The 72089-nt window shown below is 40.8% G+C and overlaps 1 protein-coding gene across 6 annotated transcripts; it reads left to right on the top strand.

Moving 5' to 3' along the window:
* Nucleotides 1-6894: 6894 nt before the first annotated feature.
* On the top strand, nt 6895-46036 carry LOC103915778 (core histone macro-H2A.1). Of its 6 annotated transcripts, none has more exons than XM_009322703.1 (8): nt 6895-7089; nt 20531-20637; nt 22156-22353; nt 24962-25072; nt 31657-31756; nt 37226-37315; nt 40515-40689; nt 45297-46036. In XM_009322703.1, exons 1-8 carry the CDS (start codon nt 6918-6920, stop codon nt 45460-45462), a joined length of 1119 nt encoding a protein of 372 aa, XP_009320978.1. In that variant the 5' UTR covers nt 6895-6917; the 3' UTR covers nt 45463-46036. The 6 variants fall into 6 exon arrangements, with proteins under 6 accessions (XP_009320978.1, XP_009320980.1, XP_009320979.1 ...); XM_009322705.1 differs by lacking the exon at nt 31657-31756 and adding an exon at nt 33249-33339; XM_009322704.1 differs by having other exon boundaries at nt 24965-25072.
* The last annotated feature ends 26053 nt before the right edge of the window (nt 46037-72089 follow it).

Raw genomic sequence — 72089 nt, forward strand, 5'->3', positions numbered from 1 at the left:
AGCAAGACAATTACAGTTGCTTTGAAAAAATATATTTAATGCAGTTGGGTATGAGAGATTTTGTGTCAAGTGGTCCCTAGAAAACTCCCCAATGTGTTGTTTTGGGTTTTTTCAAGTGTTCTGAAACAAAGGAATTACACTGTTGTTTACTTAGTAATGGTTGCAGGTTGTTTTGCTGTGTTATGTATCGTAACCTTTCACACTGAAATCTTCTAGGCCTTCTGGGTTCCTAAAGAGTAACTTTGTTTTGTGGTGTTTAAGGCATACCCTTCTGATTGCCAGTAAAGCCAAATGTTGACAGTGTAGACTGAGCCATAACTGATCTAAAAACTAGTAGTAAGACTAGAATTTGGCCTAATGACAGTAATATAGGAAAAGTGCTTGAGCACTGCTTATTTTATAGATCAGCATTAGCAAAAAGAAAAATCCACCGCTGCAAACTTAGTCTTAAAATAAATCAGCATGCTTAAATTTGTCCTTAGGAGTTGCCTGGTTCTGCAGGTAAAATTCCAATACACAGCAGTGAGCTTTGATAAAATATATTCTCTTGATAAGATAGGTGATATAATCGTATTCCTGAAGAATGGTCAAAACCTTGTGCTTTCAAAGAAATTCAGAAGTGGTTTTGTACAACTTTGTCAGCCAGGATCAAGGCCTGTCGTCCGTTCTGCATAAAAGGTAGTCCTGCCCCAGAGGGTTTAGAAAATAGGAATAAAGGAGCAGAAATCTAGAACTGATGCCACAAGAGGAAAAAAGAGTCTGCAGAGAGAACCTCCCTTGGGAGAGGGAATATTGACCCAGTGGGCAGTGGAGTGAGCATTAGGTTTTGTCAGCTCAGTGCTTCCTAGAGGTAAAATTGGAAAAGAAACATGCAGTGTTTGTGGAAAGATCAGCGCTTGCTCACTTGTCAGAGAAAGAGGCTATAGATGCATAAAGAGGTTTTAGTTCCTCACCCAGCCCCATCCTAAAGAGAGGATGGGCAAGATTCAGCTCGTGGTCCTTGCTCCAAAAGGAGTGATGCTAGAATCGTGCCATTCATGGCCTCCCAGTGGGTCAAGTTCTTGCACTCCCTTCCCCCAGCAGTATAGTGTCTATCTTAAATTTTGTTCTACATCTGGATTTTGCCTTGGAGGCATCCATGTGAGCTCTTTATTGCATTTTTGCTTTCTTCCAAAAATGTCAAGGGGCAAAGAAGTTTTCAAAATGTCCTTTAAGACAGTTTTTCTGAACATTGAATTCATAAATGGTCCAGTGACATAAGGTCCTGTATCAAATTTTATGCTTCCTACCTAGTATACAAAAAGCTATAATGCACAAATGGGCTTGATTTCACGCTAGCACTCCCAGCAGTGGTCAGTGAAGACAATTGTATTTACATTTTCCTGACTATTGGTGGCAGGATGCCCAGCTAAAACTGTTGTCGCGCTCCCAGTACTGTTCATAGTGGAGGTTTGCGCATTAAGGCGATATTTGTTTCGGGGTTTCAGACCCATTGTGAGAGGGAGGGACTTTGCCAGTTGAATTCAATTGTGCAACAGTGTTTTGTTTTGCACGCAGATTTTGTGAAAATAGTCTTCCTCTTTTCCCTATCCTTTATGGTATCACTATGAGAATTTTAGATTAATCTTCAGTAGGAAGTACATCTATTTGGCATTCCGAGATGAGGAATGTTCTCTTAGTTTTCCAAGGGAAGATAAATGTATGTATGGTGCTACCTTTTCAGATGAGAAATTAATGTAGTGCTGGAACTGTTGTTTCACGACTGGTTTCACTCCTCTGTCTGTTTCAAACCACAAAGAGTTACTGCTTTGATAAAGCATTTAAGCTAAAACTTGAAATCACATCAGATAAAATGATAGCTGAGTGATTAGCTTTTCTTTTATTACTGTCGTACCTAGAAGCCAGTCACAGACTGAGACACTGTTGTGCTAGGCAAGCATTATTAGAGACCATTTTATACCGACTCTATAGGCAGTGCGTCTTACAAATATGCCAGACTACCTTCTGATTAGCCAAGAACAGAGCAAGTTAGTTGTCAAAGCAAATTCAAATACACCTTTTCAAAAAGAGTTTAGTGAGCAGCTGTTGTTATAGTACATAAATAGATTTAAGAGAGAATGGCAGCACTTGCATTGTTAATCTTTTGAAACAACGGAAAGAAAATAGCATTGCAATTAATCTCTTGAGATACAAAAATGAACTTTCCAGCTTAGTCTTTGTACTGGAAAGAAGAGAAAAATAATTACTAAATCTTAGTATTTATCCTATTGTAGCAATGGTTTCCTGGATTCTACTACACTTCCTGATGTGATCATGTAGATCTAAATTTAATCATCTGTTTGCTGAGTGCAGTTAATACACCAATGTAAGCCCATGATCAGAACAGTCCCTGCCTGACAGCGGTAGCATTCACAGTAATTCGTTAAGTCATTAAGAACCATTACCTGAAAACTATTAATAGCAGGGGTTTTTTTATTACTACTGTTTGATGAAAGTGTCAAATTGACTGAGGTAATGAAGTACTGGTATTTGGAAATTAGGTATCACTTTACCAGGATGTGCAGGCTGTACTTTCAGAATTATGCGATGTTAAACCTTTCAGAAAAACAGATGCCTATGTGCGTTTGAGGAAGATGGTATTTGAAAGTGTGGTTTAGTGGAGTATCTATCTTCACACAGAAAAATATGGCCAAGCAGAGTTAATACAGCCAGTTTCAAACGGAAAAATGTTAATTATGCTGATTTCATTGCTACACCTTAACATTATTTTGTTTCTTAGAAACCATATTTCTGGCTCGCAAAGACCTGACAGTAGAGGAGCCTTGTAGCTTGAATCTTTGCTGTGAGCCAAATTAATATAGCATCAAATTCTCATTTCTGTGAATTTTGAGATGTTAGAAAGCAGTATGAATCTTGCTACAGTCTTTTAGGGGTTTTCAAAACGCTATTAATCAGGTGCTAGATTCTGCAACTAGGGCAACAATCTGTGTCCAAGCATAGCAGAGCTACTGAAGAATATAGCATTAAATTTGATTTGAAGTCAAAGCTGGACTTAGATAAGGTGACTCCTCAGTGATATCCCCTGATTATCACAGTGATAATTTTGTGAACTGTCACATTGAAATGAAATAATTTTATTGTCAAAACTTTGAAGACTTTGCAATGTATTTGGTAAAGTTTCTCAGTAATTCCCTTGCAAAGGCAGGAGAGAGGAAAGAAAGGAAAGGACTGGTCCATTGACTGTCATTGACTGTGATTTTTGTTTGGTTGTTTTTTTGTTTTTTTTTTTATAATGTTCAAATCTTGTCTGAACTATGGCACATGTGATAAGGTTCCCTTTGATTTCCTCCCTCATCTGCTGGCTAGCAGTGACTCAGCAAACAGCTCTGGTTCATTAATGTTGGCAGCATTCCAGAGTTTCTGGTGTTGCAAAGATAAACCATTTGAGAACATGTAAGGCACGCAGTTTTCTTTGGTTTTTGATCTGTTGCCATGCTCTTTACATTTAACTTCAATAGATTTTTTTGTGGCTGGTGGAAGTGAAATCCTTTCTTTTCGCCGTGGAGAACTAGAAGTAGAGAGGAGACTTTGAGAGCTCGTTGGGCCATCCCTCAGCTCAAAGGCAGGACAAACAAGTTCTGCAAAGTGATGATCCTGAACCCATAATTAAGCCCGAAAAAGGTCTTCCATGCCAGGCTCTCTTTTTCCCCTTCCAAATTATATGGTTGGCAAAATTAAAAGTGGTACTTGAAACTTAATTGGAATTTCCCTCCCTCCACCTGCAATGTCTAAAGATCCAGTGATTCACTACATGTTGTAGGAATGGGATCCTTGAGAAAGGAAGCTCTGAAACTCATCTCTATCGCATTTCACCTTTAACACTAAAAGTTCCAGAAGTTCTTGCTTTTTTCAGTATACAAGCCCCCTGCCTTTCTGGTTCAGGCAAAATTTTTTCCTCACAAATAAACTTACAGCTAGAAAGCTCTTTAATGTACAGTGTGAGAGGATTAGGTTAATTGTCAAGATAGGTCTAGGGTTATCCTAAATATTAATGAGGGAAATGTGACCAGGAGTAGAAAATAAAGGGGGAAATTAACCTCCAGAATTTGCAGAAGTGATAAAATATGAAAGAAAAAAATACGCCATTTTATATGTGGGTAGGTATTAGATAGCCACAGATGACAGGACACTTGAAGGTATTAAGTAGAAATAGTATGTTAAAGGGAAGAACATCTTCTGAACACCAGATGAAAGACGTTGGAAACTAGCAGCGAAGTGTTTTGCTCAAGGGTGATATAAGGGAGGCTGATTTAGCTTGACCGATGACAATTGACAGTATGTTAACAACAAACTTAGCATCGCTTTGGATAGATGGTATGTATCCAGAGACAGTGATATACAGTACACATTTGTTTCGACATATGAAGGAACCACTTCCCTTCTCTATGAATAGTCATTTTCTTGGAACTAAAAATGAAAGCGCAGTGTTCTTTCATCTCTTTCTGTTACCAGCTACAGCATGGCCATCCATGTGTGTCTTCCATTTGGATTTTTAGATTGGATGAGCTGTACTTACTCCAGCTCCTTCAAAGCCTCTTTGGCAGTAATTCGGTATTTCTCCATGCTTTACTCATACTTTGATCCAAATGTTACAGCAGCTGATGGCTAGATGACACTCTCCTGAAGAAAAAACCCCAATATCAGGAAGTAAGGATTCCCATATTCTCTTCCAGCTATTCTGACTATCCCATAAACTCATAAGCCAAATGGTTAATAGAAGTTTACTGCTTAAGGGTCACAGGTTTTCCCTAAAAAATTATGTTTTTCATCATTCACCTATCAGTTACAAACAAAAAGAATTATGGGGGAAGCTAGAAGCACAGGTATTTCTCATGCCTGCTTTCCCTGGTGTTTGATTCAATGAACTTCATAACATTTGTGAGGTTAAACATCTGTAGTATTGATGAAAATGGATTATGAACTATGAAAATTTCTGGCAGAAAGTCCATAGCCAACTCAAAGCCACACCCAGCCTTCCTGCTAACAAAGACAGAGCTAACTAGATGAGAAAATGCAATTAAATGGAAGGCTTTTGAAATCATTTGTAAGCTCCAGTTAGGCAGTTTCTCAAGGCAAGAAAATTGGCTTTTTGTCCTCCTCTTTGCAGAATAATAGTTGTTACAGAGCTGAGCTGACAGCAGAGGAAAGGAGAAGGAGCCCTGTTGATGGCTTCCCCCTTCCAAAGTTTCCTGTCTGTTTTTTGACTTAAGTTTCATAAATGTAGTGTGACTTTCATCTGAGCTACTAAGATGGGATTATTTTGTTTATCTTTAACAAGGAGTAAGCTCATTACATTTATTTTACTTAATGTGCCGTGCAAGCGCAGACTCTTTGATGAATGGAGTGTGGAAGTGGAAAGGAAAAGAAATGTTTGATACTCATGTTTCTTTAGTTGTCCTGAGTGGTCTTCATTTGATAGTTACGTAGTCTGAATCTTAGTGACTCATTGAGATCTAAAAGACCACAGGACGTGTCAGCACAGAACAGAAGTTGCAAAACTTAGAAGTGGGGTTGGTGAACCTGTTTTGCCTAATTCTGAGCTCACGCAGTTGTTGTGGATTCAGACGTATGGCAAATACAGTTAGGTTCATAAGGACAAAGAGAGAATTCAGAAGAAACGAGAGAAAAACAAAGGGAAGCAGAGAAGTGGTGTGACGGGAAAGCAGGCTTAAAGAGGTTTCATGGTGGAGTATATAAACACACCAGCGACTTGGCATTTGTATTAGGTAGGATTTGTGCAGCAAGGAAAGAACTAGGATGCACAGAGGCATGTGTATCACTGATGCATACTGCTGGTTTCCCTAAGAGTTCAGACGTGCAGGAAGGGGAGATGGAGACTGTCTCCTTTCCTCTGAGTTAATTTCAAAACCCAGTGCATTGCCTAAACCTTCAAAGATACCTGGAGAGCCTGTAAACCCTCCACCTCTTTGGATTTGTCAGCTTCTATTTACAGCCTGAGCAGAAATCAAAGAGTGAAAAAAAATATGTTTGACAGCTGTATCAGCAGTAGGTTTCTTCACTGAGATAAACGGAGATACAGTTGTCAGATATCTGCTGGGTATTTAGACTGCTGTTATGCTAAGGAAAGGTGGCAGATTGAAGTTCATCAGATTCCTAGAGGGCATGTTGAAGCAGTACAGTCTTCGATGTGGAGATAGCTGGTTTCCGGTAGGTTCAAATCTCAAGGGGTCCATTTTGGATCTTTCTAAAACTAGAACCCGTAGTGTACAGGAGATGTATTTTGCCATGCATAGGCCTTTGTTCTGTAAATTCACACATGCTTGAAAATCTAGTTTTTGTATGGAAGGTGAATGCACTTTACGAAAGCTTTAGTGGATACATTTTTTCCTAGTTAGGAACGTAATTATTCAGGAGCATGACAGTCCTACCACAGCTATTCAAATGCCCAATCAAGAGTTTTTCCAGAGAGCAGAGGGTTGTGTCGGTCTCCTTGCAGAAAGCACCCTCTGCTTTAATGCAGAAGCTCTATTTTACATTAGGTAATTGTTACTCTTTGCTCCGTTAACGGTACTGTTTTCAGAAGAGTAATTCCCAAGCAGATTTATAGGAAGTAATTTCTCTGGCTTATATATTTACTGTATAAAATTATGCCAAGATTACAACGGCAAGTAAGCATTCTGTGCAAAATTATTTCAGGTTCTTGTTGTATATACTCTAAAAATGCAACTTGTCTGTATGTTGAAGGCACCCTAATGCATTGCCTACCCCAAAATACTGATTTGTCTTGAAATTTGGTGTATGGTATTATAGCATCAGTCCTTACTGATAACCTTTTCTCTTTTTTATTTTTTTCTTCCTAATATATAGAGTGCTGTTCCAGACCCAGTACAGACAAAATGTCCAGCAGGGGTGGAAAGAAGAAGTCGACCAAGACTTCCCGCTCCGCGAAGGCTGGGGTCATATTCCCTGTTGGAAGAATGCTACGTTACATTAAGAAAGGCCACCCGAAGTACAGAATTGGTGTTGGTGCTCCAGTGTACATGGCTGCTGTACTGGAATATCTGACCGGTAGGTTTTGCTGAACAATGTGAAATAGCAGCAGTGAAAGCAGTAATACAAACAGAATTTGCACAGAAAAAAAAAAAGAAAAAGATCCTCTGATGTATGGATGACTAAAAAAGTTATAGCTGAAGTAAGTGCTATGCTGATCATACATCTAAGCCAAAATCAAGGTACCCCCACCCCTGCCTCACAGCTTTGATGGCTTTTGTGCATTGCAGCACTGGATTTGCTTTGACCTGTTGTAGACACTCTTCTACCACATAGGTAGTCAGAAGGATTCCTGCTAACATCAATGCGTATGGACTGGGCTGTCAGTGTTGCAGTCCTGCCTTCTCCGATTTTGTGCTTGATGGCTTTGTTTGGGTTCTAATTGTCTGTTAAGCATACACATTCCTTTTAAATAGAGAGCTTCTCAGTGTTTACACAGGGCTGAGATTGCTTACAGCATTGTAAACATTTTTGTTCAATTTACAGATTATTTTTGAGACTACATATGCTGTTTGCAATTTGTTTGGTTGAGTCTGTGTATAAATGCAGACTATGTTGATGTGCCCTGGATCAACGTAGCTTATTTGCTTATGTTTGTAGTCCTTTCTCTGTTCCTCTCACACATCAGAATGAGAGCACCTTAAATAATTATCTCATCCTTACAGTACCTTCTTGGAGGACGAAAGTATTATTTTTCCTCCGTTTAGAAAGAAGTTTCAAAGGAAGAAAATGCTTTGTCCAAAGACATACACATTACAAACAACAATTACAAAATTTTGCAATATTGGTTTGACTAAAATAAAATAAATTTGAAAAAATGGATAAGAATAAACCACCAGTTCAATCACATTCACGTGGCCAGATTGATTTACAAGCATATACCTGTAGGCTAGGGATCTAGCAAAAAAGCACAAGTGCTAGATGGGTTGGTGTTTGGAGACAGATTCTATTAGCATGCCTAAGGAAAAGCTTGAATTGGATCTCATTTCTCGTAGCAGTGCTGCTTTTTACAGTGCATCTGCTTATGCCAGTGTTCTGGTTGCAGCAGATATAAGTGTTTCAAGGGACAGTAGTCTTTATGCTGTAAGGGTGCACTGAGTCTCTGAGGAAGAGATGCACTTCATTCTTTCTTTGAGTTAAGCACAAAGTAGCAAAGTGTGTGGTTTAACTTTGCTGGGAGTATTTAAAACTGAAGTGACCTGACTCTTAAGACAATTTTAGATACACCTTATAATGGATATTGACGTTGAAGAACAGAAATAGGCTGGGTTTTTTTTTTCCCTTAAAGATGAAGATTGATAACATTAAGAATAATTAATAGAGTGCTTGTTTTCTGTAAGGTATTCATATTACACTATTGAATTTTCTCAGCCATCAAATACCTTTTTTTTTTTCTTGTCCATGTTCATAGTTTTCTTTATTTGGGCCTTTTCTTTAAAAGAATGCTTTTAAACTTCATAGATGGCCTTAAAAAAATTAACATTTTATTTCAGCTAGGTTCCTGCTTACAGCAATAACAACTCAAATAAAATGCTTCTTAGGGTGAAGGGTGCTTTGAATGCTGCCCTTTTAAAGAAACAGAACAGTACAGGTGAGCTTAAGGCACTGCTAATGAGCAGCACATGTTATTGGTTAAGTGTTTGATTTAAAGTGTTTACTGAGGCAGTGATGGTTTAGGCAGCTAAGAGTAGGTGGGGGAAATAAAGGTGTTTCTTTAACTGCTGTGCATCCTGGGAAACTGTCTGAGAGACTAACAACTAAAAAAAGCCAAAAAAAAGTTGCACACATAGCTTCTATAGGAAAAAGAAAAAAGGGAGGGGAGAAGGAGAGCTAAGGGGAAAAGTACCTTGTTTTTTTTCTCCCTTTAAAAATATTTAAGCTGTTTTTTTTTTTTTTTTTCTCCTCTGAAGGCTAGGTAGCTAGTCCTAGTATCCCGTATCTCAGGGTTTTCTTTCACTCTTCTACATAGATGCATCTCAAAAGCACAGATACTCTTTTCTTTCCTTACTGAGTTAGTAATTGTTCTATGTTTTATGACTGTTTCAGTCTGGTGGGGGTTTTTTTCTCCTTCTCTTTTTGTAAGTTTTTCACACTCTAGTGTAATTTTTTAGCCTTTAATGCTGAGTATGTTTTCTGAACTTCAGCTCATTCATCTTTTTCAGTATAATTCAGAAACATTCCCTTGAAACGGGATGCTTGGAGATTTTTGGTTTGTGTTCTTTTCACCTCTTGGCAGTTATTACTTCACAAAACCAGAGAAATCCTGACTTCTCTCCAGGAGAGTTTTTAAAGATGCTCATGCCAGCACATGATCTGAGACTAAATCAAAGTGTTTCAACCATTTCAAAATAAAAGCAGGAACGTGACATAATAGGAAGGAGACCATGTGAAGTGGCATGCTAATAAATCGGCTAAATCAAAAAAGCAATCCTGTGCATCCGGGAAGGAAAGGAAAAATGTAAAATATCAAAAGCAGTTGTAGGAAAGAAGAACTTCAGAAAAGACTAGGAGGGGAGATGACAGAGACGTGACCTAATAGAAAGGAACCTGTTAAGTTTTGAAAACTGGTTCATCTGTGTGCAGAATATGGCACTGACTTTAATCCTTTAGAAGATGAGGTGCTAAATTTTGCTGGCCTTTGCTAAAGTTTAACTCCGATGCAAATCTGAAATTAGACAATAATGTGCTCAAATCTGGGATTTTGGTTTGGTTCAATCTGAGATCTGAAATTCTGTAATCCTTCCAGCTGTTCAGACTTGGAGTTCTCTTCTGGATCCATCTGTAGTTATGACTTTATCCACTTTGTACTTTGAAGGTAACTTAGTGTTACCATGTATGCATGGCTACTCATCAGAAAGTAAAAATACACATTCTATAATTTCTTGTAGCGTATGGGCCCTTCTTCAGTCCGTGCCCAATGAAGTGCTTTTTCAAACTACATGTATGTTGTTCTCTACTTTTGTGTTAGCACGTTTATACACGGTACAGCTCTGCTAGCAGGAACACGCACTGGTTTAGCACACAGGAATTAGTCTGGCTGCTTCAGTCACTGTGAACTAAAAACTGCGTCTTTGCTGTGCTGCTTTTCAGTCTCTTGGCTTCTGACAATTTCTTCTACAGGGGCTGGCTGGAGTACATCTTCCCTGTGTTGTCTGTTATAGTAACTTTAAAAAAAGTAATAATAAACTACTATATTATTAGATGTACAATTTGTGTTCTGGTCTTCAGCTAATAAATGTAAGATAAGGAAATATACTTTCAATATACTTGACATATAAATAGGCTGCACAGCGAGTATTCTCCTTCTCTTAGTTATTCGCTAAAGATTCTTGTCACCTACAAGTAATATTACAAAATAATTCTCTCATCAGCACACCCGGTATATGCAGTTTTATTTCTTAAGCATACCACCTGATTATTCTTTCCTGCTTTTCATCTAAGGAAATAATGTGTAATGTCCACTGTAAATAGGATGCAAGTGTGTGTTCGTGGGTGAACGTGCGGAAAGTACCTTTGAGTTTTACTGATATTGAAGCAAGTGGATATACTTCCCTTCTTTACTCTGGAGGAATAGTGTGGATGCAGAAGAACTTTGCAGTAGGAGTTCATGCAGTGCTGCCTATCATGCAGGGAATAGTCAGAATATTTGATTAATTTTTGCTTATGCTGCAGAACTAATTTTAAGCATTATCAACCGCTTTAAGCTGGTGAGAAGTTCAATGTTAGTAATTCCTTTTGTCTTCTTTTCTTACTGAGGCACTTATTTTTACAATGGTTCATTGCTTATTTATCTTCCCTGACGTGTACTTCAGAAAACTGCAATCCACTTCCTTATTTTCTCTGCAAGGTAGTGCATCGGTATCAATTTATGTCAAAAAAAAAAAAAAAAAACCTCCAAAAAACTAGGTCAGTCAAGAGGATGGCCACAGGCTTCATTTGGGGCATTGCAGCCACTCAGATGAAGTTGTATGGTTTGTATTTGTCAGATCTGGTCCAGCCATACACGTAATCAGATGTGTTCCCTTCAGCTGTATAGCTTGCACAAGTTTCAATATAGTCCAAACTTTCTCACTAACTGAAAAAGATACTCCTTTGCCCTTAAAAAATAGAAATCTCTTGAGCATATTTAAAAGCAGCAAGAACCAGGCCTGCAAGTGATTTCTGCTGCCCCTGCCCCCCATCTTCTTGTCTACACTGTAAATAATTTTCAGTTGCCAAAATGTCATAGCAAATGAGGAGAAGGAGAAGTTTATAAAACAGCGGGAGAACAGGAATACAGAAGAAATGAAACTTTGATTTATATTGGTTCTGTACGTACTGAAGTAAGGTAGGAGAAAATGTTAAATGTCTGTTTGCTCCATTAGATTTTTTTTCTCAACTGGATTTTTATTGCCCGTTGTGTACTGTTGATCATGTGTTTTGTTAAAATGTAAAATAAGCACCTTTTGAATCCCATGGTTAGAATTGCATCTGAGGCATTCTGGTGCTTACCTGAGTTTTTGTTTTCAGGCTTTCTGATGTCACCAGAATCCCTTAATGGAGGTTCATGTGCTGGAGCTCAGTTCGTTGCATTTTCATCTTGATTAATTTTCGATGTGGATAACTTTCTTAAGCCAGCTGCTGATTGGCTGCAAAATGAAAGTCCTTCCTGAATGCAGTAAGTTTAACTGCTCACTTCAGATGCTCACTTTCCGATGTGCAAGCTGATCAACTTGAACTGCTGTTCACCTCTTGTGTTCTGCTTGCTGCTGAAAATTTTTACAGGGTCACAGAGGAAAACAATGATTTGCCCTGTTTGTCAAAGCAGATGTACTACTGAACTTCTGCTTGGAAGCAGAGGGGAGCTCAGAGGTCCATGGTAAAAAAAGCATTAGGTTAAAAGCAGATTCAAGTTCCAGGCATTCTGAGACTACCATAAATAACAGTCCTTAGGGAGTAATGAAATTTAAGAAGAAAATTAATTGACAGTATCTTTTTGATACCGTTGAAACGTGTATTCACTATCAAGACACATTTCTTCTATTTAAACAGGCAGCTTTAGAAACACTAATCCCTATTACGGTGTTGTGCCACAAACTGTGTCCCAAAAGAGGTTTAAAATAAATTAGGGGCTTGTGGGACCTGTGCCTTACTTGAGCAAGCATGAAACTACATCTTCAGATCCAGTGTGTTTTTAATATGGATTAATACTGGACCTAAAATACAGCAGGGTTGTTTATGGCAGTAGCCTCAAAAGCAGAGACCTTTCGAACATACCAGCATAGCAAAGCTCCTTTGTAATTCTCCTCTTTTACGTAAGACTTGTGTCATGCTCTTAAGAGAAGTGAGATTGGCACAATTTAAAATTGCTATATTTGTAAGAAGTGCCTCTTTAGAAATAAAACTTTGCATTGTTACCAACTGAATGACCAACTTTCTTTCTGAACTTAGAAATGCATGAATCAGTCTGCTTCAAATGTATATAAATGAAAAGGTTTCTTTCACTGATAAGCCCTTCCTGGTTCCAGCCCTGTAAACACTTGCATATGTGCCTATCTTATCTTGTAGACCCATAAACTTCAGTGGATCTCCAAGTTACAAAAATCAAGTCGATCCAAAATTAGTTATCCAGTTAGGGTCCTAATGTGTTCTCCAAGCTACGCAGATCAGGTTTGATGAAAAACAATAAAAGCCAAAGCATTTTCTCATAATAAAAGCCCAAACAGTGCATACTGATATGTCAATATAGACACTTATTTCAGAGGGATAAACATGCATCAGAATTTGCATTGTGATGTGTGTCATATTGTGATAATGTACAAAATGCTGGGCTGGGTTGGGTTGTTTTTTACATCCTGATCACCGAATTATTTTCTCCCTTGAAAATGTTAAATTTTAGTTATACTTAGATCTAGAATTAAATACTTTTTATTCTAGTAACAGTCATTACATCTATCTATTTGGCCAAGTTGCAACAAAGCAATGACTTCTACTATAAATTGCTGTTCAATTTAATATTGGTATTACCCTTTGTTTTGAAGGACGGAGTTTAAGTGAAGTGTAACACAAAAATACAGCTGATTTTGCTACACATTTTTTTCCTACCCTTATCTTAACTTGTATCTCTTGTTGAGAAGAACAAAAGAATCTATAAAGCTTAAGTTTTTCTTCTTTGGCCCTTTATTCTTGGGACTGACAGTTGTAGCACAAATAGCTAGAAAGCAGGAAGACATCCCACCTTTCTGGAGTAGCGTGCAGTATTTAGCAAGCAGTTTTTTTCCTCAGATTTTCTCAAACATTAGAAGTTCTTACATCAGGTATTGTAAGCATGATTTTTTCCCCTTTTCTTTTTTCCATAAGGTTGATTTAAGAATGCCTGAGTTCAGATCATGCCATGTGTTTGGTCTTCAGCCTTTTCTCCACAGTACATTTATCCCTGAATTTATTTTAGGGATGAAACTCCATGTGGATTCTTAGGTGCAGTCAGATGAAATGCTCCATCCTCAATATAAATGTCATTGGGGAAATATAAATTTGGGGGTATACAGTGAAATACAATATTTTTAAAACAAACAGGAGGTACTTTTCCTCCAAATTGCACAAATGTCTGTGGTGTAGTGAGGCTTGTTATCCCAAGATGTTACAGATACCAAAAATGGGTACCAAACCGTTCTGAATGGTTTCAGAAAACAATTAGACACATCCATAGAAATAAAATCCACTGGGGGACTAAACACAAAGATGGCATTTCTAAGTTGGGAAACCACTAAGCTGGACATGGCTGGAATCAGAGGGAATGTTCTGCAAAACCAGCATTTTAAGTTTGCCTGTTCCTTTAATCCTCCTGAGCATCTGCTCTTGGGCACTGGCTGGGGGCAGGATATCAGGCTAGATGTATTTTTTGCTCCAATCAAGTTACAGCTAGTCTATACGTTCGCCTACCACAGAACACCCAAAGTAATAGATTTTTTTTTTACATGCTTTGTTCTCCAGACATAGCATGTTCAACACTTTTTTTGAAAAATCTATATAGTCACTCCTATACTGCTTCTGTAAAGTAATGGGGAAAAATATTTGTAAATATTTTTCTTCTAAATAATAACAGTTGTATTTGTAGATACTTGTATTTATTATGGCTTCCTTTGCTAACTTGATACAAAAAGACTTGATGTGGGAGAAAGACTTTGAGACAACAGCAATTTAATGAGTCATAATATTTTCAGTAATAAATATTAAATCCCACTTCCCTCACTGTCAGAGGCAGTATCTAATAAAACCATTATCACCATCTGCCAGATCACGTTGAAATGAGTGCACTACAAAAATGAGAGCACAGCATATACGGATTGCACCGGCTTTGGTCATTGTTTAGTATGACTTGTATGTCTTGTTCCTCTTTGTAGGGGCATGGGTACACACACCCTTGATACACATAGCCGTTTCCTCTTTCAAGCCCGTGGTTTGAAGTCACTTCAGTAAAATCCAAAATTTCAACATGAAGTCCTCTCCTCTTTTTGTTAAAAATGTTATAAATTTGCACTGAGTTTCAGTAGATGATTGGCATCTGCCACTTCTTTAATGTTTGGAAATGCAAGTTCCTAACATGTGCCTGCAAAGGTCACAGACTAAACTAGGACCAAGTCTTAAGACATGAGTAGTCTCCTGTACTCTCTAACAGCCAGACCAAAGCGTACATGCTGCACTTGATCAAGTAACGTCTGGCAGTAGTTACATTAATCATGTTTGAGTGCATTTCTAAAACAGATGTAAACTGTTAGGAGCAACAGCAAAGTGTAAACTGCTAGGTAGAGAAAGCTCCACTGAAAAAGAAGAAAGAGTAATTTGAGTTAGATCAGGATTCTTTAAGTCAGTGGAGAAGAAATAGGCTATTGCTTTTTAAATTAGTACTCAGGGTGTGACTGTTGTAATAAATAACATTTGAGTTGAATACATACCTTTCACAGATCAATAGTTAACCAAAAAATTTAAAAAATTAGGAAGTTACATAACATGGGATCTCTTACAAAAAAAAAAAAAAAAAGGATGGTATTGAAGTGTAGAAAAGAGCTGAAAAAGAGTGCGAGTCAGATCAGAAGGCTCTAAGTGGAAGTGGCTTTTGTGGCCTGAACTTGAGTTTTATGTAAACAGCAGTCTGTCATCTGCCTCACAGAAATGCAAAACTTACAGTAACTTGGCAAAGTTAACAGTTTCTCCTTTAAGGGGCCTAGTTTTGGTACAGCTCAGACACTGAAGACTGAAGGGTTTGGGTTTTTTATCGCATCCTAAGAGAATGATTGCCCTGATGAGAGTTGAGGTTTCATCAAGGCTTGTTCAAAGCAGTAAAATTTCTTGAATTGATTTTCACTGCATCAAATTTCCATTGCTTTGAACCAAGGCTGAGAACTGTTTTACTGGAATGTATGAGAGAGAAAGTGTTGTTAAGTGATTCTACCTTCACTCTCACAACTGCAGATTCCAGGGGGATTGGGTGGAATACACAGAGAGAAGAATGCAGGAAACTCTTAACAGTCTTGGTTGATTGGGGTTGATTGGGTTAAAACCTTCCGGAATCATGTAAAATGATTCTGAAGTCAATAAAACGCTGATGGAAGGATGATTAATTTAAAGTACAATAAACAGACTCCTTGTCATGTAGTTGGCTTTGTAGCAAATACATGTTCTCTCAGTGGAATTGTATCAACATTCGTTTTTCTTTGATTTCTGGATATTGTTCTCAATTTTCTTTTGAGGAGAGGCTTCAAAATTTTTTAGAAACCTCTGGCTTGTTCCTCTTGGAACTTGCGTGTTCAGAAATTGGCCTTGTGTCAACACATCACCTGTTAGTTGTTAAGAGTTTAATTTTCAAAGCTATGATTTCATCTCCCTGAAGAGAAGGTGGACAAAGGGATTCAATGCAACAGCAGTGTTTGAGCTTGAGATGTAAACGAAAAAAAAGAAAAAAAAAACATTTTGGGGATGGACTTAGACTAGATTGAATTGAGTATTTACATTTAGAAAGTATTATAGCCTGGACTGCATGATAAGCTAAAGGCCTTCTCATTTAGGCTTTAAAGGAGTTTTATTCAGTAATGACCAGTAATATTTTGTTTGAAAATTAGGATAAATGAACTAGAGCATTTTCCAGGAGCGGGAGAAGAATGCATTTGCTTTTGTTTCCATCCAGGTCTGCAGTTGCTACTGTGCTTGCTTTGTTTTAGTCTAATAGTCATTTGTTTTGTTTTAACCTTGTGTTGAGTTCTTGTTCCAAAATTTGGAAGTGTTGTGAAATACCAACGGTATTGAAGGCAGAGCAGTACCACTGTGAAACAGGGAAATGCAAATAATGAAATTGGGAACTTGGTAGGATGTCCAAGAGATGACCAGAGATCAGAGTCTCCTCAAGTAAAGGATGAGGAACTTGCCCTGAAAACTTGCTTCAGGATGAGGTTTCTGTGGAGACTTCTAACATTTTTTGGTTGTATTTGAGTAGGAAATGCCTTGAGAACAGCTTTTCCTGTGGTCTTATCTCAGGCTTAAGTACAAAGATATACAACCTGTTTTCTTTTCTCCTTTAAAAATATTTAACTGAACTTTTAAAAACCTCAGCAGAAGAAAAGCAGTTTTGGTTCACGTGCTGAGAACAGGCTTAGACCAGTTTTCACTACCCATATCCATTTGCCTAGTTCTAAATATTACAAAGGATTTTTTCAGTTGATATAAATGAGAACTACCTTTAAGTTAAATTTTAAGAGAAGATTTCTTAACTTTTAGGACTTTCTCTTCCCACTTTAACCTTCTCCGTTAGTGATGACTGAAAAGAAGAAAAATATTAATCATGACTGTGTCTTTTAAATCAAATTGATGTGTTCATGTTATAGTCAGATTTCGAAGGCATCCATCCCTTTTCTTGCTACATAACAGCTGTCCGTACATGAATATATCCCATGCTGACATGGCATTCCTACTTAATTTTTTTCATTCCTAATTATATACTTCTCACAGCTTTTTCACTGGATTCTTTTATATCTGCAGTTAAAGCAATACATGTTGTTTTGCTTTTTTTGTTTGAAATTATTCAAAAGCACAGAGAAAGTCATTTGTGCAAATACAAAGAGTATCTCTTCATATTAACCTGAGATTTCAATATGTAGTAATTGAAGAATTATACCTTCAAAAGCTTACAATATTGAAAAACTTGTATATTTTCCTCATTTTTAAAAAAGGAGCTTTTGGTGTTTAGTACTTCTGTGAAGTGTGCCTCATAGTTGCCTTTGGCCTGAGTGGTGGTGGTGTAATTATTCTCAAGGGGGGAAATGCCTTGACTAAATATATGAAAGGAATGGAATAGACATTATGCAACTTATATCCTTTTTGTGAGGCCTCATTTTTGCAAAATGTTCTTGTTTCGGTCTTCTGGCTGGATAAGTATCAAGCTGAGTGAATCCTGATGTCATGGAAGCTCTTAACGCTTTCTTTTGCCTTAACAGTTACAAGCAAAGCTTTCTCTCTTGACCCTGTTCAGTTGCAGGAGATGACTTTTGAATGTCTATTTTTTCCCACTGTTGGAAGATTACCTTTAACGAAACAGAACCCTTCAATGACTCAAACCCTTGAACCCTGGTAGAATGGCACTTCCAAACATGGGTCTGACCTAAGAATTCAGATCCAATCTCAATTTTAAATACCTTTTCCCACCTACTACTCTTTCCAGCTCCACACGTAAATGCAGAGTGATTATTCTTGAAATTTGAGTCAGCTCCCTTACAGAAAGTGCTAGATTTTCATTAATTTAAAATTGGTTTAAAACATGGCTGAAACACCATTTAAATTGTTAGAATTAAAGTAGCATAAAACAGTTGTGAAAGTAAAGCTGGCTGCAAGCAAAATCACGGCAAGCAGTCCAGATCCCATCCAGATCCAGAAAGTCTTCATTTTTAGCGTTTGTAAGTGCTCTGATCTGTTGGGTTTGGATTAGGTTTGTCTCTGTCAGTGCTAAATCAAAAACTTGTTGCCTATATTGGCTTCAGCTCGAATACCTCCTAATCTTCTGTTTTTATTTAAAGAGGGGAGAGTCCGCCTTTGACCAGACTTGTGTGCATAGCTGAGTTTTGCCGTTCTCTGTGCTGTGGGTCTCTCTGCGTGCACAAGCAATGCTTGATTATTATTGGAAAGCTGAGGAGAAGGCCAAAAGAAAAATTCCACCCTCCGTGCCCTCCTCCTCTCTCCCTCTCCCCAAGCTCCTCTTTTGTGGTCCTCAGCGCCAGTGCAAAGCGTTCTGTTCTTGAAAAGGAAGTGGGGTACCTCAACTTCCCTAAAGGACCATTAGAAAACTGTAATTTCAAAATGAGTTTCCTGTCCAAGGAAGAGGGCTTAGCACTTACAAGAACAGTTCTCCACTGTACAAGGCAGACATTTTAGTTTTATGAGGAACAAATAAAACATTCCTCTGTGCTTTACAGGCATAACACTTTCTGAGACTCTTTAGTTACAAAATGACCTGTCTGCATAGTTACGCTGATCAGTTGCAGAGAATAACACGGCCCAACTGTTTAGCAGTGCCTGATGCAGTAAAGAAGCAGAGGTGGGGGAAGCAGAGGCAAACCGACAAGGAGTCTGCCGTTCGCGGCAAATCCTTCCCATGCTTTTCAGCCGGTAATAAAGTCTGAGATACAACAAAACAGTTCCTGGGCTAGAGAGGTGGAGATGCTGGCGTTGTTACAGTGACAGAGAATCTTACTGGGGTCGGTGGGGATGCACGGGGTGTAACTGCGAGCGCAGCTTGTCCGTTGGAAGGTGATACAGGCCGCCTGTCACAACAGGCGGCTGTATGCAGTGCTGAGCGCAAGCGAAACCTCACGTGTCTGAGCTGTGGCTTTTGAGAAGTATGTGAAAAGGATTATGCCAGCTTAATTGAGTTCTTTGGAGGTGTGGAAAGCATAGTCAGGTTGACCTTACCCTGCTAATCCTTCTTTAAAAATAAATTAAAGCAATTGTTGTCAGCATGAAATGTTGAGTTACTTCTGGGGGCTTAGACTTAATATTCTATCTCGCCCTGTAATAAAGTTAATTGTGCGCTTTGAAGAAGACAAAAATAGTGAAAGGCTACCAAAATCCTCCATGAAGTTTAACTGTAGAACATCCAGAAGCAGCTGTAAGTTTTCCGGTAGGTATCGTAACTAGCTTATTATGGGACTTATGATGAAAAATAATTGGAGAATCATGTTAAATTCAGCCTAATGAAAAGCCATAGTCTGTGCTATATAGTATTACCTAAGATTTACTATGTGTTATGGTAAAGGCGTGGTCATGTGAGCTTTGATTTTAGCCTTTTTCATTTCCAGATTAATGTCTTAATTCAGTTCTGTTTGCATCTAAAGCGAGCTTATGGGAAAGCTTTCATGGTATAGTCAGTTGTTAAATGTGAAATCAATCTCATACTCTATTCTAATGTTAAATTTTAATATATTGGTGTGTAATAGATGTAAAAAAGGCATTTTCATTTTCTTTTTTTCTCTTTTTCTCCAAATGTTACCAGGTTTGCAAAAGGAAATATACCAAAAGCAATAGTGAAACACAGTCTGTACAGAGGGAGATGAAAGGTTATGTATAACGGAGACGGCAATAGCACATAATTGCAAAGTCAGATAAACATGTCATTTTTTTAATTGTTCCCCAGACTTGCTTGTAATTAATTGCATTCTTTGCCTAAGGCTTGTTGAGTTGAAGACAGGTAAGTTAGCAGGTAACGCTCTAGCCTTTCACTTCATCCTTGCAAGGGAGCAAGTTAATCTTTCCTAATTCCAATAAAAGCCATCGTATGCACAGCTGTTAAGTGTATTTTGTCAGGACTGGAAATTTCTTCTGAGGAGATAATTTACTAGGAGCAAACAAACATGATTCATCGATTACTTTTTCTGGACAGAAACTTCTCAAAGAAAGAAAAAATCATTAAGTCAGCGTAGCAGCAGAGTTTGTATTTTTAATGTCCTAACTTGGATGTGTGCTTACATGCTTCCATAATGTTAAAAATGAGAAACTGAGAATAGCATCTTTTCCAGTAATAAAAAAGTAGAAGCGATGCAAGCCAGAACTCACATTAATGACAGGTTTGAGGAAAAAAACCTATAGCATTTGTACATCTAGTACTCCATCACCTGATAGGAGAGGGGTCCTAGGAAGTGAACACAGGGTAGCCTTGAGAAGAACACTGACAAGTCAAGAATCTAGGGGAACTGCTTTAAAAGGGCAAAAAAGTAAATATAGTTTAGACCACAGGACTTCAAGTGTGCGTTCGCCCTTCAGTGATTAGACATATAAAAAGAAAACGGTAATTTTAGGGTTAGATGTCTACTGAGGGTATTCTACAGCAGTTAGGAATAACATGATATAATTCAGGTATCTTTTTGCATGGATGCTAAATAACACATTGATTTTTCTTAATGATCACGATGTAATTAAAAGGGGCTTACTTTTTCCCCAGCGGAAATTCTTGAATTGGCTGGAAATGCAGCAAGGGACAACAAGAAGGGTCGAGTCACTCCTAGACACATCCTGTTGGCTGTAGCAAATGATGAAGAATTAAATCAGGTAAGAGAAAACTCCACTGTGTGAGGGCCAGGATTTCCTTTAGGGCTTTTAAAATTGTCTTTCCGTAGAGCTGAATTGTAACTCAAGACCTCTGCTTATTGAGTAGCCCACCAGGAAACAGCTCATTCACTCACTAGCACACTGCCTGTGTAACTAACTACAGCACTCAGCTTAATTATGTATTTCAGGACTCTTAAAATGTGTAGACATGCGATGGAGATGTAATACGACATTTGCTCGCACTATTACAACCACTTTTGTTAGAGTGGGACATTGTCGTAGACTCCACAAAGCCATGGAGAAAATCTTGCAGATGCTTTTTTTGTTGTTTTTGTTTTCCCCTTTAAGCAGCTTAGGACTCGGTGGGACCTATCCTGTTCCCATTGAAGTCTGTCATTGTGACCACAGAATTAAGAGCTCTGGAACTCTTGCAAGTCTGTGTCCTTTGCAGATTTCAAGATGCCTTTAACTTAGCCGAAAAATATTTAGGCATTATTATTACTACAGTGTTGTGGTGTCAGCCAGAGGCACTGGCTAGGATTAATGTCCCTTTGTGTGAGGTGCTGTAAAAACACATCTGAAAAGATACTTTTTCCGAACCTGTGTATCATGATGGAGCAGGGGAAAAAAAAAAAAATCCCCAAACCAACCTCCTTCTGGCTTTGTCTGAAATTTGATAATACTTTCCATTCATCATCCCTTTGTAAGCTTCCAGCCTCACTGAGTTGTGGTTGGGGAGCAGTAAACACGAATCAGAAGGTGGGAGTACCAGAGGGACTTTGATGTCACCATTTGTATCCTCCCAAATAGTGAATTAGTCCCAGCTAGATGTATAAAAAATAGGTTAAAGTGGTTTTAAATACAGAACATGATATATTTCACCTCTGCTTTTAAAGGCTTGAATGAACTGCACACTTTTGAATATTGATCTGCTTTTCTTCAACTACATAAAGATTTTTTTGAAGAAAGACTTCCAGGTATAGAGATTTGTATAAATGTTACCCTCCATTTGAAGTTTCTTTTTCTAAGAAAAAAAAATTCTGTTTTAAAAAACGCCCTTTCGAGAAAATTCAGCAATTGGGACATACATTGTGTTCTCCATGGCGTGGTACCCATTGCAGTCCTGTACCATGGACGCTGGGGTCCCATCCCTCACGCAGGCTGCCCTGCAAAGCTCTCATGTCTGTGGCTGGGGCTGTCCTCTTTTCTAGCAGCTGGGTAACAGTCTTCATTGCATGGCTTCACAGAAACAGATCTTGTGTGAGCCCAAGAGATATTGACAGTAACAAGCATATATGCAAGAAGAATACATATCCCCTTTATAGTTAAAATTTAGTACATGATCAGCTTCATTTCATGCATTTCATGTCTCTCTTCTTCAAGGATAATGTGTTGAGAAACATACAAGAAGCAGTTAAAACTCAAGGCAATGTACAAAGGTTGCAGTAAATGCCATTTTCTATTTATTGGTGAGTAAATGCTGAAATCTGTCATTTACAACTTTTATTTTTTTATTAGCTATTGAAAGGGGTCACCATAGCCAGTGGTGGAGTGTTACCCAATATTCACCCAGAGCTGTTGGCAAAGAAGCGGGGATCAAAAGGAAAACTGGAAGCCATCATCACTCCACCTCCAGCAAAGAAGGCAAAGTCTCCATCACAGAAAAAAACTGTATCAAAGAAAACAGGTGGCAAGAAAGGGGCAAGGAAATCCAAGGTAGAGTAATGTGTTTATTTTAAACCCAAGCAAGCTTGCTAGTAGTAGGTGTAGGGAGCATCACGTAGGGTAGACTTTCTGTTCCATGTGTTGTTAACAATAGGGATTTCAGTAGCAGTGTAAGCAAATGCTGAAGGAGGAGTGCTGCCCTCTCCCTAGTGCGGCTGGAAAGCCTGAAAGCCCTCAGCAGTAGCGCAGGTCCGCAGGACAGGCAGGTAAGCTGTAAATACTTTGTTCTTTGTACGAAACAGTCGTTAGGCGGGCACAGGCTGGAGGCACCACGGGGCAGAAGAGGGTGTGTGGGGCTATACTAGTTACGCCTTACTGGTGAGCAAACGAGACCTTACGTAGCAACTGTAGGGGTGGCTTTGCTGTGACTGCGCAGGTGCCTGCATTGGGCTGGGCAGAGTAAACTTGCTTGGACTTTCTTCAAGTATTGATATTTGTCTGCAAGAAACAGGGAATCTGGGTATTTTTTTCAAAAGTGAAGTCACGCTAAAGCAGCATTTTGCAATTGTAAATATTGAAGAAAAACAACAGCCTGAGTCACTTGCGTTGTAATAATGTCCTCAGCCGTTAGCATGTCAGAGTCCTGTTTTCAAGTGTTGTATTTTTCTGTTGTTTGTTGGGTTTTTTAATGGGTTTTATTTTGTTCCAGCTTAGTATAAGATTCCTCTGAGTTAGTTGATTTGATGAAATCCAAGAAGTGTGAAATACTCCTTCTGAAGTAGGATGCAATTCTGCTAGATCAGGTAGCTGAGTCTCTTGCAGCATCAGAGAAATTGTATTGTGGCTACACAGAATTTCTTTGGCTGAGCTGAAGACCCACAAATGTCCCCCTCTGTTATTAGTATCTTACAGATGAGACTCTTCCATGGTTTTTTTTTAATTCCTAGTAATTAATTAAACTCACTCAGAACGGAGTGTGGAGGTGAGGGGAAGAACAAGAGGACCAAAATGTGATTTTTCTTCTGCTAGGAAACTAAGAATAGCATCTTTTTTTAAGCTAAGGAGAACATTCCTTCATTCATTTTTTAGTTTCAGTTTGTAGGAGTAGGGAATCTTTCTAATGTGTGCCTGTGTAACCAAGGATCTTTCTGGTTTGTGGGGGGCTTGGGGGGTTTTTTTTGCAAAACAACTACAGTCAAGCAATAGGTTATGCAAGTAGGAAGAAAAGTACATGCATTTCACATGAAATGGACAACGCATATGAAAAGTTGCCTTCCGGGTCAAACAAAGCTTCTGTATTCATCCTGTCTGTCTCTGTTATTGTTTATTTGGTCACTCTTCTGATTGTTTCACTTTTTTGTTTTTCGAACTGTTGAATTTTGTTTTCTCTCTTAGAAGACCTAGTAGCTGACATTTCAAGCGCAGTGCTTCTAATAACCATGCACTAATAATTTCCCTAAATCTGGAATTTTTTTCCCCTACTTGATTACAAAAGCAGGAAGTCTGTTGTGGGGTTCTGTTTTCCTTCACACAATAAACTGTATTGTCTGCTTGCTATATTGGCATTTGACTAACAGTAAACTCCTGGGGAATTGAAATAGGACCCATGAAAATCTAATTTTCAAAACACTTGTGTAAAGTAAAGCATGGTTACAGCTTCTAGAAGCACCAATATACTCTTGCATCAAAGTCATTTTAGTTGCTCAGCCACAGATTTAGTTTATATACTTTGGAAAGGGACAACAGGAGAACAGTGGCTTGCTTCATATTCCAGGTGTGCTTTTTAGCTTCAGCATAGGTATTGCTGAGGCACCAAATATTTTATATGAAATCATAAGTAGTAATGTTATTGAAAATACAAAGTGATTTTTGGCACCAGTTGAGTTTATAACCACAGCAGTCAATTCACTGTCTTCATGAGGCATCCTTTTCAAAATGCTCCTGATTCCCATTTTTATTCAGTAAATCAATTCATTCCTGAAACCTATCCTTTTACTTCAGTAATACGGTAAAAAACAAAAAAAGGAATGGCGATTGAGGGGAACTCCTTCTCCCCCTACAGTTTTACTGGAGATAAAGGAAGGCGATCATGTTAAACGAGACAGAGAAAATTGTTCAGCCCATTTCCTACTACTAGGCGGGTAGAAAGTAGATGTATTGTTCTGACCCTGGGTCTAAGGATGGCCAGACTTGAAGGCAGTATTTCTGAAAGTGAGTTTGTGGAATCTGGGAGCACCTCCCTTCAAAGAGACAAAATACGAAGTCTGACGAATCAGTTTTTGCCTTAGACTGAATGTCTGCCCACACATACAAATAGGTACATTATCTTTTTGCGCACAAGCCATTAGAAAGCTGTTAAAGTTTGGGGTCGTTTATATTTTTGCCTGCAACGTTGAAGACAACTGTCATCTGAATTGTGCGCTGTCGTAGGCAAGAAAAGGCTTATGTAGCTATGCAGACGTTGAGGTCATTTTTCCTATTGATTCCTTCAGCTGTAATCAGTCAGTTTAGTTGGACTAAAGGATAAAATCCAAATGCCAGTGTTTGTACTGGCATTTTCTTGCCTGGTAAGTATTTATGGCATGTCATATATCTTCGTGTTATTAAACGGTGGCTTTTTCTCAGCCTTGAGTTAACTAACTAACTATGTTTTCGGAAGAAGAAGCAGGGAGAAGTGAGCAAATCAGCCAGTGCTGACAGTACAACAGAGGGAACTCCTGCAGATGGTTTCACAGTCCTGTCCACCAAAAGTCTGTTTCTTGGCCAGAAGGTATGCTCCTGCATTTTTATAAATTAATACCTATTTTTTCAGTGCTGCTTAGGGAATACCCCCTCCGACTACCCCCCTTTCCCCAAAACGTCTAGGTACAATGGACATTTCCCCACTGGGCGCTTGAGGAGGTGTATGATACTAGTTTTTGAACAAAGAAATTCTCTGAAAACAACTTCTAGAACATTTTAAGAATACATAAATGAGTCTTCATATGGCTACATAATTAAATACTCAAATAGAAGGAAAGCCTGTGTGCTTGTAATCTATCTTGCCTTATTCATAAACAGCATAATTGCTACAGCTGAGCTTCTGCCAAAGATGAGATTATTCTAAGAATAAAATGTCTTTTTCCAATGGGCAGCCCACTTCATTGCTGATGTAAATGATTTACAGGTTTTTACCAAAACCTACTTTAGATATTTGTTCATAATAGTGGTTTTATATTTTGTTCTGCTTTGTTACTTACAAAAGTTAATGCTGTGTAATCATGAATGATACTTTTATGAAGAGCTAGAAGTCAACGATCCTTTTTTCCCTGTGAATATGCTTTGGGACATGGGGTGGTTTAATACCAATACGTATCTGCTTAAAGAGAGGATCCACTTAAAGAGACAATTCATTAAAGTAATTTGGTCTTTTATCTTGAAACCTGCCTTTAGTTCATGATACAAAATTTTGTTAAGTAAAACTGCATCTTTCTTCTATCATTCAGTAATCAGATCATTGTGTTATAAGTCATGAAAGATGAGCCATTGTCCATTGTGGAATGTATCTCCTCTGACTCATTTTTATTTCATACCGAGGTTGTTCTCCATTTATCCTTCCACAGTTTGTTTGCCAAGTTTAACATGCATGAGAGTAACGTTATTTTTTGCAAGACTTCTGATTTTCCACATTTAATTTTACAGCTAGAGCTAGATTGTTGGTTTGGTAGGTTTTTTTGTTATTTGACTTCTACTAGGGGGGTGGTTTTGAACATATTCTAAAAACATTTTGATGACTAAACTAGAACCCCAAATTTATAAACTACATTGCTGCTTCAAGAAAGCAAGTAATGTCAGACTTTTGGACCTGATTTTGAACTCCTTTTAGTTACCGTAGGACACCTGTAGTAAGACCTAGTGTTGTGTTCCAACAAGGCTGACCCAGCAAATCAATGAGGCTTTGCTGTTGGGCTCAGTGGAAGAGAATCCCGAACCCCAGGACTGCTTTAAGCTGTGGTGAGCAAAGCCCGTGTCTGTTGTAGAGCTTTCCAGTGAGTACCTTGTACTGGCAAGTGGACTTTCTGGCTTTCTCATTCACTTGGAGTGCAGCCCCCTGAAAAATTTACTGGTATGACATGTCCATCCCCATACTGGTTCGTTGTCCATTAGCCCGGCACATGAGAGGGGCCAGGTGCTAGCTTTTATTTGTAACACAGTACACGTAATTAAAAGCAAAATGAAAAGATGAATGAAAACCTGTTTGTCTCCTGTGAGGGAACGCTCCAAATGAAACTGATTATTTTCTGAGGGGTAGAGAATGCATAGGTGCTGTAGAAATATGTCTAGCACAGGTTATACTTTGCTTTTGATTCCCTGTGAGAAACTGTCTTTAGAGGCAGTAAATGGTTAGTGCAAAAATCTTAAGAAAAGTAGGCTATATCTAACAAATACAAGAATATTCTGTGTCCTATTATGTGTGAGTTAAAAATAAAATTCTTGCCTTGTTTGAGCTGATAAATAATATATTAATGTCTTTGTTCTGATTTACTCCCAAAATAGCACTTTTAGACCAACCTAAATTATTTCAAGCATTCATGTTAAGACTGAAAATGTGGAAAGCTTAAAATGCAAAAAACATTTGCACTGTAGTGATCAAAGAGATTTTATTTAGCATAAAACCAACAAAAAAAAATGCATTATGCTGGCTTATTCCTAGAAATATTTTGAGATCATTGTCCCAGAAATTATTTTCAAAACATGCATTTTCAAAATTATCAAAATAATGTTTATTTTCTTGTGATAAAAAAGGCAAAGATAAAGCTTTCAGTCATGGGATCGGTGGGAGTTGAATGTGTCCTCCCTCCTAAACTCGAGGTGTGTTTTGCATAGGCCAGGAGGCTCCTGGGTGTGACAGGATGTCTGCTGCTACGTGCAGGTTTAGCAGACTGCGATCTGATTGATGGTGGTGGTTGTTAATTATTTAAGTGACATATGGAAGTCTCAAATAATTGCTATTTATTTTGGAAATTTACAAATTAAATATAACAATTATCTGTAAAAACTCTAGTGACTGAATCAGTTAAATGCATCTGCTTAGCCATTTCTACATGCAATTGCTGTTTAAAAAGATAATACTGATTTTTAAAATACTTATCTAAGTTTAAGTCTGATGCTTAACAGAAAAAAAATCTGTTTCGTTACAGTTGTCTTAATTTAGTGCCACACGGTGTTCACAAGCATAACGAACTGAGAATTTTCTTCAGTAGCAATTCTGGACAGTAGTGTTGCAGTTGGATTCCTTCAACTCGTGCATGTTGCTTTTTTCCAAAGCGCGTGAGGGCAGAAAGTGTTTGCCGGTTTGGAGGAGGACCTTCCTTCTATTCAGCATAGCCTCGCTCTCCTTAAACAGCATTTTGAGGGAAGGAAAAATCTGCTAGTCTCTTGGGTAGGGAGGACAGTGTGTTTAGGTGGTTTGGCTGGAGGCCTGAAGACCATGACTCCTGGCTTCTGGTTTTGGCTGATTCAGAGATAACCGTAAATCACCTCTTCTTTCTCTGTTGCCTTCCCCGTTTGCGAAATGGAGATAGTTACACTCTTCGCATGGATGGTAGGAAGGCTTAATGTGTTAAAACATGTTGAGCTTTTCCATTTGAAAAGCAAAAATATTCATGTTAATCGCAGTTATTTGATTTTTCTTGAATCTGTACATGCAGATTTTCAGTGTACTTTCACATTCTGTGTGTTCTTAATACACTACAGTGCAAACACAGGAACCTGAAACCAAAAAACCCGAACAAACAATCGGTATCTTTTGAACCTTCTGTGACATCCTTGAAACCTTTACAGCACGTCTCTTCGGTCTGCAAAACCACTATCTGCTAGATCAGAAAATAATTTACTAGATGCAGGGAAGGAAGAAAATAATCCTGTTCTTAGTATCGTGTCATTCATAAGTGTTTAATGGGAAAAATCTTGGCTCCATGTTTGCAGAAGGGAAAGGGAAGGGTTTTATTTGCAAGAACAGCTCTTCATCCTTCTGACATCCCCAGATTTAATTACTAAAAACACAAACGAGAATGTTGCAAACCTGGGTATTGTTCCGTTTTTAAAAAGTACTGTTATTGCGTTAAATCTTTAGGTAACTGCTGACACGCAGCTAGAAATTCTTAGAGGTCAGGAAATGGCAAAGAACCCTTCAGTTATGCATGTAGAAGTGTATTAGTGCTGCACTAATTAAGTATTAAAATCTAGTTAATATGTAAATGATTGCACATCCTACAAGTGACATCCCGATGGAAACGTGGTATTCTGCACATTAACTAGTTTGTTTTTCCTGAGACAATTCTGGAGTAGATAGAGGCAGAGTTGTAAGACCTCAAGCCTAAGCGTTAGGATTTGGACTTTCAGAGAGACCTCAGCTTGTTGTCTGCAACAAGCGGCTTCAGTTTTCTGTATGAAACTCATACCAGAAAAACTTCCAAGACTTTAAAGGTAATTTTGTCTGAAATAAAAAATGCAAGGCTTGGCTCGGAAAATACTCATGGATGTGCTAAGTGCCATCTGCATTTTATCTAACTAACATTTAATTGAAATGTTACCTGAAGTTATGTCCGTTCTTTGTTGCACATGTATATGCAAGTTGTGCCTATTTATTTTTTTTAAGTGGCCCTTTAGGGGATCACTTCTTCTGTCTAATACATGCTTCATACTATTGGGTGGCAAAATTGAGCAATTACTCATTGGAGGATTTAATTCCGTGGGAAAACATCTGATTTTTTTTTTAATTGTTTTTGGCAATCAGATAGCTAACAGTGCACTGAACAGTAAATGCAAAATTTAGCAAAGTAATACTTAGCTGCCGACATATGCGCTCAGTGATGGGCAGCTTTTTAAGCATTTTGTTGTTGCTGTTAAATTGAAACTCTAGTTACCAGCTGGTTGCTACGTAAATCCCGTATATGAGTAGGTGCAGAGATAGAGTAAAGGTCTGAAACCAAACTGCAGCCAATAGGTCTGGGGCAAAAACTTGTAGAACACAGAATTAGGGATCAAAGAGAGTCACCTATAAAATGAACAGAATATGCTTAGGAACATACTAAAATCTCCACAAAACAGTCTTTTGGTGTGTGCATGTGTTTTGTTGTTGTTTTTTTATTTCAAAATTCATAAAGTTCCTTTAACATTTTGGTTTGGTTTGATTTGACTTTTTTTTTTTTAAACAGCAGTTGCTTGTAGTCAAACTCAAGACTCAAACTCAAGTATGAATAACTCGCCACGTGTGAAGTATTAAAGGATTCTAAGCTATTTGGAAAGCAAGCTTTCTTAGATTTTATTACAAATTCCTGAACAGACCCGTACTTAAAACAGGGCTGAATTACACTCATTTTTAGCCAAAATCACCCTATTTTGAAGGAACATAGTTTACTCAAGCAACATATGCAAATTATACGAAATTGCAGGCTTTTAAAAAGAGAAAGAAGGTCGATTCATATAATCACATGAATGAAATGGAAGTAATTTTTTCCTAAAACTTAAATATATGGATGTTGGCCTCCTTAAATGACCCATTCACTTGTATTGGTTACATGAATTGGCTCATATTCCCTATTAATAAACTCACATACACAAGGAGAAGATTTGAAGAGTGAAGTTTACAGAACGTGGATTTACAAACCAAGAGGCAAAATTAAGTTATTGGTGAGATTAATTGCCATGCCTGAATGCGTATGTTATGCTTCATAGGTTGAACCCAGCGGGCTTTGGATTCAAAGGAAAGCCTGGCTTAACTGCAGCTGGCTTCAGGACTTGCACAAATGAATGAGAACTTTCTCTTTCATAGTCGCTTTCCATATTGCCTAATCAGCTACTGAAACGATCGTTTTAAATGCGTCTTGTAGATATAAGCGTAATTTACGATGTAGATAATGTCTTTCCCCATATGAAAGAGTCTGGAAAATTTTTTGCACTTTTAAGTGTTGGCGGTAGTAAACTTGGCGCGTGTGAAATGGGACCTCCCACCATTGGCTGCGAAGCAGTGTTACAAACCCCTGGTTATAAGCTTCCTCACATACCTGTCAGCGTACGCTGCGGTTTCGACTTTTGCCAAGTTTGGCATTCGCATCAAATTGCCTCAAATTACGGAGTTGTTTCTGTGGTGTGGGTCACCTACTACGATGAGACACCCGAACTGTCAGTAGTAAGCAAATTGTGCTATCCCTTTACACCTCTAAGCACTTGCAAAAAAACCAGCCTCGCTAGTATGGCATGGCAGGATCAGTTTGTTACCATTGCTGGTCTTTTCATCGACTTCTTATTTTATATGCTGGTTTGTAAGTCTTGCTCAAAACGTGTTGCTAGAAAATCAAACAACTTGCAGCTATTGCTAGTCTTCAAGTTGATTTCAGTTAAAACAAATCATTTAAATTCTTTTCCATAATGATCATATGTGACTGTTAGCTATTTTGGGGGGTTTCTTATTTGGATACTTTGAGAACTAAAATACTTTTTTGAAATCTGCACTTCCTCATATTCATTAATCCTTTTTATTCTTTTAAGAGCACGTAGTGCGGATGTGAGGTTAATCTCTAGATATCTGTGCTGAGTTCCTCACCTTACTGTATGCCCATGAGAAACCCTTCTGATTTTGTAATCATGCAGACAGCAGTTGAGAAGCGTGCTTTAAATACACGGGTGTTAATGAGAGGAGTTAATGGGCATTAGTGGGTGGGGTTAAAACCTCTATTTTCGTAAATGACAAAAGGAAGTAAAGCAAATAAAATAAAAACTAGAAGCAATAAGCACGTAATAGTGCCTGCTTACAGCACTTCACCAGCCGTTCACAAAGGCAGCGGGACTGTGCAAATGAAAACCGAAGTGCCTGCAATACAGAATATGGTGACCGCTAATAAGGACGGAGAAAGAAACGTGTCCCCTGGTTAGGATGGAGGAGTCGCTGGAGACAAGCGTGTGCTTTCTCAAAGATATGCTTATGTTTGCTGGCTTAAAGAAGGAGGAGCAGCATCTTTCATGCGGTTTCAGTGCTGAACGGTCACAGGATGTTCCTGTAATTGATGCTTAAGAAATGAGAAACAAATACCCTCGTACTATGCCAAAATAAGAACCCCACATAGCGGTCAGCATAAAGCCAGAACGGAGCTTGTTAGTAGGTCCGTTCATGTCCTCCCAGTGTGAACAATGTTTGAGTCTTGTGTTTGAATTTTTTTTGGATAATAACCCTCCTTTATGACCTGCCTTTTATTTTGCATATTTGTTTGCAGTGATGCTATCTCCATCTGTGTTGCAAAGCTCACTTTTCTGCAGCTTCTCTGTGATTTCCCAGCTGTCCTGTTATTTCCCACCTCATGCTTTTCTTTTCAGCTGAACCTTATTCACAGTGAAATCAGTAATTTAGCCGGCTTCGAGGTGGAGGCCATTATCAATCCTACCAATGCTGACATTGACCTTAAAGATGACCTAGGTAAATGGGGCATGGGTTGACACAACTAACGGTCACATGGAAATTATGGAACCCAGAATTTACTCTCTAGGGCTTCATACATTTAATGAGAGCAGAAATTCAAATCTTGCAGGTTCTGTTTTGTTGAAGAACTATATTCAAAATACTTGTCCACCAAATCTGAATACTTGCAGCTATTGCTAGTCTTCAAGTTGATTTCAGTTAAAACAAAGCATTTAAATTCTTTTCCATAATGATCATATGTGACTGTTAGCTATTTTGGGGGGTTTCTTATTTGGATACTTTGAGGACTAAAATACTTTTTTGTCAGGTTGTTTTCAAAATAAGCAGTTTCTCCATTCTAACTGCAATCTCGGGTTTTTTTCTGATACTCAGAGTAGGCAAAAAATTTTTAAAGAGGAATGATTAAATAATTAACTGTCCCTCAATCTTTCCTGCCTTGATTTCATGTTTAATTCAGTCAAATAATTTGTTTCCACTATGCTTCAATTACTCCCTGTCACTTCCACATTCAGCTGAAAACAAATACTGGTATTATACCAACAATGAACCTGTAGATGCTGTCGTAGACGGTGTGTTGCTTTCAGAGCTTCTATCTTGCTCCAGATTGGAAAACAAAAAATTTAAAAAAATAAAAAAATCCTTCTTCAACAGGAGTCTGTTCGTCAGAAAAGTAAAAGAAAAATTAACTTTCATGCATTAGGTACTGCATTCCCTTCTTATTTGATTACAGCTGCTGCTGTCTTTTTTTTAAACTTCCTTAATGGAATACAACCCGTAATTCTTCTACTACGGCATTTCCTATGGGAATGTACACAAGTAATTTAACAAGAAAAAGATTTAAGAAGGCTAATTTTTAAATCCGCCTTTCTCAGAAATAGGTGTATTTTTACAAGCGTCTCAGCCATTCCAACACACAATTAGAAAACATGCCTTACCTTTAAAATGTAAGATCGATCATTTATATTTTTTAAAGCAAATTCAGTACAACCCTGTCTGCAAATACATGGTTTCCTCCATATGAAGGAGACTGTCATTTTTAGGAACAAAATGAAGATTAGTGCCTGTCAGCTTATTGATGCTGACAAAATGGAGAAACTAGTTATTTTGTTTGGCTTGATGATCCTGAATTTCTTTTTTTAAACAGATTCCATATTTTAGTGTCATGCTCTGTGGGGAACTGGTTGTTCTAGGTTTCTGCAAAGTGAAATGGGGTATTAGCTGATTTTAAAACTTTGGAAATTATCTCATGTGATTGCTCTGACTTGTCATTTTAACATTTATTTGATCATGTCATACTCAATATTCCTCCTCCTGTTCCCTACACCCCTTTCTCTACACACACCTGCACACACAACTCAGCATACTCCTTTGGCGCAAGGTTTGGAGATGTAAAGGTAGGAAAATATGGACGTTGGTACATGTGTAAATGTAGAGCCTGTGCTGGGTCTCTGTCCAACGTGGTTGATATACATCTGTTTACCTGTTGTAGTTGCAAGTTGTACAGGCTGACATTGCCACGATCGACAGTGATGCTGTCGTTCACCCGACAAACTCTGACTTCTACACCGGTGGTGAAGTAGGTAATGGAAAGTTCAGTGCTGCGGAGTTTGTATGTGTGTGCATGGTCAATCAGCAGCCACAAGCTTGTTGTAGCTATGCAGATTTGCATTCATTTCTCACTTCCAGCAGTCCTGACTGATAATAAAAAGAAATTAATAATTGCAAACTCAGTAGGCATTTCCGATTTTTATCACCAAATCAGACTTTGAGAAGTAACAATAGAACGCACCGCCAAAATTTGAGGTGCAGGAACAGTACGTTCAATGCAGGCACGTGACCAAAGAAAAAGAACTACCGCATTGTTTGTTTGACATGTTAAATGCCCGTTTTGAATACGGTTTGAGTCTTGATCTTTAGATTTCTAACCAGTTCCAGTACCCCCTCTCCATGCCAAGTTTCAGATGTTCACATCTGACACGCTGGATCTAGCCCATCTGTATTTTCTGAACTCTTCAGATTGGTTAGTTTTTCCATGTTTTACCTTACGGACTGATTACCTTTGTAGCCCTGCTCAACGGTCCTCACGCCCACAAGCACACGGCTAGTGACGTTACATACGTTTTTCAGGCAGTCGGTCATCTAAACTACACCGATGGGAGAAGGCATGATAGAAAACGTGACAGACGTCTTAAGGGTTGCTCAGGGGACACGAATTATCTCAGTAACACCCCTCTCTGCGTACAGTATTTTGAAGGATTTCGTAAAAAGGTAGCGGTACTTTAAACTGCACTGCCTTGGTAATTTGAGGAGGCAAATCGGAATTTGGGCTGAATGCAGAAGTTACTGGTGAGGGTGATGACCCACCACGCTTAAAAACAAAGTCACGTGGTCCCAGCCTCTCATCTTAACCGCGTCATCGCTATGCGAATGGTCTCCCTCCACGCCCGAGGCCCTGTTTCAGTGCTGGCTCGGAGGGACGCGCGTCCTGCTGCAGAGCTGGCGTGCCCCACGCCACCTGCTTTTTGTGAAGGGGCTACTTGCCGAGTAACGCGGAGGCGAACGTAGCTCTGTATAGCCTGTTGGAGCAGGAACAGCTGTGACTTGGCTGGCTAAACATTATGCAGAGACATTAAAATAAAAGTGTCATAATACCCTGTAGCTGAAGAATACGCTTCTGAAGTCTGTCAGACTCATTTAGCTAATGTGCTTGTCTCCTGTCCTTTGACAAAGAAATGCTTTGCTACCCTACAAAGAAAATTGTCTCTCGAAGCTGCACTGCTCATTCCTTAGCGTAGGTTCCTGCTGCCTCTGACTGCTGTAAGAAAGAATAGAAGTGCACAAATGCTTAGCTTCCAATGATTAACTTTTACCCATCTAAATTTTTTTTTTTTTAAATTTTTGTTGTTTTTTTCCCTAACAATTTAAATGTACTGGGGGCTTATCCTGAGAATTTTAGAGCCTAAATTTCTGCTAACGCTGTTTTCAACACTGATACCAATGCCTGCTGGGAAAGCATGAGATAATGATCTTATTCTCATGGGAGTGACACATATTTATGCCTGTGAGCAAATAAGCTACTAACCTTGAAGCTGTGAAGCAAGACTTCCATCAAGAAACTTGCTAATGTAGTGGAAAATGGTTAAATACAGTATGTCCTTTCCCAGATGAAGTTGATTTACAACATAGTTCTGAAATATAATTTCAATATAAACCCTATTAACCAGAAGAAGAACGTAATTGAGGAGTAAATGCAGAAAACCTCACTGATTCATACCAAATACTACTTTTGCTCTTCTTTGTACCAGATCTGCAAGAAGAGAGCTCAGTGGAATAAACTGACGGGGTTGTTCATTGCTTTTAATTACAAATTAATTCCCAGAAGAAGGGAAAAAGCTGATCCTTCTGGATTGAATTAAACCAAACCAGGCTAAATTCCATTAAATGTACAACAGCTTTGCAATGGCAAAGAAATGACCTACTTAATAGATCTTTTCTGTTCCTAGGTTCTGCACAAGGCTTAATTATGTTTCCCCTTGAAACAAGAGAAATTAAGGATTACGAATGTCGTGGGTTTTAGGACTGATCCGAGTTCATGGACTCAAGGGGAACATAACTGGAGTATATACAAATATAAATAGGAATGATACGGAAGTACATACAACAAGAATATAACTAGAATGGAAGACTGTTTCTTTCCCTCCCCATCCCTTCTCTGTCAGAGAGGTTTTGTAAGACCCTGCTGTCAGCCAGGTCCGCTAGACTGGCTCAGCCAAGGGCGCTGCGTGTCCTGCTGGCTGGCCTGTCGCCGCCTCTGAAGGGCGGCGCGTTTCCAAGCCCCTCGCTTCTGGGGCGGGTCTCCTTTCCCAGCGCGCTCTCCTGAGGCACCTCGCTGCTGCGAAGAAAGCCGGGACCGTCTTTTCTAAGAGATTTGTAAGATGTTGCCTTCCACTCAGTTGCACAGGGATAGGTAACTGAGTGTCAGAAACTTCTTAGTGAGGAGTTTGAATAAACTTAAGACCAAAGTATTTATATAAAAAAGCTTAAATGAGCACAAAGAGCAAATTCCACTCTGACCTACACAGTCTGCCCTTGCAATCCAGCTTTTGGCAAACACCCACTGTGAATTGGTTATGAAAAAAGCAAAAGAGAAGGCATACATTTTTTTAATTGTCCTCGGCTTTTGTACCCCAAAAGCGGTAAACTGCCAATAGCAAAATAGAGGCAGGGTCACAGAGTCAGTTTTTGAATGAACACACAAATGCATTGTTTTCAACTTTTAGCCTTCGTTTTGGAAGAAATTTAGCAATGGTGTCAAAACCGAAGCATCTTGCAGTCCTCTTAGTTCTTAGAGTGAGCTTACTATTCAGTAAACTGAATCTTGGAGGAGGGGCTCTGCTTCCTCGAGCATACAGTATGTGCACTTCCATCAGAAAATGCATTTTTTCTTTCTTCATCAGTGGAAGGAAGGGGTTTCACCAAATAAATGTCTAGATCTTTAGAGATCCTAGTTCTGAATTTTTGGAAATCAGTTTTTGAAGTAATATCTCAAATCGGAGCCTTTATGATATCACTGCTTTTTACTTATCTATCTTTATAATTAATGTGCACAGTGCAAAATTATGTGGGATGCTTATGTAGTTAGGAAAATGCTTTCTTGGGCTGTTTTTTTTAATATTAATATTTAAAACTAGAGCTGCAAAATAAGATCTAAACCATTTAGTGATGGACTGCCTTTGTAAACAGCATACCTTTTGGTTGCCCTGAAACACTGCACAGCTCTTCTCCTCCCAGAATGACTTTGTCCAGCTCCTTAGCTGTAGTTAGAGAAGTTCATTGGAGGAATGTGTTCCTTAGAGATTCTCCTTATTTCTGAGGCTCTTCCTCTTGGTTAAAGGTGGCTCAACAAGCTGGGCAGTTACCAAGTAAAGCAGCCCGCTGCACTCACGAGACTGTTTCATTCCTGGTGCCACCTGTTGGGGTCAGGGACCAAGATCAGGTGAGTTTCAAATTCTTATTGTGGCAAATGGCTCTTTAAAACAATTTGTAAGAGAGAGGGGAAATGAACCTTAGGGGAAGGAATGATGACCCTTCAACCACTCTTGAGCTAGGGCATTCTTCTGGAACATTTCACACTGACAGATGCTCGTGATAAGGAAGGAGGTAGGGATGTCATGTCAGATGTTTTGACTTTAAAAGCGGAGTCTGAGAATGTTAGCAAGGGATACCGATGCGAGGTTTTTGGGTTGTTAGGGTTGTCTTTTTTGGTTTTTTCTTTTTGTTGTTGTTGTTGTTGTTTTTAATGACTAGCTAATTCTGAAGTCCCAAAAGGTTTAGATCTTACTTTGCAGTCCCCAAAAAACGTTTGGGCAGAAAACTCTAGAGTGATGTAATAAAAAATAATGATGAGTCATATGTCTGCTGTGGAAACCTGGGATCAGAGGAGTAAAATAACAATTCTCTGTTCAGGGAGCACTTTGGAAAAGAAAGGCGGCAAGGAGTTTGTGGAAGCTGTCATTGAGCTTCGCAAAAAGAACGGGCCGTTGGACATAGCCGGAGGTGAGGCTCTGCGCTTCGGAAACCTGCAGACAAAAGGCGGCGGGCGCTGGCTTCGCTGTCTGCGGCAGTCTTCATGGCGGTCTGTCAGCCAGCCAGGCTGGTTCTGGCACACCCCTTGGGCTCACGCTGTCTGCAGGCAGCTTCTATGGGTTACGTGACATTTGTATTCTCCAAAGTTAAAATACACACGTTGCATCTTAAGTAACCTTTACCAAAGCATCTGGGAAATGGTGCAGGGATGTCATATTACAAGTAACATCCGTCTATTCACAGGTACACGCGTGCACAATGAATGTTGGTTATTAAGGGCACAGTTCAGAAAAGCAATTAATTAGAAGCTTATTTTTCAGAACAGTTGAGTCCCGCTCTGTTAAACATCTGCTTTGCTGAAGTGCCGCTGACTTTCACTGAACTTAAGCACGTGCTTAAAGTTAAGCATCTGCTCGGGTACTTTGTTTAATCAGTGCCAAAATCATCACTATAAAAGCTTATGACTTTTTGATGCCTAGTTATCAAAATTTATGTAATATCTGAGAAAAATCTACTATATGAGTAATAAAGTTTGGTAATGACGATATATAATTTTACACCATCTGTGAAATTGCTGATACATGTTGTTCATATAGAAGGCTGATTCTGCCATCTGTGTTTATGCTATAAAAATAAATATAGTGGGTGCAGTTTTGTAAACGAATTCTGACTGAAGCTGAAGGGGAGATGTAAGACTTCAGCTCTGACAGGAAAAATTACAACTGTTTACTTCTGGTGCTTAATACTTTTTTCCTTCCCTTTTTAAAATTTTTAACAAGTTCTGCTTGGAATTCTTGTTCTGCAAAAATATGTAGAATCATTTACTCACTACTTTTTTTTTTTGCTTACTTCTGTACAGTATTCTTTATCAGCCCAGACCAAACTGCTCACAAATAGGTTGCAAGTTGGAGAGAAAAGATTATTTTTTTTCTCAGCCATCGGTGCATCCCTCAGATCTGAGGGCTGCTTGGCAGTCTTACCCCGTGGGGAGCTCTACGCTACGCAGGCAGAAACTGGCTGTTAGGGACTTGTTGGAGGACTCTAGAGAAGAATTGGTACACATCAATTTCTCAATCATACGGATATCCAGTTTTCAGATTTCTCGATTATATGGGTATCCCTTTAATCTACCGATAACCAGGACCCTTACCTGGAATATAATTGTAACTAGCACAGAACGTGTCCATGGTTCTCTCTTTCTGTTTCTACAGCAAAAGCATAACTTCCCCTTTCAGAGTAGTTGCATTTGAAGTAAGGGACAACTGCTCTTGGTAATTAACAGTTGTCCTCAACAGAATCCTAATGAGTTAATTAATGATTACCCTAGAAAACACTCCCTGAGAAATATTGAAGTTGGTGATGCGTACCAATACGTTATTGTATTCTTTCGGGATGAAGATCTTATCCACATTTCACATCTGACTAGAGAAATGTCAGCTGCTTTTAATAGATTTTTCTTGGATTTGTGATGTATTCTGAATCTGCCAACGTTTTAGTTGCACATTATGACAAATTAGCATTGCCTAAAACTGACTATTCAACATGTTGAGAATCTACAAACCCGTAAGAACATAAATGCTTGTGCTTCCATTGTCCTTCAAAATGTACTCTTCTGGTTAACCTCCGGTCAGAATGCCATATGGCAAAGTCTATTTTCTCTTCCCTGCAGCAGCTACAGGATAGTATCCATATGTGATGAATGTGCTCCAAGAGTTATGTCTACTATACTTAAATAACAAAATGCCTCATAAACATTCCAGAATGGAGTAGAGGATTTCTGGCCTCTAAGCACCTTTACCAACCTTTTTTTTTTTTTTTTTAAATTATTGGTATTTTTATTATTGTTTTTGAAGACATAAGCTGCCATTTTATACCTACACTTTTGTGGCCACGTGTGATTATATCCCAAAGCGTGCGTGTTAGGGCGCTGACTCTTTATGAAGGTTCAGTGGCTCTTGTGAGATTTCAACTAGCTGTTTTTCTTCCCTCAGCTGGTGATTAGGGTGCTTTTCTTCCCTTTTTTTTCCTTTTTTTTTCTTTTTTTAACAAACCAAAGTTACAAGTTTTTAATTGCAACCACAGACCTGTGGGTTCAGAAATGGCAGCGATCCTCTTATCCTGTTTTCTGGCAGGCAGAGCACAGTCTGTTGTTGCTCTGTGGTGGGAAGTGGTGAACCCAGAATGTGTTCTCCTGCTGAGAGAAGGCCTCTTGTCTGGAGAATCCCTGGCTGTCCCTCGTTTGTCGGCAGGCTGTGCTGCATCCTCTTAGTCCCCACATGTCCGTGATAGTATCGTGGTGATAATACACATTTAGCATGGTAAAAATTCTTCTCCGTTTCTTTGTACGTACAAGGCCTTGCCTGTTGGTATATAAACAGCGTGAATCAAACTTTGAGTCTATAAACGCATCCTCTCCAACCGTCTGCCAAGGACGGATGAAAGAGAGAAACTAAACCCAGCGTTGTTTAAGTGGTCTTGGATGACCAGTACACAAAAAAAACCTCAAGTAAGACCAGGCCCAAAGTCTTGAAATCACACAAAAGGCCTTCTTGACAGTTACTCAGAAACAAAGCTGGAAATGAAGCAAAAATCCCAATTCACCTCTTTTCTAGCCTTCCTTACCAGTTTGCAGAGCACTGATAGCTCTGAACTGATCCAGTTTGGGCTGCAGGGTGAGCAGAAGCTAGCTAAACAAACTGTATTTATCAGGAGTAGCTGAAGGTCACACAAGTCATAATTCTGTGTGACTGTCCAGCATCCTGATGCTCACTGTAGCTCTGCAATAAACTGAACCAAAGCAAGATCACCCCTTGAACAGGTTTACATTCTAACAGATTACTTGCCTTTCTCCTTACAAGTTACACAAGTTTGCACAATCTCCAATATAAATGTGTTTCCTTTGATGTCAGCCATGAATTCTTGCTCTCTCTAAAATAAGCTCGATTATAGCTATGATTTATAAATTACCACAGCAAAGTGCAGCTGGAAATGGAAAATACAAAGTCTCTGTAATCATGTTGTTATATTTTAAGGCTGTGTGATTTGTAATCTAAAACATTCACAGGGGCTAAAGGAATGTCTGTCAATTGTTTGTTATTTTAATCACATATGCACTCTTTTAATCCTAAGGAGAGGAAAGCAATTATGTTTCACTTTCGGTTCTTACTAGCTGTTGTCAGTGCTGGCCATGGATTGCCTGCAAAATTTGTGATCCACTGTAATAGCCCAGGTTGGGGCTCGGACAAATGTGAGGAGCTGCTGGAAAAGACGGTGAAGAACTGCTTGGCTCTGGCTGATGAAAAGAAGCTGAAATCAATTGCATTTCCTTCAATTGGCAGTGGCAGGTAAGGCTGTTACACAAACCCGATGCCAAATAGGTCACGTTTTCTAAGTGCCATCTCATATGTTCCAGTCCCTTCTCAGGTACAAAACCCAGTGCTACAATGCTGACTTTATTCTTGTTCGTTTCGATCAGTTCCCCGAATGAAATGTTTCTTCTCGGTTCGTTCAAGCTGTGCATGTGTTCTCCTGTTCAACTTGGCAGTCTGGTAGTGATCCCTGCAGAATCATGCAAATAGGTTAAAGAGCATAAAATGAACTTTTTAAGAAGATATTAAAATACTTTTTTCAGACTATCAATTTGTCCATATAAAATGGGGATGTGGAGGAGAACATGAAGAAAAGGGATCTATTACACTTAGTTTTAGTGCATAATTAATTAAGCTTACGGAATACATGTCTTAGGATGGCCAGAAGACAGGGCTTAGCGTTCGTTTAAGCAGCAGACCTGAAGTGCCTCGATTCTCAGGATTTGCAGAGTCACTTCAAACTTTCACCCAAAATCGTAAGCTGAATTCCATGCAGTTTACATCACAGGACTCTTTCAGAAAAAAAAAAAAGCCTTAAAAGCCTTTGCCCAGGTTTTTGAAAGCCAAAGTCTAAAGTTAAGGTCCTTTGGCTTTGTACAGGATGCTCGGTGCCTTTGAAAGTTGGATCACGTTCTTAGAGTCTAAATACGGACTACGCTTTTCGTCTGAGGCTCTTGGGTTTGGGGTGGGGAGGGGGGCTTGGAATACTTGGCCCCTAAGGGTGGCTCAGTGTGAAGACCAAGGGCCAAATCTAGGCTGAATTACACGGTTGTGTATTTAACCCTGAACAACTGCCCCTTTTGAATTTGCCATGAAAGAAGTTGGCTGAGGCACAGCAAGAATATTCTTCCCATTGTGCCGCGTTGCAACACTAGATTAATTCCTGCATAGTCTGTGGGTTAGGGCAGGAAGTGCTGCTTGAGCTTTTGGGTGAATAACAATAAAGAAATAGAAGTTTCACTAGGATAATAAATTTAAGCGACTTGCATCAGACAAAGCTCCAAATAAGGTTAAGTTGCGTGGGTGTCATTTTAAGGAGGTAACATGAGCAAACTTTGTGGAATGATAGAGAAGTATAGCGGAGGGTTCATACTAACCTGTTGAATTAGCTGTCAGGTTCACAGGCTAGTCAGCACAACGAGAAGCTGTGAATTGCTTTTTAGGAGAGACTGTATTCCTCCGTGGACTGCAGAGCGACGATGGAATTGGTTGTGTAGGTGCCTAAAGCGAGACTCTGCAAAGTGCCTTCCACAGAGCCCTTTCTCTTCTGGATAGCTCCCAGCAAAGAGCCATTCCCCACCCGTGTTGCGAAGTAGTCGATTGGTGCTGGAAGGTGGTGAAACCCTGAATAATCATGAGATTCACATTCTGTTACGAAATCTGGTTACTGACAGGCAAGATCTGTGGCTAAGTTCTCGGCTTGGCATAGACACGTCATTTTCACTCAAGCCAGCTGAAGCGGTGCTTTTAAAAGATGGAGAGGAATCAACAGGCCTTGAGAAATGTATGAGGTTGTGTATTTTCCCTTTTTTCTCTTAATTAGAGATATTAAAGCATAAATTAATTTTGGAGAGAACGTAATATATTCTGACAATACTCTTTACTTATTTTTATGAAGTCAGAAGCATTTAAAAAAAAAAAGTAAAGCTTTTAAAGACAACAAATGCCAAAGACACCACATGTGTCTAGCTATTCTAGTACAGACATCTGTCAAGCAGACATCACCCAATAAACCCACATAAACAGTTTCATTCTCTTTTATAGTTGAGGAATGGGATTACATGAGGGCAGTTCAAATAAATCACGGCGGGAAATAAAATCGCATACTTGTAGCATTCAGTGGGCCAGATGCTCAGCTACAGCCAACTTGTGGAAGGCACAAGTTGGGTGCTGTGCGGGGGTAGCCTGGAGTTCAGTCTGGTACGGCCAGCAGGAGAACAGGGAAAGGAAAGTTAGGGATTGAACATAAAATCGTCCTCGGAGTAGGGATTTCATTCTGAGGCTCTGACTCTGATCTGAATTGACACTAGCTTGGTTAAAGTCTCAAACCGCCTTGTCACAAGAATTTAACTCAGAGCAGTAGATCGACGCAAGAGGCTTCTGTTCCTTGCAGCCCACACATGGCCATTGGGTCAGCACCTTTCTTCTGATTTTTCTCCTCTGTCTCTTTCCTTTCTTTGGGGAGAGCGGTCCCAAACAATTTCTTTTAATCGGCTTCCCTTTGTGCGTGCCTCCCTTTGACCAGGCTGCTCTCCTTTGATTTGCCCTGTTGTGACCGCCTTGCTGGAACGCTACTGGAGGGGAAGTCGTACGACTTCAGAGTCCCCTGTGAGCAATTCAGAAACGGCGTGTACCCTGATTTTGATGCTGGCCTGCGTGACAATTCCTGCTCAGGAGCAAAATTCCTCAAAGATCTGTTCAGTCTGTGCCAGGATGCAGCATTCATAAGTAACTAACAGGTGGTGAGAAGTGGAGGCATGCTGAGTCTGTGTCTTTTTCTGTATGTAAGGTGACAGTAGGAAGTAGCTCCCATGTCAAAACTATGCTCTCAGTTGATTAACTTGTCACACAGCTGATTCTCCCTCACCAGCTCATTTGACTTTGGAAGAGTACAAGGTTTTTTTCACAAGGCTTTTTCCTTTTTTTTTTCTTCTTCAGTAAAAGAAAAAATTGGGCATTTTCAGAAAAGAAAGAAACAGCATGAGCTATTTCGTGTCATCATTTCTGAAATATCCCAAGCATTATCTTCGGGCAGCGTGTATGATACGACATTACAGGCAGCGCTGCCACAGAATTGCTCTCGGAGTATATTTTGTGGGAAGGTAACGTGCAGTAAGCGGGCCATGACACCGGCCGTTGCCTTTCTCGTTTTGCGTCTTGCAGCTTGGCATGAGAGGGAGAGTACAACAGCGTGTTGCTATCGGAGTTTGGTGCTTCAGCGAGCAAATGCTAAGTGATGTTGCACCTGGTAGTGCCAGAGGTGAATTTAGCCCAGCTTCTTCGAATTGCTGAGGAAGCTCCTGAGAAACTCAGCCACATCTGTGTAATCTGTAAATTATTAGTAGTGTTAATAGTGCACACTTTATAACAGGGAGTATTGACCATTGTGTATCTGTAAGTGCGTGTCCGGCAACCAGGTGATGTTCAACGGGCTCTTTCGAATTCTGTTTGGGTCCCACTCGTAACAGAGTGATCATGGGCCATCACCTTCAGACCGATTCCCGCAGCGCACTTCACTGCGGCCCGGGGAGCGCTCAGACCTTGGCTAGGGCGAAACCACAGCCCGGGTGGGTAGCAGTACTTCATGAGTAATACCGCAGCAAAGCTTAGGCCACATGCGCAGTAGTTACCAGGTGTGATTTCAGGAGTTTGCCATGACCTGTAAAACTCTCAGTTCAGGTCATGGCTTTGTTCAGTCCGTTCTACTTGTGCTTGACCTGTTTTAAGATTAGATGAAACTTTCAGACAAGGGCTGCTAGATAAAAACATGAAAAAGCTTGTAAGAAGGGTTCCCAGATCAGGCACTGAGCTTTGAAATTCAGTCGTGCACAGTTTTGTCATCTGAGAAAGCAGCAAGGTTGGTTCTGTTCTGTCTGTGGCTTCTCCAGAAGAAGGAGGCGGGAGCCTCTTCCTTAGGCATTACTAGAGGAGTAGAAAGGCCTCTGGTTTTCAAATCTCTCCGGCTGATACCAAGCAGATGCCTTTCAAGATGTTTTTCTTAGGACTGCACTTACATTGAATCAGCCTGTAACTAAAAAGGATGTAAGGAGCGTTGGAAGTGTTGCTGAGGTTGGCTTAGAAAAGCCTTCAAGTCCCTTAAGTCTGTCCTCAGCCCTGACACAGCTACTTTGGCTTCCCAAGCCCGGTGAAGTTAGACTGACCCCGTCTGGACGAGGCCCCCTGTGGCCCAGGAGAGCAGACTTGCTCACCTTCACTCAGCCCGCTTCACTTTTTCTGCCACGTTTGAAATGGTGAGGGTGTCGCCAGCGTTGTTTCTCACTACCAGACTACTAGAACTCATTCTCTCTTCCTTGTCAGCCTGCAGCAAGGCTGTACAAGTAACTTTTAAAATTTTGTGCTGTGTTATTAACCGTTAATAGTGGTAAAACCGTTTTGTACTTTGTGTCTTTTCATGCTTCGTTTTCTACATCAAGTTCTCTATCCCTTTTTATTTTTCTTTAATGGTCGGTTTGCTTTCAGGAGGGGTTTGACTCTGCAACTTCTAATGTATATGCTGCTTTCCTGAACGCTTCGGGCTGACTGGCCGTTGGTTTACTTGTCTGTTAAATGAGAATAATTGACCCATCAGATACTGCAAGGTTCAACCCATTAATGTGTGTGGACTCTGCATTTGTATTTTGGGAATGCTTTTCTTCTGTTTGAACATTCTAAGTCTTGCCTAAACAACCGAGTTTGGGGCTCCTAATTCAGACTGTAAACACTGGCTTTGTCGCTTTATTTACCGTGCGGCGGTAGAGAAAGGACGGAGCAGAGAAAGGACGGAGCGTTCCCTGCGAGGTTGTACCATCAAAAGCTTGTTCAGCAAGTCTTGATTTTCTTCCTTTGTTTGTCTCTCCTTCTAGAAACGGCTTCCCAAAGCAAACGGCTGCTCAGCTGATCCTGAAAGCCATCTCCAGCTATTTTGTGTCAACAATGTCCTCTTCAATCAAGACGGTGTACTTCGTGCTCTTTGACAGTGAGAGTATAGGGATATACGTGCAGGAAATGGCCAAACTAGATGCCAACTAAGCCTAGAAAGCTACAGTACCAGCCCCCTCTTCTGCCCATCGGCCTCCCCAAATCCTTAACTCATTGTGAAGCAGAGCACCCCTTATTTTAAATTTTGCTCATCTAGGGGAATAAAGGTGGGGTTTTTGTTGGGTTTTCGTTTTGTTTCGGGGGGTTTTTTTGTTTGTTTTGGTTTTACTTTCTGAAATGTTTTCTGTTGGCACTGATAGTTGGCATTACTGCTGTTAATGCACTGTATACCAGGCATCGTCTGAACTTAGTGTAATCTAGGAGATTTTATAGTTTTATTTTAATGAAGTATGGATTGAAGCAGAAAGCCGTTAGGAGTATGTAGTCTTTTACTTGTGAAAGAAACAGGCCGACCCTATTTTGTAACTGTGTTGTGGTGCTTTATCAATACATCGAGTGGCGTTCCTTTCATTTTTTAAAAGAACAGATGCTATAAACCCGATTTGTGTTTGTTTATTGTCTTAATGATAAATCTGGAAGAAAAAATACAGAAACCCTGTTGTCCTTAATTATATTTACAATTTTGAAATTGTGTGAATTGATTTAGTAAAATGTTTGAACTGTTGCTGTTGGTGTACTTGAATTAATTTTTCCCGTAAGCCTTCATTTTCTAAATTCTGAGCAGTTAGCTGTGAGAGGGATGATAAAACACCAGATCTGAACCAGTGGCCTGGCAGCGTGTTTGGAGGTGCTGGGCCTCTTGCCTGTGCTGGCTGGACGCGTGCGTGCCCAGCGACACTCGCAATCGGATCTTTTTCCAGCGAGCGTTCGGACTTTGCCGTTGGTGCCTCAGATCTTCCCGTTCAGGATCTGACTTAATTGGCTCTTTGGTTTGGGAGGTTGAAGCCTTTTAGATCAAGCAAGGCCTAGGATTTTTTTTTGAACTAGTTCCAGTCATTTAATATCGGACTGTTTGAAGCCATTTTGTATTTTTTTCCAAATATTTATGAGCCTGGTTCGTATTGGTTGCCATATCATTTGCACAGCTGAAATCCATACCAACATAAACCTTTACGGAAGTCACTTGTTTTTGTACTTTGCGAAAGAAGAGGTTACACGTTCAAAAGCTATTGCACATGAACGCTCGCTCTGAAGAGGAAGCTCTTCCTTTGAAGTCTTTAGCCTTCTTTCTAGATAGTAGGCATACGTTTTCCATCTCTGTTGAAAACTTCATTTGCTGATGAAAGAGTCCTTCACATCCACTCTGGATTGATCCAGAGCAATGAGCGGACCAAATCTGACTGACTTTTCCGTGAGCTCAGGAATACCAAATATGAAAAAAGTGTAGCTTAAGCTCCTGCAGGAGTTTGGGGGTTTTTGTGTAGAAGTCCAGATACCTGCAGCTTTCAAGTGGACTGCTGTAGAGGAACAGCAGCAGCAACAACAGAAGATAAAATGCGAAATAACAGTGTTCTCTAAACGCACGCACAAAGTTAAAAAGAGGAAAGGGTGAGTTAATTTTGTGCCTCAAATGCGTAAGGTGTTTGACCATACTATGGGCTCAAACTTAAAATTTTTAACTGGCCAGAATGCGTCTGGTACCGTTCCGCGAAGACAGCCGTTCAAGTGGCAATAAATGAAGTAAGGTGCAGTTCTCCAGTATTTAATTGTGAAGCGTGTGTTACTGCAGTTGCATTGAGCCTCAAAGAAAACTGAAACTGCACTTCCCACAAATTTCACTAGGTGTCACTAAAAGGATTGAAAAGTAGGAAAAAGCACGGCTGAGCAGGTACCTGAGGAAACACTTGGTGTGAGAAGGGCCCTCATTTTTTCAGCAGAGAAGGGGATTTTTAACACAGAAGGAACGTGCACATCAAAATGAGTGTACAGATTACAGCTTCTTGGTCTCTGCACTGTAGAATTTACTGTGTAAAGTCTCACTTTTTTAAAGTCTCAAAATTTTAATGTCAGCAACAGAAAAAAAAAAAAGGGGTTGTCTACCAGTATTTTCAAAGAAGTACAGCCTCCAGTGGCATTTAATAAATCTGTCTTTTACACCGTTACACCATTCCGGGAGGGCCAACTTTTGTCTTTCAACTAGAAAATCCCAAAGCAAACTGCGTTGTAATTCAAATCACATGGACTTGCTTCTTCTGGCCTCACATCTCATCTGCTTATTCAGCTGCTGGCTCCATAAATAGCTCCGCTGGTTTCACTGGGATTGCTTGTGATGTGCCATTTGCTTTGTTTGGATTCAGTTCCTTTTGCAAAAAAAAAAAAAGAAAAAAAGAAAAAGGGCTGCGAACATCTCCCACCTGATGAGAGTCTGAGCTCTCAGCACCATGTCCCAGCGTGACCAAAAACAGTTACCAAGGATTTTTTACATTGCCTTGAACAAGGGAAATGCTCTGCTTCCCACGGCGAGCAGGGCCACAGCCCGAGAGCTTTCAGAAAGTCTCTCTTCTCATTCTAACTCATCGCTGCGGACCATGTTTTGCTCCTGTGTAAAGTCATTTGCAGCGTTGAAGCTGGTCTGGCATCACTGTCTTCTCCTTCCGTACAAATGCCAGAGCATCCTCCTCTTTCTTACTCATTCAAAAGCCGGTAAAGCCTCGGTGCGTTCAGAGAATACCGCGATTCTGTTGCTTTGACCCAGCCTGTTCCGCAGGTGACCTCGAACCACTGCACAGCTGGTCCCCGCCGCACTGGTAGCGAGGTGAGTCTGCCCGGAGGAGGAGCGAGCCCGGTCCCTGACATGGCCCTGCCTCTCAGTCCGCGTTCGCCCACGTTTCCCGCAGCCTGAAGAATGCTGCTCTGAGGTCCTGGAATCCAGCCGGCTCTGCCAAGACAGCCGGAGATCCCAGAACAAGCTTGAACTCGGCCGCGTGGGGCAGCCCGAGTAGATTATGGCATGTACTGGAGAACCTAAAAAGTAACATATCGGGTTACAGGCGTAACAGGAAAAACAGGAGAAGAAATTCCTGTTAACTTGTGCGCTGCGGCCAGGACAACGCTGCTTTGGGAATCTCCCCAGCATTTTGCTTGTAACTGAATGTGCAAGCTCCATTTGCAAAAAAATTAATTAATCACACTTTGGGAAGGCCACGTGTGGAAAGTCTGGGTGAAAGTGCCTTTACAGCTTGTTCTCTTATTGGCAAGTCCATTATGGGTCTTATCTGAAAACAACGGTTAAAACAGACAGTCTCTCTTTAACTGTTTCAATACTCTAAAAGGTTAAAAGCATTTTGTGGCCAGTAGCATTTTCAATTCGCTGTTTCAAATCCTGCTCTCCGCTAATATTCTGCTTATAGTCCCCTGTCTTTTTCCACAGTAGAAAAGAAAATTCATTGTAATACTGTCCTTAGGGTGCATCAAATTGTGTAACTTTAGAAGCTCCCTCTGATTTTATGGCCGATCATCCTCCCGAAGCTTTTCTCATTCTAAGTTGTCAGCCTGTGTGATTTGTTGAGCTGGTATAATTACCCTTCCCCATTCACGGTCAGGTTGCCAGGCTGGGTTATAGCCGCAGTTAGCTGTGGACAGAAGTGTTACCCTGCCCCAGAGCGGAACTAAGCAAAAACTGTAAGTTTGGGGTTATTTCCCGTCCCCGTCCCCCCCCTGACGAGGAAGAGTTCGTAACCATGCTGTAGCTCACCTGCCTCTTTGAATCCTTGTTTCCTGAAGTCCATTTGTTTTAATCCTGAAAAATAGGAACAATGAATAACAACATTTGTATAACCTTTACTTTGCTAAAACAATCTGGGAAGGGCAGATTATTTGCTAACAATAACGCGGATGTGTCTTCTGGATGATTAGGGCTCTGATGGACAGGTTAGACTTCCAGTCTCATGTTACATTCCACTGAAGTCAGCCCTCCGTACTTCACAATTCATTTACGATTCGGTAACAAATCCTGCTGCCTTGCCTTCAGCTCCTTTCTGGCTATCAACTTTTGGGAAATTTGGACGCAGCGTTTTGGCAAATTCAGAGGTACACCACCCCGCAACCGAGACTGGGGCACCAGTAAAAGTAAGGTGGCCGAGCGAGGACAAACCCCTGACGGGAGGTACAGAAATACGGTTAAGGCTTTCCCCGCTCCGATCCCTGTTTGCAGCCTGGGGACCCCATTGCCCCCCGCCTCCGGACAAGCAGGCAAGCAACGGGCAGGATGGCACCGCAGTCCTCGCGTTTGGCTCAGAGGTCTAAGGTCTTCCGCTGTACGTTTTGTCATCAGTATTCAAACTTCTAGGATAATTAAGAACAAATAATTGTTCTAATTGTTTAAGACCGTCTGCCCCCCCGTCCCTGCCCTGAAGGTGGTGGCCATCTTTACACCTTACTGTTACAACTGTGCTCTGAAACTCGTCCCCTGGGTAAAGCAAGCCCTGCTGGCAAGGTTACACTGGAAGAAGTCCCATTTTCTGGCCATTAGGACATGCCAATATTTTACAGCACTTTACAAAGAGAGGTCTGACATCTGGTGAGAATGGTGGGTTTCCTCGTAATGCTTCATTTAGCTGGTTATTTCCAGATTATGTTGGATTTCCATTTGCTACATGTACATTTTCAAAGAAATGCCTGCAGCTAGCATCTTTAAGTGGCATTATAACCTCAAACGTCAGCTACAAGACACACACGATGTTACTTTCCGAGCCCACATTCAGTTGCTCCCTCACTGTTTTTCCCCAGGTATTGATCATTCTTCCCGCAGACTAGATTAATTAGCACTCCGATCATCTATTGAATGATCTCTCTTCTCTGCCTCAAATTGAGCGGGCATCGCGTAGGCTCCCTCTTAACTATCACACTGCAGAAATACGATGTGCGGCACGGTAATGAATGCACTGATGGGGCAGCGGCAGAACATCTGTTCTCCAGAGATTTGTCATGAACAAATGCTTCCATGTACAAGATTTCATCATAATTATAAAATGTCATTAAAGGGCTCATTAGGAGCAGCATCAACATAATTATAAGCATAATATGAAAATATAAAAAGCGAGGTATTAATAGCTAGATAGGAGAGCTTGTGATCTTTCAGCCTCCGAACGTACTAAGGAAGAGTCACTAAAATGGCTATGTATTTGTACGAGTGCGAGGAAGACTGGAATCAGGCTCATTAGGTGTGAGCAAAGCACTTTTAGAAATGCTTTTTATTGGTTAAACCACGACATTCAGTAAGAAGGGGAGTCGGGAACCTTTCTATTTGTAAAAATCTCCAAAAACATCCATCCAATAATCTAAGAGATTAAGAATTCAGACAAAGTACCCCAAAAGGGAAGATAACACAACACAGACAAAAGGTAGGTACCACAGACAGGCTAAAACAGCGTTAGCCAAACAGGCAAAAGTTTGCAGAAAAATAAGGCTCTGATTTTCCAGCATTCATTAACACCAAGTTTTTGTGAGTTCCCTTCCCCTTGATCCTAGCTAAAATTGGGTTTTCTAGCCTGAAAAATAACACTGACAGGAGCTGCAGGTGCCCGGGTACTTGAAGATCAGGTCTGTAGCCTGTGGTAAGTAGTCACCTACTCTGCTCTACGATGGTTTCACAGAGGACAGTAATACCTAAAGTTGCAACAGCGACTCAGAGGCAGCAGCGTAATTGACAGGCCTGAAGAGTGCAGGTAAGTAGAAGGACTGTATTTATATCCCTGGCGTGAAACCCAATGGGAACCGGGCTATCGCACGCTGGCTAAAGTGCTTGAAAATTGCCCCCGATTCCTTTTTGTGTCAAGTTCTTCAGAGATTTAGTTCATTCCTCCGTAGAATTCTACTTAATGCCTCCACAACTCATGTTTAACCATTATCACTAGCGACCCGCTCGTAAATGCTTCTTCCTTGTCAGATTCCACGCACAGGAATCAAGGGGAGATGCTGCCGCTGTTTCCTAACACAAAGGAAGGAGCGACGACGTTTCACAGCGTAGCCTACGAAATCCCAACTCTTCCACACTTTTTCACCAGCCTGGTGAACGGAAGAAATTTGATATTTTTGTACTTTGAAATGACTAGCCTTTCTTAGGCTTAGGAGAATAAATTAAAGTTGAGCCAAAGTATGCCTCAGCTGCAGCGATGGGCAGATTGATTTGCTTTCCATCTGGGAGATTAAATTCCACTGCCAAAAAAATGGCACCAGCATAATTAGCTGTCAGTCAAGTTGCAAAGAGACAGACTATGTGGGATAATTGAAAGGCCTGCAGCTTCTCATTACATACTACAGTAGCCCTATTTGCAAATTTCCACCTTGAGGAGGTTCTCCGAACATGGTCAGGATTGTACTTATTCCTCCTGGCACATTCTTCTGAAGTGAAACGGGAGTATTGTGCAGGGATGGATTAATTTTAAGTAACTTTCGCTTAACCTCAGTTGGTTATAACATATTTGTCAACAGCCCCTGACAGCTCCACTAGGCTTTAATTGCAAGCAAATCCAAACAGCTAGAAGGAAATGGTAGGTCTTCAACTCCGGCTATGCCCAGGAGACAGCTTTACAGGCACAAAAATCACCTCCCTGTTTTTTTCTTTCTTTTCTCTCCATGCACTGCCCCTCCCTCGTGAATTCTCTTATTCAGCAAATTGTAATTCATAATGAACCCATCAGTATGCGGTATTACAAACATCTACGTTTCATGAAACAATCAGCTCATTTTTTCCTCCCCCATTTCATGAGGCTTGAGCACGCTTCAGCGATTGCTGAGTGTACAGGGAAGGTTCGGAGAGACGAGTAGCTCTGATGATCGGCCTGAGCCTTGCTGGAGGCCGCGGGGTCATCTTGGCAGCGGGGCAAGAGGAAAAAAGGGCCCTGAGAGTGAAATACATTACAGCTTTCATCCTAAAACCATAGGGAATATGTAAAACAGATTTTTCTTCTGAGTATAATGGGAGCCAGCACTGACTGCAGTCTTCTTTGAGGGCGAGATGTAGCTTTCTGTCGCTCTTCCCCAGTAACTTCCTTACCAATAAAACGAAGAGCATTAGGTCCATCGCGCCCGCCAATTCCCCAGTTTTTAACAAGAGACAATTCTTGCCAGCTCTGGCTGAACGCCTCGGCCATCCGTCGCTCCCCGGGGGAGGAGGCAACCCTGCCGCTTGCCTTACAGCTGGGCGGTATCTGATCACGCCTGCGCTAATTGGGGTTTTATGTCTCCGAAGTGGGAGGGGATGGGGGAGATTTTCTGGGCTTCGGCTGCTTTCGCCGGCGTCAAAGTTCTCCAAACCAGAAAAGTTACTGCTTCCCACAGAAGAGGGAGCCAGCGTCACGCCTCCCAGATGGCTCCGAAACCTCCGAGCTAATAAAGCCCAGCCTAATACACTAATAACTCTTCTTAAACCAGAGCTTTCATTATAAAGTGTAATTTATGTTCACCTTTAAGAGCACCACAAACCTGAGCCCTCTTACAGGCACAGATTTGCCTCTTGCCTCCCTGCAGCACTTCCTCGAAGCTGGGACTGTTTCCAGACCTGACGGGACTCACTGGTGTGAACTGGGAGCCAAACTGGGGACAGAACAGGTGGTTCATAAAATGACTAAAGCTGAAGTAACTAGCTTGCTGCTGTGATGTGGTAGAAGACTGGCTTGGCACAAAAGAGCAAGACAGAAAGTGCAGAAAATGGTGTGAAACTATTCCTGATTATTCAGGCTCCATCAGAAATATAAACACACCGATCTACCTCTATGTCTAGAGGGAGCAAGTCAGGATTTAGTACACAGCCAGGTCTCACGCTGGCTTATCCTCGTGTACGTTAGGAAAGGGAAAATTGCCCCTCTTGTCTGTGCACAATGCCCCTTTATGATTTATTAGGCAGTCCTCCTTTTTTGCCTCAATTACTCACTTCAAAAGGGGGTGGAAATGGGACATTCCTAGCCCTAATACTAAATGCATGTAGTCAATAAAAAAGAAAAAATGCTGAAAAATGTTTAAAGGGAGGGTGCTTAAGTTATTGCAGCCCTTGGGAGCATTAATGTATGTGCCAACAAGTTACTGTATGTGGCTTTAACATGCTTATTTATTCTGCTGCGCAATAAAACTCTGTCTTAAATAGTGCCAAAACCTGTTTGCCATGGCAACCCCTCATCACACATGTGTTCCAGTAGTACTTACAAGCACCTTCTTAAAGAGAAATACACAGCAGGATGAATGGCTTGTGACCTTCAGGGCATTTTACAAAGTTTTAAGCACCCAAGTAAATATTACTTTGGACTGGAACATTTCTTGCAGGTATTTTTTTTTTTTCTGAGTAACTCTTTAAGCAGTGAAGCAAAGCCTGTTCCTTGCTCACTTCTCTCCAAGTGGAGGTCTAATGACTTGGACAAAGCACAGAGCCTGATTTTTACCTGGCAGGTCTCAGGTGTTGCCAGTTGGCTGGGGAAGCACGGTAGGAATCAGCTGGCCTTCTCTAGTTTCGAGAGAACTGCAGCTGTTCCTGGCGTAATTAGTCATCCTTTGTACTGGCACAAGAAAATAGATGTTTTCCCTCCTCCTAGCCGCACTAAATGTTTGCTCAGTCTAGCCACTGGCCTTTAAATCCAAGTGTGCACGTGTTCATAATAAAGCCACATAATGCTAATGTTACACTCACCAGTTCCGCAAGTGCCCAGCCCAGGACAGGGTTTGAGCCTGGGTCCTTTTTCCACTGCTTAATTGACTGCTGTGCCTTAATGAAACTACAGAGACAAGCTCATTTCTCACAGCATGGGGAGATGCATCCATGGATCCTAGCAGCAAATTGCATTAAAAGGAGTAGGTACAGATTAGCCTGCTAAACTGTCCTCCGGCTACAAGACTCTGCAGCATGGGAATCCCTGCAGGAAACCAGGTTCCTCGGATTGCTCCCTCCCTAGCTGTCTGACTGTGATATCTCAGCTAGACACAGCACTAAACAGAGGACCAGTTCCACAAACTTTCCAGATACAAATTCCCAGTGGCTCAACAAGCAAAGCCTGATTGATAGTGGCCACCTTTTTTATCATCGTTGGCTGTTCTGCCAATGCATCTGTTGCGCACAAGCAGCAGCAGCGGAAGGAGCAGCCAGGCAGGTTCTGCCCAGGGAGCGGGGTTGCCTCAGGAAGGTTTAATTGCCAGGAGTTACCCCATCTGCCCTTCCCTCCTGCCTTCCTTCTCACCTACTTCCTTCTGTGGGTTCACACTCCTTCCCCTCCCTTTTCATTTCCAAGCGTTATTTCATATTTCCTAAACTCTTTGCAGGTCTGTACACTAGGATACTGCACCTTTACTCCCTGGGGTTTGGAGAGGGCAGGGCTGGGTCTGCAGCGCAGCCCTCCACAAGCTGAGGTGGCTGAGGGCATCAGATATTGCCAGAGGAGCCTCTCAAGCAGCTGCTCACCGTCAGCTGCAAGGACCCCGCACATCAGCACAGCCTGAAAAGCCCTCTCAGCCCCCATGGAGAATTCCCAGGAGATCCCCACCACCACTACCTAAGTGGGAGTCCGTGCTTGGGACGTACCTGAGGACGTGCCCACCTCACTGGACTCGACTAATAAGATTGCTGGGGGGAAATTAGAGGTATTTTAGTCCTCTGGCATCGTATCATTAATTTCTCCACAAGAAAGTTCAGTTTAATCCTTACAAAAAGAAATCTCTGAACATTACCAGCCTCTCCTGGGCCATGCGCTTTCCCTAGAGCTAAGAAACTCCCCTCACTCCATCGCCCACTTTAGGTGTCCCTGTCCCAGGCCCTGCCGCAGACTGCGGTGGGAGGGAGAGGGCTGGTCCCAGCAAGGCATAGGGTACACTACCAGAAACGGTTGCAGAGACGTTCTTTCTTGTAGCCAAGTCCAGGGAAAAGATCTCTCCAGCACCTGGGAGGGAAATCCTAGAAAGCACCAAAAAACAGTTGTTTTAAAAATAAAGAGATGTACATAAAGCAAGAAAAGAAAACAGTGTATTCTTAATGCTCCATTATTAACGGTGCTCAGTAAGGGATTTTCTGCTTTGCTGGAGCATGTAACAGGCTTAAATAAGAAACCCTATCAGAATATAACGCTGTAATTATGCAGATAACATTTTGTTTTTGTAATGACAACATAAATGCTCACAAACTGCATTGGTTACACATTTCTATAAATAACAGAGATGTCTCTCAGTTTGCAGTTCAATAAAGACCACAAGCGTGTCACCTCGACAAACTACTAACCATTTAAGACTCCAGGCATTTAATAGTGTTATCCTGTTGTTTTTAGCGAGCCTCTCAGCTACTGGCTCCTGCCACGATTCCTGAAGCAGTTGTGCCAGGGAAGAATGATGATTTGCTAGCCCCATGCTATTAGTTAACCATTTCCAGCCTGTATCGTTAGCAAATTTCAGCACTAGCTCAGGTGCATCCTTTTGATGCTCAGGGAACCTGTAGAAAGAGAGCTGTCCTGGGGACTGCTTTCAAACATTTCAGTTTTGCTCTTTATCTCCCAAAACAGCAATACCACTCCTAGCGAAAAAAATGCAGATGAAATATTCTGCTTTTTTTCTGCCTTTTCTCAGTGACTGCTCATGTTTGTGATCTCAGTGACCAACATAGAACACAGCACTTGCATGCCTGCAAATGTGACAGGACGTAACTCAAAATTTCCAAATATACAGAAATAAAATGTAACAGCTCTGTGCAGTAAATGGTTTCTTCTGGTAAATTGTGACCTGCTTCTGTGCTATTGCAGCAAATGTGTGTTTTACTACTCTGGCAGTGGGATCGATCCCTTCCACGGTAAGTCTTGTAAACGGATAGATTCCTTGCTGGAGAGCTGATTTTTGATCAACTCTGTGTGAGTTAAAATTTGTGCTGAAATGTCCTATTATGAACAGTTCTGTCATGTCTTACAGCTTCCTAAATCCCAACTGGAAAACATCTTGATATTACACTGGTGTCATCAGTTTAGAAGAACATAGAAAGTTAAGTTTATTGAGCTGCAATTTTGCAGTGCATTTGCAAAATTCAGAAAATGTTAATGTGTTATTTCTCCTAAAAGCAGGCACTGAAAACACACACTGATCTACTTGTGCATGTGTTTACAATTATTTCTGTACATTACTGCGTCCAAATAGCTGTTAGAAAAATTTCCAAGCTAGTGTGTATATGTTTAGCTTTACTCAAATTCCCATAAATGCATAAGAAATCTCTGCTGCCTAGAGACTTTTGAAAACGTAGTTTTAACTGGAATCAAATATCATGAGTGATACCTATTACTGCATCCTGCTCGCCTATTCCATTATAACTTGGAGGCATCGCAATATTTTGTGTCATTACATAGTGCTGGAGGCATGAAAGCTCTCCAGGCTGATTAACATCTTAAAATTTCTCACACTAAAGCACCTAATCCATCGGAAAGGACTGTTAGGTCTCGGCTGATCATTCATTTGTCTCATTGAAACCCTATGACTCCATTTTAAGAGCTTTTTTATAGACTCGTATAAAGGAGAAAGTGAACTTTTTAACATGTTTGCACTCCACTAAGTCAATACACATAAAAAGAAGTACAACTGGGGTTCCTACATGGATATATGGCCCAGACGTGCTAAGCTGGTAAATAGATACAGCTACTAGTTAGGCAAGAGACTAACTTTTTTATTTCCTTTTCTTCACTTTGCTAACTTCTTCCTAGAGAAGCGAGGGGCATCCAGGAATGTGACAGTAGGATGAGCCAGATCCCAGACTCTCCAGACAGATGTCTTACCCAGTAAATGCATATGTGAATTTTTTCCCTAAATTATTCTCTTGGAATAGTCCACGTTACTCTGGTTATATCATTCTGCTGTTGCTTATCTGTCCTCTGAATGCCAGTCCAAAACCAACAGCATTTAGCAGGATTCCCACAGCACTGTCATTACTGACCCTGTAGGACCTCATACACAACTTAAAAGTACCAAGCAGCCTCTGTCCCAACAAGTTTATCTTGGAGCACGTTGCCCAGTTACTGGGTAGGTTGGTCACAGAACAGGGGTAAGGATTAAGGGTATATTTCTCCTACATGAAGGCCTGGTGCACTTGGCCATCCTGCCGCCTACATATCTAATGATAGTTTGTAAAGCGCGGTGGAGTGTTTGACCATCCCATTTACTGTGTGCATCACAGAGCATCTTCTTCTCCCCAGCATCTCTGGTACTTGTCCAGATCCTTCCCCCATCAATACAAAGAGCTGAGTCATGTGAGAGAATAAAATCAAGTTCTCCCCATTGGTGGTGTTGGAGGCACTCGGCCCCCCTCTCTGACGCCTGTGAGATGCTAAGAGAAACTTAGAGGAAGCAAGACAAAAAATCTCAGCAGCTGCAAGATGCAGCAAACGAAAGGAACATGTTTTTAAATAGAAACCATCAGTACCAATACAACTGTCAACTGCACTTTGCCCAAAAAGTGAATTTTTATTAAGCTCTGTAAAACCTTCTAAATCTGAAACCTTAAAAGCATTTTTCTGTTTAAAATGAAAGTTTAAAATGGCAGAGCTTTATTGAAAGTTAATGTTAAAGCAAGAGTTTCGCCAAGAGAATCACTGAGATGAATACTCTTATTAATTATCATTTAAACATCAACGTCTTCAATAGTCTTTCAAAAACTGTCTGAAATAGTACAATCAGGATCTCCCAGCCAGATGGCTAATGAAATAGCATCAGCCAGCCTTTCCCACAGACGATTACCTCCTTCATAGTCTGTAACTTCCAAAAGATCCACATCACTGACAAAGTTTAAGAAAAGAGGTTTAATCCAAAGTTAATGACATTGGTATAGTACCATTGACCGCTCAGTTTGCAGGAACCTGAGTGGCATTTGGGAAGTAATGAAAGAAATATGGAAAAGCTCAAAGGACAGCCTGAGGCCATTATCTCAGGCCACATAAATCAATGCAGTTCTTCACTGTCTTTAGGTCTGAAGAACCTTTTTGCTTCTTAAAAATCCAGAGCTGAGCTATGCAGCCAGGAAGTGGGGACTGAGGGGAGGTGACAGCGCAGTCAAGCGATGGATTTGTCAAGAAGCCTAAATTGGGCAGAAAAGGCAAAGAGGAAATCTCAGGACTTTAGTCATCCTTCATAGCTGTTAATCCCACATCACTACGAGTAGCTCCCGGTGGTTCTTGTCATCCACTGAATCACAGGGCCAGGCTTTGTGGGGTGTCCAGCAGGCAGCAGAGAAGGGATCGCAGAGGATCTGGTACAAGGAAGAAGCCTCCTGCATTTCCAGCTTCCTCAGCAAAACAGTGACCTCATCCACAAGCCAGTGGGAATCAGCCAAAATCCTTCAGATGCGCTTTGGTAAGGACCTCTCTAGTACTGCCTTCATAGGCCCAGTCGCTTCCCCACCCTCAGTTATGTTTTAAGAAAATTCAAATAATAAAATCCAGGCCTGGAGTTGGTACGTCCTACAAGTTCAAAGCATACAGACTCATCTTCTGTTTCTAGATTTGAGACATTGTGCTGTGTTTTCTGCATGGTTTCTTCCAGCTCTTGTTCACACTTCATCATCCTGCCTTGGCTGTTGATAGCCCTGTGGAAATGAGCCTGAACTAAAGCAGGGGTCCTGGGATTTTCCGTGGCACGCTTCGCCAAGCTTTCCTGCCACCTTCTCTCCTCCAGCCTTTCTATAATCTTGTCCCTTTTAATCTAGGCACATTTGGGATCAGATGTGATCCCAACATTAGATCAAGAGCATAATTTGGCCTTGACAAGGAGCTGACTTTTGCTAGGACTGGTTGGAACAGTTCAAGACAAGGTAATTTTGAACTGCAGAAGAACTGGGAAGGGAAGCAGCAAAATAGGAATAAACAGTGGGAGGAACACACAGAGAAATGAAAGAATGAACAAACAACAAGGAGGAAGAAAAAAAAAACAGAGGAAAGTATGAAAAAAATAAGGAAGGGAAGAAAATCTAGGGGGAGGTGTACAGGGATTCAGAAAGTCCAGTTATATTCAGAAAAAAAAAGAAAAACCCTCACGTCAGCTAACACAATCAAAGGAAAAGTTGTGAGCTGTGTCGGATGGTGTTTCAGCTAAAACCTTCAAGTTGTTCATTTTTTTTCATTTTCTTGAAAAGTATACACATTAGTCCAAGTCGTCTGAAAGGCGGTGAAAGCCACAGACTCCCCAGCCATCGCCAAGCATCATCTTTTCCTAAAAATACTGTTCTAGGCTGTTATTTAGTTGACCAAAGAGCTGAGAACGTTTAAACCAGAGGGAACTACAGGCTAGAGAAAATGCCTATTAAAAACAGCCTCAAATTATATGTATAGTTTGATACTGTGTTTCTAAAGCTATATAACAATAATTCAGCTCTTTCAATAGAGTCAGGTTATGCTGCCTGGCAAAACACCCTGGACAAAGGCAGTGTTTCCATAGGGGACACTTTCTGATCTTGTTCTTCTTGGACTCTAACAGTATACCATACACTTTCTTTGGATCACCCTACACCTTACTTACACCAGAAGACAGCAAGAATTGCCACATCCCATCCGCACACCTGCAAGAAAATAAGGAAACTTATTCTGAGGAGGGATGGGTTTTACTCTCCAAGCAATAGTTTATGCCTACCCATTGACTGCTTGAAGACAGCTATCCCCATGGACTTACTTGAAAGGCTTTGCTTTCAAAATGTGGGTGCAAAAAACACCAGCCATGATGATCTTCCTGGAAATGAGGGCAGAAATTTATGCTGTCCTCTCCTTTGACACTGCAATGAGAAATACCCTAGAAACTCCTGTTTTATTACCATGAAACTAGAGTTCAAGGGAGGAGGTGTGTCAAGACAAGCAGACCTGCAGTTGCTGGATCAAGATAAACATGTACACAGCAAGAGAAAAAATGTTCATTGTTATGCCTAAAATTTGAGGGAACCCGACTGCATTGCCCTGCTCCACAGGTTTTATATCATTTCCATAACTGTATTAAGAGCATAACTGCTGATTAAAATAACCCAGAGAATTAGGTACTTACATAGTTTGATAGACTTGGACCTTAACTTCTTGATGGCAACATTTCTATTTTGTAAAATAGGGATATAAACACAACTCTTGCCTCACAGAAAAAAAAAAAAAAAAAAAAAAAAAAAAAAAAAAAAAAAAAAAAAAAAAAAAAAAAAAAAAAAAAAAAAAAAAAAAAAAAAAAAAAAAAAAAAAAAAAAAAAAAAAACCCACAACAAAAACCACATTACTTAATTACTTATTCTCCTCTGCCTGGAGAGAAGATCTGGGAGCCCCAAACCCATCGTTGAGCTATGCCAACCAACGGACAAGATTTCCAGTCATGGGCAAATTTGCTGTGGAAGATTGGAGGTGGACAGTGCCCAGCCTTAGAAACTGAATGACAGACATTGTGAGAGCAACAGTAACAGAGACTCCCAGTGCCTACTATATCACATTCAAATATATTGAAATCAGCTGTCAGATATAAAAGGGGTTTGGGAGCATTGGTATGCAGAGTATGTTCTCCAAGTCTATACCAAGCTAAAGTTTTGCAGGGAAATCTTGATTTATGTATCCGTATAGTGCTGAATTGCCCTCATCACCCAGGGGTTAAGGGAATCTTGAAATAATGGCAAGCTTCTTATATAACTGGGGGTTTTATTTTATTTTTTTAATTCCCCCCTCCCCCAAAAAAAAAAAGTTTTGGAAGCTTCTGCTTCCACAGGATCTGCAGACCCTTCCAACAGCAGGCTAATTAGCTTCTGATTCCCAAAGTCTTAAAAGGATGTCAAGAATAAAAGGACATCAAGGTCTTCGGGTGAGTGAATACAGGATGGCAAGCCATATGTAAGCAAAATGTTTAAGTGGTTCTACTGTTACCCTAACTCCTAATGTGCTTTGGAAGACCTGGTGGGGTTTCAGTTATGACAGGCAATTTGACAACCATCTGAAATATGCCATATCCAAAATAAAATCTGTGACACAACAAACAGTCTAGACAGCAAATACAATGTTTGCCCATGTGTTATGAGTTTGAACATGTGGAGTGGCATAAAATGAGAATTTGAAATGCTTTAGAGTTTAACTTTATTACCTCACTCAGTGCCTTGTTAACTAGGCATAATTTTAATCAGCCAACTGTTCTAATTTAATTGCAGCAGAATTGTCTTCTAGGGGATGGTGGGAACTAAATGTCACTACCACGTTACATTTATTCAAGGAGCAGCATTCCTGGAGCGCTTGTCATTCTAAATGACTTTGTTTTAGAAACAACGGGTAGTATTATTTTATCCAGCCCTGATGACAGTCTTGAGATCCACTTCACCATATGTCTCACAATGACCGGATTCTCAGAGATCCAAGTTTCTAAGCTGTTCATTTCAGCAAGATCACCATGACTCTGCTCCCATCTTGCAGAAAGGTCAGAAGAGAAAGCCACCCTGAAGACAGCTCTTGGGCCAAAATACTTGGACCCCTCCATATTGGGACAGTTCATTGAAATATCTCTAACTTCCCTTAACCCTAAATGGCAGTTTTCAAGCAGCTCTTTTCTCCCTCTCCCCTCCTTTATTAAGACAACCTGTTTCTTTTTAATTAAAAAAAGCCAGTGCCCTCCTGAGAGATAAACAAAAGGGAGGGGGAACCACAGCCAAGTGAACAGGATCCACTCTCTGATATGCAGTTTGTGCATGGTTAATGGATGTTGGGCATTAATATTTCTTACCCTTTTGTCTGTGTTCACTGTAATAGAAACCCCTGTCTAGACTGAGTGGCTACTACAAGTAATCCCAGTAATATCCAGTAAAATCACTCTGAAATGCGATAGCTATAGTTATCAAGGAGCACCAGGATTAACTTGATTGATTGAACAATGGACTTCTGGTTTTTAACATGATCTATATGTGTCCCAAAAAATTAAAAAATATACATACAGTTGTAAACCCTTCAATGCAGGGCAACTTATCATAGTCTGTAAATGTACTGACACACCCTAAAAGGAGAGAGATTAGTGCTGCTCAAAAATGAAAGGATAAATGGCAACAGCCATAAAGAAATACTTTCACTTAACCAGCTTCTGCAAGGACAGGACATATCAACCTCTCTCCTGGCAGCCAGTGAACAAACAACACATACTTGGATCAATCTTTCCTTAAAAGTCCTCTCCTGAAAATACATCACAAATGAAGATTTTTGCAGTAAGTCCAACCAAGAGAGCCATCTTCTCTTCCTAGAGCGACCTCTGCAGTATCTCAGGAAATAACTATTTCATTGAACAAGGAGAGCTAGGTCCTACCAAGAGGTACGAGATTACACGGAATGCATTTGCTGGATTTAAATGAGTAGTAAAACTTCTAGGCCCAGGTGTAGAGCATCATCCACTTCTGTTATGAGCACATGATGGTTTTCTTGCTGACCTAGGTCTGCAAGTCTGCATCTGATACCTTTGCTTTGAGCTGAGATAATCTGTGGTGTGTATGGCTGATCTTTCTGAAGACTGATTCACATCAGTGAATAGTTAATTAGGCAGAGGTACAAGACCTGGGACCAGAACTCCTGCATTCATTTCCAGCTCTGCTCATAGTCCTCTTTACAAATTTGATCAAACCTTTGAGTTCTTTGTATGGGCTGGTACAAGTCTGGAAATGAGAAAAATGCTTCTATCTGGCACAATGGAGCTAACATTCAATAACTAAATGCATGGTTAGGTAGAAGATGAACCACTTCAAACTAGGAAAGTGTCAAGCTTTAGAAAAGTTACTTGATATATCAGTTTCATCTAAGGAATTACCACCTATAGAGCTGAATTTTATCTCTAGAGTTCATAATCAATGCCCACTAAATCGAAAGGGAACTATCTTGACTCTGCAGCAGCACCCAGCCATAAGAAAGGTGACAAAAATAAATATATGGTTACCAAGAGTTTTAGTACTGTGACATTCTCTTTCGGGATGGCTTTTGGAATGACCTGGCAGGGAGGTGGGCTTTTTTGCTCATCTGTGGTGTACTGATAGACAACATGATTACAAAGGAACAGAAAACTACTAAACTTAGCAAATTCTTCTGATGTTCAGGTTATTCCTGCCCCAGTTGTGCAATGACACAAAACATTCAGTCACTGAGTTTTCAAGCTCTGTCTCATGCTGTAGCAAAGAGGCAAGTTTCCTTCCCAAGTATCTCTGCCTTCCCTTTTGTAATACACCTGTGAATTACATTTTCTTTGGTTCCTGCACTAAAATGGCAGAACAGGTGGTTCAGGTTTGTTTGAAAAAACAATTAAAAGAGCTCTCACTATATTGCCAGTTGTTAAGTAGCTCATACTTACTCACCTGGGACTAGTCCACTGCAACAAGGCTGCTTGTTCCCTTTGTTTCTGTAAGTAATCCAATTTCAGCAGGGCAGAGCAGGAAAGGGAACTCCACAGAAAGTCCCTCATTCTTTTTTTTTTTTTTTGGTGGAAACATTTTTATTTCTGGAAGCTGGGGCCGTACCTGCTGCCCAGCTTTCCTCAAATGTTGATCAAATCCAACATTTTAAATGAGCAAGAGGTGAATGATTTAAATCACTTCCACTCCACCAGCCCCTATGGAGCTGTGACCATTTCTTAGGTGAAGATATGGTCCATGTCTTGCAAAACATGGTTAAAGAGCTCGCTGTGCTGACCTGACATTGAACCTTTCGCTGAGCCATTCTCAGTGCAGGAAAATATTTATTTTATTACAGCCCTGCAGAACTCATCCCAGTCCAGGCACTCAGATTAAGACCAAATGTGTTGAGCTTGCATTAGGTGAAGTTATGAGAGATCTGTATTTGGGATTTTATCTAACTTCGTTTGTAGATGCTAGTGGTGCTGAAATGGCACAAAATAAAAGAATTGCAATAATAATAGTGCTCATGGCGTCCTGCAGGTTCTGTTGGGGACTTCGTAAAGGGGATAGCCCTATCCTGTGTCAAATATCGTTTTCAAAGGATTATGTAACACAAGTCTCCCTGAATCCTAAGAAATTCCTTTTACAAGGAAATTCATGAGGCTCTCCTGGCTGGCTGAGCAACATCAAGCCTTTGAGTCTTGGCTTACATCAGTTCCCTGCACATCACAGGGCCTGCAGACATCTCAAGACCTTGCTCAGTAACGGCACTAACCATCCCAACAGCAAGAAGGAGGTGGAGGAGGGAACCTCCCCCCCAGCCAAAACTGGAAAGACGTCAAGCCGTGGAGAGTTCGTAGTGGACATGTGTCTCTAGGCATAACCCAGATCTGATCTTGGGAATCCTGAAACACGATAGAAGGGACCATCTGACCTGTACTGAGACCTTAGTCTGAGATGTACAGTAAGACACCGATGAAACACACTCATACGTTTCTGATTTTCACCGCATTAATAGCTATTTCAATAGAAGTGAAAGAACTGAAATCTCCTGGGGTTAGACATTGATGAAACCATTAAAGAGATTTCTCACCAAAATTTCTAAGTAATCCATGTTCTCATGGTAACAGCAAAATCCCTGTTAAAATATAGTTGCAAATATCCTGTTTCTTTTTATTGCTGAGCTGATATATCAGACCTGGGATATGAGATATATGATATTTCCATTACAACCATAATGTCTCCTTGGGACCTATATGGTGTCACTGTGTATTACCAGACTTCAAGAGTGATCCTGAATACAAGGATTTTATTTACTAAAATATCACGTATACCAGTTCCTGATTCATCTATTGTAATACAAAGAAAATGAAAACTAATGAAGAATAAAAGCTAATTCCAATATTTTAAAGGCCAAATGTAAATTTCAAACTTAGAAAGTGTGGTAGGGAAAAACAGAGGAAAAAAGTGTGAAATCAAAAGTTCTTTTATCTGAACACGATCACGAGAGAAATGCCAAATAAATAGCATGAGGTTTTATTAGTGTCTCTGGGCTTGTTTCTGCAACTGTGTGAAAGAAACCTTTATAAAGGAGGCATTATTTGAAGACGGCCCCCAGTTCCCCTACAATTTTCCGAAAGCGTAACAATATATCACTAATACAAAAACTGAGATCTGCCACAGTATTATCTATCCGATCTATCTGGAAGTAGCTTGAGACACAAGGAAGGGCGGTGAGATGCAGATGTTAACAATTAGCCAAAGAAGTTAACAAAACAACTTCAAACCGCAACAGTTGTTCCAGCTGAGAAGCCTGAAGTTTGAAGTGGGTATTTAGCTGTTGCTGTGTGCTCACTTCTTTTGTATGTGCTGATAGGAAGCCAGTCAGACCACAGCTGTGAAATCCCAGCTTTGGGAACCAGATCCTCCCCATCAAACCCAAGGGGCGGGAGGCAAGACTTGCATTGCAAGGGATGCCCAGTCCCGAGGCATAAATCACAACTAAAATGCAACAGGTCTTGTAAAATAGTTATTGATAAACAAAGTGAGTGATAAAGAAAAGTAAACCCACTTCTGTCAGTGGCAAAACCAGCAGTGATACAAAGGTTATGTGAATTGCTAGTAAAAAGAATTCCCCCAAATCACAACAAGTAAGGCAAATATGTGAGAAAGGATGATCAAGTCTAGAAATAGAGAGGAAATTTGCTTGTTCTACGCCTCGAAATGCCACCACCTGACTGAGGTGCAGTTGCACAAGAGTATGTGGGTTTTTGCAAACACTTCATCTTCAGACTATGCTGAATCCTTGGCACCATCCATCGATCACTAGCTAGAACAGCCAAACTACAGCAGAAGGAAAATCAGGGATTTGTATTTGCTACTGACAAAAAAGTAGCAGTTGTCCAGAGCACAGGAGAGACTAAAGGCCTTCCTTCCCTACTGCAGCTGCTGGACTCCCAGCCACTGTCTCTCCATGGCAGTGGAGCTTCTGACCATCCTAGCAGGCCCATTACGTCCAGCTAAACCTGGTATTGAAAGCCAGCCTACAGATGCACCAGGGGGATGAACATGACTGTGCTTTCAGCCACTGAAGGTACTGCAGGTTCAAGAGCAGCCTGGGAATACTGCAGGATATAAGGGCAGTTTCTAAAGCCTGTGGGTACAAGCAGAGCCTGTGGTGCTTTCTGTGGAGCGTACGTGAGCTGAGCAGAAGCTGCTTATCACCTCTGTGAGTAAAACTCATGCAGACTGCACATGCTGACCTACTTCTGCAGAAGTCAAAGCAGAGTCTAGTAAACAAGTAAGCTCAAGATGAATACAGCTTGCCTGCAAAGACACGATGTCTTGGTTGTGACAAGGCTTCTGGTAATGCCCATGGCCCAAAATCTTGGGTGGGAGACAGAAACATACCGCAGTGTTCAGTCAACAAGACTCTTCGGTGACAAGCCCACAATGCAGAGCAAACCGGGGAGAGATTGTGGGTTACATGGTTGGAAGCATTAGGAGACCAGAACAACCGAGGATAGCTTGAGTGATTCTACTTATCACAGTTAATTAAAAAATCAGTGTGATTCAGAAGAGTGCAGCCAGAGGCTTATAAGCCAAAACATGGTGTGGAGGGTGTGTGTTGGCATGATTTAAAAGAAATAACAGCAAGAAATACTACATTCTCTGACGCTGAAGTGACAAGAGAGAAACAATAAAAAGTTGCTGTACTTGCAGTTTGTCAGTGAGCTCTACAATATGCACAGCGCAAATGGGAGTGAAAGAGTTTATTTCATTGCCTCGGAGCAAAGAGCCATCCCTTTTCTACCATGAGTCCTGCATGACATGGCCACTAGCCCAGAGCTGCTGCAATCCATGGTGTGTCATTTGGATCACATCTGCTGTAGTCTTGTCTAAGGTAAAACACTAACTTCATTGAGTTCCTTGGCAAGTGGTTCCACCAGCATACAAGCAATCTGAACAAGGTTTGAGTCATGCAGCCGTGGCACCTGGTGCACCAGTTCTTGCATAAAATAGGACTGAGAGAGGCCTCCTGGGTCGCTGAGCCTTGTCTCCTGCTATCACAGGCACCATGTCGTATAATCCCCTTCATAAACACAGCAGCAGCTGTGGGAGAAAAGCCTGGAATGGCTAAGGATGCTGAATGTGAGGTGTTATAGGGTCCTGAGTCAGGGGGATTTGGAGTATGCAAAGAATGCAGCTTTGTGCTGTTTAGAAGAGCGACATAATAATCTATTAATGAAGCTGGAAAGTCATATATCCAGGGAAACACCCAAGACCTTAATTATGCCAGAGAGGCATCAGGGTAATGCAGAACTTGCTTTCTACTTCTGGCCTTGAGTTCAGAGAATTATTTTCTTCTGTTTCAACATTTGGTTGAGTACAACATGCCAGCAGGAGAGAAAAAAAAATCACACTGGTTTCCACTCCTGCAAGTACTGTGTCTGTTTTAAATCATGAGAGAAGGAGACTTCTAATGAGGCTGATTCATATAATGATGTATTTTACAAGCTATTCTCAGCAGATTCACTGCAATATGTCATTCTTTATGTACCATGAGAGATATATGAGCACACGAGCTTACGAAGGGTGGGGAAGTCTCTGAATAACTGACCAGTTTTGCACCTCATGTGCTGGAGAAGGAGAGAAAGAATTGGAAGTTCACATAGACTATTGCTTCCAAACCCTCCAGACCTCAGGTCAGCTGTGAACTCCACTCCAATAAATATGAACATTACAAGACTCGTGTCTTAAAACTTATTTCCAAGGAAGTGTCTCATTTTATTGCAACACGAATAAGAGACTCTAAGGTAATATTTACTTTGTTTTACATTTCATAAAAAAAGAAGACTGTAATTTCATGGAGGCTCTAACAGAAATTCCTCTTTCCATCCAAGCGGAAGAAATCATGTTCAGGACCTTTCCCTGAGGGCTCGAGGAAAGCACATTAACATGGCAACTCCCACTTCACTTTATTTGCGAGTTACTCTTGCAGGAGGATGAGGCTGGAATTGAGAGAAGCTATAACTGGGCTAACTGGCCAAAGCCTGTGACATTAAGGGGTAGGCAAGAATGCTGAGAGGATAATCCCAAAGATGCAGCTCTCCAGCTGATGAAAATCAGAAGAGCCAGATAATAACTGAGAGACATTCCCACCTAGAAAGAAGGTAATTGCAGGGGCTTTAAGTAAAAGAGTGCAGTAGTTACTCCAGTTCTGCCTGTCACTCCTGTCACTGCTGACTTTCCCAGCACTGTCCTTTAAGATGCTGGAGGAGGGGCCGAGGCCTTTTTAATGAAGTGAAAGGATGAACGGGAGGCCTGTCCAGAACAGCAGTGGAAAGAGAAAAGACATATGCAGAGAGCCCCATGCATGGGGAAACCAGATCTGCAGCCTCTTCCAGACCCAGGAGCCACTGAAGCACAGATGTCTTCAGGAAATCTCCACGCTGCGCCCCAAAGAGTTTTGGCCAGGTGGGAGAGTGAGTCACCTCCGAGGCCGCACCAGCGCCCGGCTCTGCCGCACGCCAGCCAGCCAGCAAGGACGGCCCGGCAGCGCCTGGCTCCCAGGACTTCGCGCCGAAGGACGGTGCAGGCGTCTGACTGGTGAGTCTCACCTGGCCTGGGCTTTTCAAGCCGCATATCCCAATGGCACGGTCGCAGGTCTTTTCTGTGCGTCTCCTTGCAAGCCCCGTGCCTCCTGCATTGAAGAGGCCCTGCTTTAGCCTTTTTCTCACCGCCAGTGTAGCAACCTGATTTCTGGCAAGGAGAGCTGGCTGCCATTCCCTTGCTGGGCTGCCAATATACCTCCTCTTTCTGGCCTGAGGGGCCACCAGAGAGTGATACGGGCTGTTGCCAACTCTGTCTGCCTGGGAACAAGGGATCCGGCTTGGAGCCCAAGCCCAGATCTTAGCGGTTCCCTGCTGCTAGCCCGCAGACCAGCCCTTCTGGATTTCTTAAAGGCAGGGGCTGCTCTTACTTACTAATTTTCTTAATTTTTTGTGGCCTCGTCGGTGATTTAGTCATAACACCAGGGTCAGCCACCAGCTGCTGCCTATTCCCACGGTATAACCTGCCCGCTTCACTGTCTTTCCTTAAATGTAATACGTGGTGCATTTGTGTCTGGTACTTTCTCTTGTTTCTGCAATTGAAATTTTATCCGTTCATGGAGTGCCCGAAATTCTGCAGAGGCACTTGGCCTGAGTACTCATTTCATTGTTGAAAGCCAATACTGCTTTAACAGATGCAGTAAAATTGTGAGAATCTAAAGTTCACTTTTCTGCTTTAACTGCCACAGATGAAAGAAGTCTACTCCACACTGCTGAATGCCTCTCTTGGTTGCTGGCACATTAGCTTTAAAGGTGTTCTGGTAGTTTTCAGTCCTCTGTGTTGCCTAAGTACTTTTGTCCAGATCCTCAGCTGGAGTAGATGGATGCAGCTATGCTGCAGTCAGCAGAGCTATGCTGATTTATACCACCAGGCATACTTTTTTTTATATGTAGATATCCTTAGAAAGTAATCACCAGGCTCCCTCAAGCTGATTCCACATGACTTGCAACTGCAGTTTCAAAAGCAGTGCTGTTCCTGAAGCTTCGGCACCCCTCGCAGCATGTTCCCACACTGTGTAGGCATCTGTCCAGGGTACGAAGGAATCCAGACCAACACCGGTGGCAAACTCCCAGCCTCCACTCCAAGTATCGTTCATCCTTAAACATGCTTGACTGTATAATTATTGTATTGCTTTGCATAATTTCAAACAACATTTCGTAATGACACAGAAATCTCCAGACCAAGCTGTCAAATTATTTTCATTGCAATAATTTTAAAAATACAAACCCTGTCATTTCTTCACCTCTGGGAAACAAAAACAGAACAAGCCAAAGCATTAGCAGTGCACACTCTGTCTAAACCCGATGTCTTTAGATTCTCCTTCAATATCATTTCTGCCCTGTGAGTTAGACCAGTGCAGACCAGTTGCCTTCTGCGTGTGCAGCAGCTAAACACCCTGTGGTGATGTTAGGCTCTGTTTAGTGTACAGAGCTCACAGACCTGAGTTACATGGCTATCTCCATTCAGCAACACAGTTCCTCTGTTCTCTGCCGACCTTGCAGGTTTGTCACCATTTGAAAACAATTATTTTCCTCTGACTTGGCATTTTTGGCTGCTACCCAACTGCTTGCGGGCACTCTGGGATTTATAGTTAGAGCCCCTCAAAGGAATAGTTATCTTGAAAGTTGAAACTATTTCCAAAAGGCTAAAATGTATCTTTCAGCTGAGTGTGGTTTTCCCTGCTAGAATTGCTTCATATGGATCTAGCCAATTCATTTTCCTGCAGTGAAGTGGTTGCAGAAATACGTAAGGACTGGGGCAGAGGGAAGAGACTGATTGTCTCTTACCACCAGGGACTTTAAAATAGCTGTACAATTTACTTCCCTTTTGAGATGCTTTACATAGTGGACAAATGTGAATCAGATCTTCTAACCAAAATAACTTCTTATGAAGAAATAATGTAAAATAAAGTCATTTGGCTGGTAAGCAAAGCTAATAAAGCTTTTTAATGTTCACGAGAGAAGGAGAGAGGAAGATCCAAGGATTATGGCCAGACCCAACTCCCACTGAAGTGTTTAGTTCCCAGAGGGGGAGTCCTTACACACCTACACACAAAGGTCCTGACCGTGGTGGCCTGTCTTCCACCACGCAACGTGAGACTGCATTGCCAAGGGGGAACACTGGGAATGGGGGCTTAGCATAAGATTACATCAGCTGTACCTGCCCCTCCAGACTGTAAATTGGGATCTTAACATCCTTGTATGTTGTATAGTGATGACAATAACTGTGTGTAATCCAAATGGGCATCTGGATCCCAACCTTCCTGGCTAGTGTTTAGCTGTAGGGAAGCCCAAGCAAGCCCCTAACTTGGAATAGGGGGAAATGTGTGTGTAGTAGAAGGGAGATTCCAGACTTGGAATTGGCACCTTTTCCCTAGCTGAAACTTTCCAGGTCTTGGTTTCAAAGGTGACTATCTCATAGAGAAAAACAGAAATAAAACAAATTATGTCAAAGTGCTTTCTATCTTGCAGTTAGCTCTTAGTCATTGTAGTCAAGCCATCTTTGAACTACTCCTCACAAACACACTAGTCCCGTCCTGTTCCCACCCCCTCAAATAATAACAATAATCCATGCTTTTTGGTTTAAAGAACTTATCTTCTTTCCTGGGATAAGACCTCTAGCCTCTCATGCTCTTCTCACTTTTTATAACTATGGAAGGAAAGATGTTAAACTAGTTTGGGAATTTGTGCTTTGATCACTAGCTATGTCATACAAGAGGACGTGCCAAGTGGAACTTTCTACAGTTTCCTTAGCAAACACCATTCTGCAGATCACAGAAAGATCTGGACCTCAGTCTGGCACACTTCAGACTTGCGGATTTCTGCAGCCAAGAAAATAAAAAAAGAGCAATGCCACTAGAAGCAATTTTGGAAATGTTTGATACCTCAGCCTCGTCACGTAGCTTGTTCATGGTGCAGTCAACTGGAGTGGCCTTGGTCATAAGTCCAAGTAATGCTCCAACTCACATTTCTGCAGCCTGTTATTACCCACTCATTTAATGGGAAAGAAATATTTTAGTAATCATCCAAGTCTGGTTCTTGAAGTATAGGCTTTCACCTGCTCAATAGTAAAACATGCAAAATGCTACGATTAAAAAGAAGTAAATCTGTGCACCTTTATACTGTCAGCAGTACGTCAGTAATTTTTGATAACAACTTCAGCAAAAGTCGGATGAACTGAAGGGTCGGTCTGATTTGTGCCATTGTTCTGATGGTGAGGGTCATGTGTGGTCTGGAATGGCAACACCACTTGATCAAAGAGAGTAACAGGAAACCTACAAAGCTCATGCATAGACAAAGAATTG

This window comes from Pygoscelis adeliae, unplaced genomic scaffold, assembly GCF_000699105.1.
Source record: "Pygoscelis adeliae isolate BGI_AS28 unplaced genomic scaffold, ASM69910v1 Scaffold34, whole genome shotgun sequence".
NCBI classification, from domain to species: domain Eukaryota; kingdom Metazoa; phylum Chordata; class Aves; order Sphenisciformes; family Spheniscidae; genus Pygoscelis; species Pygoscelis adeliae.

Coding starts and splice junctions, on each gene's coding strand:
- LOC103915778 (XM_009322703.1), top strand. CDS start 6,918: ATGTCCAGCAGGGGTGGAAAGAAGAAGTCGACCAAGACTTCCCGCTCC. Junction 37,316..40,514: donor GCCGTTGGACATAGCCGGAG/GTGAGGCTCTGC, acceptor GGTTCTTACTAG/CTGTTGTCAGTGCTGGCCAT. Junction 40,690..45,296: donor CCTTCAATTGGCAGTGGCAG/GTAAGGCTGTTA, acceptor CTCTCCTTCTAG/AAACGGCTTCCCAAAGCAAA.